The sequence below is a fragment of the Pezoporus occidentalis genome, unplaced genomic scaffold (genome assembly GCF_034315485.1).
Source record: "Pezoporus occidentalis ecotype Australia unplaced genomic scaffold, CSIRO_AGI_Poc_V1 ctg35, whole genome shotgun sequence".
Classification (NCBI taxonomy): Eukaryota; Metazoa; Chordata; class Aves; order Psittaciformes; family Psittacidae; genus Pezoporus; species Pezoporus occidentalis.
The window spans coordinates 8,233,184-8,303,190 of NW_026915483.1; the positions used below are offsets into that span (position 1 = coordinate 8,233,184).

At 45.7% G+C, this 70,007-nt stretch overlaps 3 protein-coding genes and 1 long non-coding RNA gene across 4 annotated transcripts in view; all 4 read left to right on the forward strand.

Annotated features, from left to right (window-relative positions):
- Window positions 1-2,388, forward strand: part of BHLHE40 (basic helix-loop-helix family member e40) — a 4,944-nt gene extending 2,556 nt beyond the window's left edge. The window contains exon 5 of the mRNA XM_062630385.1: window positions 1-2,388. This exon is cut by the window's left edge and continues 179 nt beyond it. Within this exon, the coding sequence (XP_062486369.1) occupies window positions 1-681 (681 nt within the window). The 3' untranslated portion in view covers window positions 682-2,388.
- A 7,115-nt stretch (window positions 2,389-9,503) lies between these two features.
- Window positions 9,504-15,637, forward strand: LOC134169641 (uncharacterized). The gene is made up of 2 exons (XR_009966966.1): window positions 9,504-13,251; window positions 13,978-15,637. It is a non-coding gene; the product is annotated as an uncharacterized LOC134169641 (long non-coding RNA).
- A 5,930-nt stretch (window positions 15,638-21,567) lies between these two features.
- Window positions 21,568-36,964, forward strand: ARL8B (ADP ribosylation factor like GTPase 8B). Its single transcript, XM_062630405.1, has 7 exons — window positions 21,568-21,834; window positions 31,343-31,423; window positions 32,040-32,113; window positions 32,530-32,623; window positions 33,259-33,326; window positions 33,547-33,617; window positions 34,992-36,964. Exons 1-7 carry the CDS (start codon window positions 21,712-21,714, stop codon window positions 35,039-35,041), a joined length of 561 nt encoding a protein of 186 aa, XP_062486389.1. The 5' UTR covers window positions 21,568-21,711; the 3' UTR covers window positions 35,042-36,964.
- A 4,915-nt stretch (window positions 36,965-41,879) lies between these two features.
- On the forward strand, window positions 41,880-56,189 carry EDEM1 (ER degradation enhancing alpha-mannosidase like protein 1). Its single transcript, XM_062630398.1, has 12 exons — window positions 41,880-42,434; window positions 42,515-42,587; window positions 44,138-44,241; window positions 44,755-44,926; window positions 47,001-47,184; window positions 47,706-47,880; window positions 48,430-48,550; window positions 49,023-49,193; window positions 49,777-49,850; window positions 51,315-51,411; window positions 51,877-52,062; window positions 52,927-56,189. Exons 1-12 carry the CDS (start codon window positions 42,043-42,045, stop codon window positions 53,014-53,016), a joined length of 1,839 nt encoding a protein of 612 aa, XP_062486382.1. The 5' UTR covers window positions 41,880-42,042; the 3' UTR covers window positions 53,017-56,189.
- The last annotated feature ends 13,818 nt before the right edge of the window (window positions 56,190-70,007 follow it).

A 70,007-nucleotide genomic window follows, 5' to 3' on the forward strand; every position in this document is an offset into this window, starting at 1 on the left:
GGCCGCAAGTCCGGAGACATCCCTCCTAAAATGGTGGACTTGAAAGAGAAGCCCGTCTCCTTGGCCACAGTGGCGGAGGGACACGGGAAAAACTGCGTGCCTGTGATCCAGAGGACATTTGCCCACTCCAGCGGGGAGCAGAGCGGCAGCGACACGGACACGGACAGCGGGTACGGGGGAGAGCTGGAGAAAAGTGACTCCAAATCCGAACAGCAGTATTTCAGAAAGGATACCGAACTCAAGTACGCTGTGCAGGAGAGAATAAGCTCTATTAAGCAAGAGACTGAGGACCCGCCGGCCAAAAGGAGCAGGCTGGAGTCACCAGAGGACGAGAGCCCTTTTGGCAGCGACATGATGGGCTCTTCCAGCAGCTTCCTGGGGCCTCACGCTCACCAGCCTCCCTTGTGCCTGCCTTTCTATTTGATCCCACCATCGGCGACAGCCTATCTGCCCATGCTGGAGAAGTGCTGGTACCCAGCGTCCGTACCTGTCTTGTACCCCAGCCTCCCAGCCTCTGCCGCAGCACTTACGGGGTTCATGAACCCCGATAAAATCTCCCCACCTCTGCTAATGCCCCAGAGACTCCCTTCTCCCATACCAGCCCATTCTCCTATCGACTCCTCGGCTTTGCTTCAAGCTTTGAAGCAGATTCCTCCTTTGAACTTGGAAACCAAAGACTAAGCGCAGTGTGACGTTTTTGTTTAAGTTGGTATTTGTTTTGTTTTGGTTTAGTTTGAGACTTTCACTTTTCTATATTGGCTGGACTGAGGTGTGGGGATGAGGTTCACTGCACGTAGGAAGCTAAATCCCCTTCTCTCTGACTTGTCAGGTAGCTTGGAGGAGGATGAAGGATGCGCCCAGGTTAGCAATTCAGAACTACTTCCAGGAGAAATACAGAAAAAGAAGGGGTTTGTGCTTTACCCCTTACCTTCTTCCCTCTCCACATCTATAAAACAACAGTTGACTTGGTCAGCTGTGACTATATTGCAAAGCTGTGAAGAAATATTCCATTAGGCAGACTTGAGTTTAGGGTCTGTGAATATAAAAACACGGTACTTCTCATGAAAAGGCTTTTAAGGCAGCAGCCCCACTGCTGGCAGTCTGAGCTGAACTGATTTGGTGCCCCAGCAGTCATCAGTGCCCAAGTGACTGGCACAGTTGGTGCAGTGGTGGTGGCAATGTCACCAAAGCACAGGAGCAGTGGACACCGCTTGGTCATGCACAGTCAGGTAGACTTAAGACGGGTTTTCTCCACACCTTTGGCTGATATATATATATATATATTATTTTTTTTAAAGAAATAAAAGGTAGATGCTGCTTGGAAGCTTTACATGGCGTACATCTAATAAATAAATTAACACGCGCCCCTTCCTGTAACTGGAGCTGCTAGTTTGGGCCGGGTAGGGGAGAAAATACCCCAAGGATCACTTGGCTTGTTGCACCTGACTCCAGGCCTCTCTCGCTGCTGCTGTACAGTTCCACCGGGTCTGTGTTGGAAATCAGGATGGTTTAATGAGCCCTGTCAGCAGGGGCCCAGCCTGTGAGCAGCTGCTTCCCGAGCGGGGCGAGTCAAGAGCTTCATGCAAGAGGGAGCAATTCAGCCGGGGTCAGCAGCACGATGCCTGCTGAACGTGCCCCTGTCAGTGCCTTTGGACAATGAAAAGGCTGGGATTTTCAAAGGAGTCTAATCCCAGTGGGGTTTGAGCATCTAAATTCCTTAGTCTCCTTGGCAAACCCTGGCCCACGTTACTGTATTAAAGAAAGAGGGTGAGGGTGTTGACACTTGTCCCGTTAAACTGCGAGGGTCTTTCTCCGCAGAGGAACATTATGTCCATTTTGGCTTCCTTTTTAATTCACAAAAGAACTTTACTGCAAAATGCAGTGCTGGGGTTGGGTTTTGGTTTGGTTTTCAGTTTTTCTTCCTGGTTTGGAGAACTTGTGTCCAGAAACCCTGTTGTATGGATTTTCATTTTGCCCTCCCATTGCACCAGCTGTTGAGATGCACTATGCTTGATTGCAGATTGTGTTCTGATGTTTATTTTGTCATTGTTTTTTTTGTTTTATTTGGTATACTGTTGTTGCCTTTATTTGTAAAATCCTGTTATAAATATATATATTATATAAATATATTAAAAGGTAAAATGTTTCAGATGTCTATTATTTGTATAACTACTTGAGCATAAAGAAGTGATAAATATGAATGTATTCTTGTTTCTGGGTTGTCTTTTTTCTGAAGAGAAGAATTTGTTTTTCTCTGGGGAGAGGTACAGTGTTTATATATTGGAGCCGCCTTCAAGGTGGGCTATTGTACATATTTTTATCTTGAGTAAATGTTAAGTAGTTGTTTAAAAATGCTTAATAAAATAATTCTTTTCCTGTGGAAGATAAGGGTTTGCCTCCTGTGCTTTTCAGTGTTTGTGCAGGGTCATTCCATGTGGTCTGGTCCAGCACTTGATGGTGATCTCCTCGCTCCCCTGACAGCTCCTGCAGGGTCCCATTACCCATGTCCCCAGGGTTATTTATTTAACTCCCTTGGCATCCTCAGGGATTTTTTGCCTTCCCAGTCTGCGGGAGGTGCCAGGGGAGCCTGGCTGGCTTCTCTGCTTTCTCCTTATTCCACTTTGCACTCCCTGGGCCTGGTCTTACGGCTCATCCTCCCCAAGCTCTGTGGGGAGTGGGGAGAAGGCAGCCCCTCACTGTAGAGGCTGCATCTTCCTTACAGGCTTCACCCACTGTCTGGAGGAAGGAAGGGTGGATGGACTTTCCATGAACAGTGGGTTTGCTTTGCCAGGGTTCCTCAGACCTGCAGTGGAGCTTCGCAAAGCCTCCGTGCTGCAGGATAGGGATGGTGCCCACCCTCCCCGAGGGGCAGAGGGGATCCTGGTGCATGGCGGTCCTGGCTGCCAGGGATCAGGGGTGCCCTGCTCTGCCTGCGTTGTCTCAGTTGGCAAAAGCCCCAGTGGTTTCCGTGATGGCCCTGTTTGGCTGGGAGGGATGGCCACAGTGCTGCTGCTGAGCTGGGTCCTACCTCTGCTGGGTAGGAACCCATGCCACCCCCTGAGCACCCCGGCACGCTGCTCCCATGTGCTCCCATGACGGTTTTGCTGGTGCTGCAGGCAGTGGTGAGATGCCTGGTGCCTCTTATGCTGCTGCATGGGGGATATAGGTACCTATAGAATATGTGCCTATAGAATAGGCACAGGGGATATGGTACAGATCTGAGCACTGACAGGCTCCTGCCCAGACTCTCCAGCAATGATGGACATTTTCTGGCTTCTGCACAGAGTGATGATGACCCCAAACCTCTCCCGAGGCAAAGGATGGGCGCAGCATGGCTCTGGCCCATGAGGGATGGGTGGGAGGACTCGGTTTCCCGGCGGTGCTGTGTACGTGTGGATGGGGCATGGGCACTTCTGCAGGATATTTCAGGTTTTCACAACGTAGATGAATCACGAACTGTGGCGTGCGGTTAAATGCCAGGCTGGGACAGTGCTGCTCTGTCCTGGGCTGCAGCATCTCTGGGACACCACCGGAGGAGATGCAGGCACCCGGGGGCTGCTGTTAAGACTACAGTCAGCATCAACTTACAGTAACATTAGCTTAACAAATGTTAGGAAAAAACATACAAGGCTGCTTGTATTAATTTGTTTGGGGCCTCTATAACTCCTGACGTTTATGTTGTGTTTGTTTTAATTAGGGCTAAATATTGATCTCACTGAAGATGACTGTAAGTAACCCCATTTTGGGGACAGCATTTGGTGCTCAGCGCAGCAGTGCTTCCAGCCTCGTTAATGACTGGATTTCTGGCTCATTTCCACGGCTCTTGCTCCCCTTTGGTCTCCATCTCCTGACCCACCTCGTTGTCTGGTGGGAGGACTCACAGAAGCTCCAGATCCTTAGTCACGGAGGAAGAAGAAAATCGTAAAAAGGGAGTGGAAGAGATAAAGCTTATACAGGAAGCGGTAGCTAATTACGGGCTGGGGATTTTCTCTGCCGCCCTGGCCTGGCTCCAGTGGCACAGATGAGCTCTGCGGGGCAGAGCAGGGTCCAGCAGCCCTTGGCTGTCCCTGGCTGGCAGCACAGAGCAGGGGATGCACTGGCAGCAGCGTGCCTCGGGGGATGCCCTGCCTGCAGACCCCCGTGCCGCCCGCGCCTCCAGCAGCCCCTGCCCTGCCTCTGCCCGCTGCGGGGCTGCCCCATCCCACCGCAGCATCACCAATGGGGCAGAGCCGCCGTGCTCCATCCCGGTGCCAGGACCGAGGGGCAATGCGGGCGGTGTGTGCGGAAGGTGCCGGCGGGGCAGACCCCCGGCATGGCGCCAGGCCGTGGCAGCCCGTGCCGCGCCGCGCCGGCGGGGTGCGCTGAGTTCCCCGGACTTGTTTTCACGGTCTCACCCAGCTCTGACCTGCCTCAAATGTTGACACAATGTCACGTTTCCGACTGCAGTCTTTCATGTGCAGCCGGAGGCTAAATACGGCTGCTGGTTCCTGGAAAAAGACGTGCCTGGCACCCTTTCAGCAGAAACCCGATCCCCATGCAGGCTTGGCACAACAGCTGAATAACATGGCAATAACTCTTTCAGCAGCATTTCAACCCATAAATAGGGCTTCCCGAGCGACTCCTTGAAGTGAGGCAAGGAGGATACAATGATTTTTAGTGGAAAAAAAAAAAAGGCAAAAAAGAAAGGAGCGAGAGTGCGTGAAAAGTGAGTCCGAGGAGGCAGCTCGGTTCGGAGCAGATCAAAGCGTGTCGTGGGGATGCTGAGCGTGGTTTGGTTATAACCCGAGTGCAGGATTGCCTCAAAAGGAAAGAAATGCTCTCGAATTTTTTACTGTCTCGGTCCCGTTTTATAGCAGCCCCATGGAGGTGGGATGAGCGCCTTCCTGAGAGCGAGGGCCCTTCCTAACCCCGGCGAGGACACACGGACACATAATTTTAGCTTTTCACCACCTGTTTGGAAAGCTCCTATAGCCCAGTGCTATGGGACGGGATGGTTTTTACAGGCATGTACCCCGGGAGCTGCTTATTTGCATTATGCATGGACCGGGGCCTAAAATAATCTGCAGTGACGCACATTTTTTTTTTGCTGTGATTTTTTTCTTTCCCCCTTCTTTCTCCCTGCTTTTCCAGGGCTCCATTTTCCTGAACGTGCCGTGACTTTTGAGGAGCATGCATGGCTAACCAGCCCCAGGGCTCCCGAGCCCCTGAATCAGCACGTCCGCCTGCAGACACGGAGCCGAGGGGGAGCGCTCCCCCCCCGGGCCGTGACACGGCCACGGCGGGGAGAAGTGCCCTTGCGCTCTGCCTTGGCTTTCATCTGCGAAGCGTGTAGCTGCAAGTGCCGCGTGTTTACAAATGCAGGCATTGCAAGATCCCTTGAACTGTGTCCTAGTACAAAAGAGGCTTTGAAACAAGAAACACGTTGTCATGGCATGCTCCAGGCCAGCAGCACCAGACTGAACCAGATAATTGCTGTTTCTGCTTTAGCTGCTTCATCGTGGAAAAAGCAGCAGGTCTCGAGCAAGTCTTTTTTTCCCTTTTAGACATTTTTGGTGAGATGCTTGGGATGGAAGGAGAGGGTCGGGAATGCCTGGGCAGAGGCGGGATGAGCCCAGCCTGTTCTCCAGGGCTGGAGGGAAATCACTGTGCTGTGCTCAGGTCATGTAACCATAGCCTGCGGAGCTGGTGACGCTGACCCTCGCTTATGTGACATGGGCTATTCATATTTTGTAGCCCTGACTCGTGGCGTGCTGCTGGAGCCAGGAGACGCAGCTCTCACAGCTCCCCCCATGCTCCAGACTTTTCCCATTGCCCTTTTCCGGGTGCTTCATGGCAAACACCTCTCAGTGCCAGCCAGCCCACTAAGGGGGCTGATTGTCCCCTACATTGAATAAGTCTGTTACCACCCTGAGCTTGGTGGCCTGGCAGCAGTATTTCTGCACCTCTAGAAATGATAGGCACGATGGAAGGGGTGCCTGCACTCTCGTGCCCACATTCCCAAGGCACTGCACTGCCATGCTGGGGTTTTAAGAAATGGAAGGTAATATTTCTACTTGGCACTTTGAGATAATTTATTTCTTATACGTTTCTCTTTCTCCTGGGTGTGTTTTTGCTCTGGGCACAACACTCTGGGGAGTCAGTTATTGCCATTATGGCCAGTGCCTTCAGAAACAGTAAAGCTCTGGCTGGGAAGGGCTTTTCACTGCATGTGCCTCGTTAAAAACTGGAGAAGGCTGGGTAATGCCACACAGCTGAGGGAAAACAGGAGTTTGGGGCTAGTTTGCAAGAAGCAGCACCAGGGAATGCCTGAGAATAACAAGGTTGATCCCTTATCTCCTGTGGTGTGTGCTGCTGCCCTTGGGAAAATGGGACCTGGATGGGGTCTGTCCCAGATTGGATGCTCCTGGCCTCCCTGTACTTGATTTGTTACATCCACATGGAATCACAATCCTGCCTGGAGCTTGGGATGCCAACGGTCCTGTGGCATGGCTGGGTTAAGGCAAGTCTGTTAAGGCAGGTGAGTGTCTGCTGTGGGATGCTGGGTCCTCAGTCAGCTCAGTGTTGCCCTATGCCCGTGTGTGTCTGTCCCTCCCCTGTGGCCAGAGAACCCTGCTCTGTGGGGTGAGACCAGGAGAGAGCAGGGTCAGCTCTCTGCAGCCTCAGGCTTGTCCCCAGAGGTCCATTTTACCTGCTCTCCTGACCTCTGCTTTTATTCCATCACACAGCATGGGACTCTGCTTTACTGTTTTCTGAACAACAGCTCAAGCTAAACAGGGGTGGCAGCACTGTGGCCACCGGAGCTCTCACACGAGAAGAAGTAATTAGTTTTCCCTCTGCAATACAGCTTTATCTTTCCTTCAGCATGTGGTGCTGCTGAAAGTGTTGCAGTGCTCCCTTCTCCTATGCAGGGCTCTCCCGGTAGCCTCGCTCCATGCCTCCTTTTAGCAGCAGCTAGGAAAAAGGCAACAATATATTCTGCTTTGAAACTACTGATTAATATGCAAACAATTAGGCCTGAAATATTACTTACCCTTGTCACGGGGCTCGTATTTGCACTTTTGCCTGAGGATGTGTACAACACGAATGTAGAGCTGAGCAGCTTATGGAAGATTTAACTCTTATTTCTATTCTTGACACTGAATCACTAATAAGGTTATGCCCATGTTCAGGGCCTTTCCCAGAGCTCTCCTCATGCTGCAGCAGGGGGTTAGAAACCTGCTGGCAGAACTTTACTTCAGCTATCGATTGGTGTGCAGCAGGGGTAGTATTTCACCCCGAATGGAAGCAGTCACTGATGATTATCGCGTGGTATTAGCACATGTTGTTGTGAAATTGGTATGATTTGAGATGAAATGTGAGCTATGGGCATAGGCAACCACATTGTATTGTATTCTAACTAACTGCATTACGGTGCAAGGGGAATGCTGGGGCTTGGAGAGCTATTAGTGTTGCTGGTACCACACTGATTAAAAACCCCAGCTCGCTCTTGCTCCCATTGAAATCAGTGGGAGGTCTGTCATTGCCTTCAGTGAGTGCTGGACTGGATCCAGATTTCACTTCATAGTATGCATTATTCCATAGGATTAAAGAGGTACAGGGAGTGGAATTCCTCTCCCTCGCTGAACTCTGCTGCTTAGATGTCTGCCTCGGAGCTGGCTGGGACACAAGCACCCGACCTGGTTTCAGTGTCTACCCCAGGGAGCAGATGAGAGGTGTTTTCTCTGCTGTGCCTGCAACAGCCATGTGAGCAGCTGCAGCAGTGCCAAGATGTAACGCTCCCAAAGGTCAGCCAAGGATGTGGTGCTGCTATGGTGGTGCAGGTTAAATGTGAGGCGCTGGGCAACCCGCCTTGCACAAGCATACCTGGTACGGGGACAAGGCAGGCAGGGATTCTTGTAAGCATTGCCTGCACAGTCAAAGCGTTTGGCCCTGCCAACACACCAGAGTGCCGGTTCACAAATGAGAAAGCCCAAGCACGCCCCGAGAGCCTCAGAGGAGGCCCTGGCTCTGGTCAGGAGTCGGTTGGGGTGGGATTTTCTCTGGTTCTTGGTTTCAAGCAGCCCTTTGACCTCAAAGCCATACCGGCTGCTCTGAGGCTGAATTCCCCTTGCGGTGTGGGAGGGCTCCCCAGGGCACCACGACAGCTGCCAGCACGGATCCCACCACAGCCCTGCCTGTCCCCATCCCTGTCCTCACTGCGTGCCTGGCCCCAGTGGCCAAGCTTTCGGGTGGAGGATGAGTCAGGGCCCTGTGCATGAAGGGCTGTGGAGGGAGGGGGTGGCAGTGACCCCCCCATTGCTGCTGGGGGACTGAAGCAATCTGTTTATCATGGAAAAATTGCTCTTTGCAGCAATTCAAATGGAAACTTCCCAGAATGAGTGCTGCAGAGCTTTCCTCTTGAATCACCGGCCCCAAAGAGCTGCTTTCTAAGATGATGCCCTTGGTAAAGCTGTCATCGGCCTTGGCTGGGCCTTGGTGGCTCCCTCCCTGCAGCACAGCTGGTCTTGGTCTCTCCTTGGGCCAGTTTCTATCAGAGCATCTCTGCTCGGTTTGGCTGGATGGCAGTGTCTGATGAGCTGAGGCAGGTCCAGGAGTGCAGGAGCCCCTGAAGGCCACAGGCTGGGGCTCAGCTGGGGGCCTGAGCCTGACTTTTGATCTGCAGACTACAGCAGGGGGTTTCTCCAGGAGGGATAGCTAAGTGGGCACCAGCAACTGAGGTGTCCCACAAGCCACACACTTGATTTGGAAGCTAAAAGGCCAGAGGATGCTGGTTCATCTGTCACCCCATGCTGCGTGCTGAAAGGCTCTAGGGGTGACAGGTACCATGCTCGCCTCAACTCAGGGACCACCGCAGGATGGAGGCTCTGACAGCAGCATCCTCTGCCATCTCATGAAGTCCATGTGCATGTTTTCCCTGCCCGTTGGCTGCCCATCACCCTTTTCCATGGTTTAAATGAGTATCCAAAGGTCATGGAGATCTCAACCTCTGCCCGGCGGCTCACGTAGCTGAATTAATAAGGCGTGAGTATGTGATGCCTGACTAATCTGCTCCCATGTGCAAACCCATTGGGTGCTTTGCATCCAATGCTCACACGGCCACTGCAAAACCTGTGCTGGTGAGAGCACAGAGCACACGCATTGCCCACCATGCTGTGCTTTGTGTGAGCCCCTCACCCGGCACGTGGGATGCTCCTGGGGTGTCCCAGCAGGGCAATGGGCAGGGCAGCGGGCACGCTGCCTCTGCCGCAAGGCATTTCCGGGTCAGCATAACCACAAGTGCATGAAAGCTCTGAGTTGTCAGTCTTGCAGATTGGGAAAAGATAATGAAGGAGCCGGGCGTTGCAAGGGGTGGGTGGCCATGGAGCTGGGCACCAGCAGGAAGGAAGCACAGGTTATGGTAGCCCCCTGCCACCCTTGGAGCAAAGCTGCCAGGGATTTTTCTGTGTTTATTCCTGTCGTCCTGCAGTGCTCATCCCCATAGTAACACAGCAGCCTGGCACTGCAGCAGCCGGTGACATCTCTGCTCCTCAGACAGGGACCAAGGTCCTGTGAGGCCCATGCCGTATACCAACACCTCAGTGGGACACACAGTCCCAAGGGCAGCTTTACTGTGCTTCTGAGCAGGGCAAGTTTTCACTGTGCCTCTGCAGCCCTGGAAAAGAAGGAAAGAGCCAAGAAGGATGGCACAGGCGTGGGGCTGGCCAGGACCTGGTAAGAGCTTGCCCATGGTGAGGGACGGCTGGTGGTGGCAGATGCTTGTCCCCAGGGCTGGTGGCAGAGGCTTGTCCTTGGTGCCCAGAGCAAGTGGCTGTGCCTGGGGCACTCTGGTGTGAATGCAATGCCAACAGCCAGCCAGGCACCTGCTCTGGCAAAGCCAGGTCAAGAGTGTGATAAGCACAAGCTCTGGCTGCATCACACTGGTGAGGCGTGAGCCACAGAGGGGTTTTCCAGCTGCAGCCAGGCTCCAGCAAACACCTGGGCACTCGAGGTCAGGAGGCATTTGCAACATAAGCTTTTTGAATCCAGGAGCGTGGCAAAGGTGTTTTTAAAGAGAGTGGCAAGGCTGAGATCTCCATGCAGATCCCGAGCTGCTTGGAAGATGAGTCAAAGGATTCCTGGAACAATTACAGCTGCGAGGTGCAGCAGCACTGATGCATCCACCATCAGCAGCAGGGCCAGGCACCCTCGGCCAGCTGCTCGTGCTTTCTGTTTAATAAGGCATATTAGGCAATTTCCCATTAAAAACATTTATGGGAATATATAAATATTCACTTATACAGAGCTTGCCTGCCCCTTTGCGCACAGAGTGGTGGAGAGAGTGACTTGAATTCTTATAAATCTATCAAGACAGCTTGCGATGGAGCCTGCTGCATGGCAAGGAGATGGATGTCCTGGAGCCCCAGTGGGGATCGACATCCTTCAGGCACCAGGATGGGAGACCTTGCTCAGTGGGATGAAGTGTTCTCTCCGAGCAGGACAAGGGCACCATGGGATGTGCGCCGTGTCTCCTGGTGCGCAGCTGCAGGCAGTGTGGGCAGGGTTTTCCCTCGTGTGATTTCTCTGTGCTGGCCGCAGGAAGAGCACGCACAGGCCCGATCTGGATTAAATCAAAGGAATTTTTTTTTCTTCATTTGCTGTCTTACGCACTGACCACCAAACCACATCCTTCGAGCCCGAGCCCGGTGCACTGAAACAAAAACTAGGCCACGGCTTTTTGCTCTTGCCTTTCTTTTCTTTCTTTTTCTATCTTTTCCCTTAGTGCATCAGTTGGGTGCAAAGCTGGCACATGGCTATTCTCCAGCCCCTCCACTCCCCATGGAGCCCAGTGTACCCCCATGGGATGGCCCTTTCCTAGGGCAGCCTGGTGTTTCCCCCACCCCAAGCAAAGCACTTTCAGCTCCATGTAAAACCTGGGAACTATGCAGATTATGTCCACTGAGCACTGCGTCAGTGGGGAGCAAATATAGAGGAATAATAAGAAATGATGCCCTGGCAGATTGTGTCATCAGGACCTAATTAGTTGCAGTGCAGGGGTTGTACTCGGCTCTCACCCCAACTACATTAAGCAGCCGAGTGTTTTACAGTCTGACACTGAGATCAGAGCAAACTGAAGGGGACCCATCAGCAAAGAGTCCCCCGTTGCTAGCAGGAGTTATGGCTGTGGTGTGACGCCGGTTCCTGGGCAGCATGGCCAGAGCAGGGCTTGCATCAGTTGCGATCTGCCTGCATAGGGAAGTTCTCACGTTTACAGAACAGAGAGCAGCTTTATTGTTTTATTTTGCAAACCAAAACCAGCCGGGAGTTTCTGAAGTGTCTGCCATCCCCGCAGAGAGCTGTTTAGTCATGCCTGGTGTGTATGCATGTGAGACTCAGTGTAGGGGAGGGAGTCTCTAGGACTTTGCAAAGATTAAAGATTTATGCTGACCCTTGAATCTGATCCAAGGCTAGTAATCTGCCCTGATCCTATCATCTGCTCAGGGTGGATCTATTTCACTTTCCTTTATGGTACTCCTGACTCACTCGACTCCCACTCCAGGCCAGTCAAGTGGGAATGGGAAGCACTACCACATATTTGTTTGGGTTTACATTTAAAGCTCTGGACCTGTAGTGGGTGCAGCTCATAAAGGAAACCAGTGTGGATAAGATATGGGTGAGCTGAATGCTTGGAAACCACTCCCAAATACAAGCTGAAGTGGTTTGAAATCAAGGTGGAGTGATGTACAGAAGGCACAATACTTGGCAGCTACACCCAACGTGTGAGAAAGGCATTTAAATCCAAGGTGGTAAGGTGGGCAGGGCATCCAGTGTGCTTCTGAGGGAAGCAGCTTATTGTCTTTCAGGGTCTGTAACCTCTCCAGTAGAGACCTGGGTACTGAAACCCTCCATCTGCCCACCAGTGCTCTCCACTTTGCACCACGGGGCTGTGGGAAGCTGTGCTGAGGATACTGCCTTCCCCCTGGCACTGCTCCACCTGGGAAATAGCTTGCTTATGCTCCATCACCCCATAGTGAAACACTCCTGATGGCTGCTGAGGATTTAGACTGAAAAACAAAATACAGACCTGATTTTGTGGAGGGCAGAGCAAATCTCCTTTGCCCTTGTGAAATAAAAAGAAGTGTGGCAGAAAGAGAAATAGGAGCTTTCCATCCCCCCACCCCAGCTCTCCTCTGCCTCAGCCACACGTGTCAGACTTGGTCTGGAGGAAGGCTGGGGTTGCCAGAGCAGCTTGGCCTGCGTGCCAGCCAAGCCGGGATGCATAACACCCACCAGGGCATTGCCAGCGGTACCAGGGCCACAGGCAGATAAGCAAACAGTATCAGTCATACGGACCTGGCCCGTGGCTGAACTGACCAGGAGAGGGAGAGCACGGTGTATCCTATTTCAGATCCCCTGGGACATCCTGTTCTCCTGATAGCTGATGATATGTAAATATAGCAAACGCAAAGCAAGGCACTTTGCTACCATGCCTTACTCAGGCTGCATACAGAAAGGGGCTGAAACCTAGCAGCGCAGTTGGGAACACCCATCTGCAACTGTGAAATAGGCATCACGCTTTATTTTTAGTTTAAAATGAAGTTCCTGTTTGTAAGGCCAGAAGGGTTACAGGAAAAAAAAAAGAATGATGAAGCGGGATCATTTACTGCTATTTTTCTTTACACGTGTCCTTCCTTCCTTCCTCCCTCCTGAGAAATAGGATGTAGCACATCGCTATTCCAGGCTGCAATATTCGCTCACAGGAATGCTGGTTTCTGCTCCCTCCGAAGAGGCCCATTATGCCTTGTGTAACAAAAGACACCAGCCTCCCAACCACACCAATTACCCTTGATTTCTAGTCGCTACATGACGGCGCTTATCTCATGTAAATGAAACGCTGTCTTCACACTGACTCGCACTTCCTTTCTCTTTCATCAGAGTTTTGGGCAGGGGTGAAAGGCAGGTCACGCAGTGGGACTGGGGAGCCCTCCCCATCTGATCGGCCCAATCCCCCTCCTCCAGGAGCTGCTCAGCCCCAGCAGCCATGGGGCACACCGAAACAACGGGAAGCATTTGGTCAGGTCAGCCAAATGAGCCTGTCTAACTAGCAAAGCCAAGCCCTAATTAGCCTGGTGGCTAACTCCTTGACCCAGCTCCCAGGCCCTGCATTTCTCCTGCAGGCAGGGGTCACCCAGACGCCATGGAAGGAGAGCTGCAGGGGTGCATTTTGGCAGGCACCCACACGTTTTATTCCCTCCCGTGCCCCAGAAGGGAAAGGTAATTGTGAGCTGACAGATGGGAGCCTGTGAGCTGCGGATGGGAATTCCCAGCTGAGGGGTTTCAAGAGCGGTGGGAGCTTTGGCGTATGGATTAGGTTGCTTATATATACTATAGTGTGAAGGAAACAGGCGGGTTTGCTAATTCCCTTGCACTTTAATTTAATAAAGTAGGATTTGTCTGGTGGGAAAGTGTAACAGTGGGATTTAAGCTGTGTGAGTCTCATGACTGGTGCCTAGTGGGGTGGGAAGAAGGGATGCATCGTTTGCATTCTCTCTCTCCTGTGTTCCTGTGTTTTTAAATACTATTTCTGAGTGCCCACAGCTTTGGATGAGCTTTATTTGGGATTAAGTTTATTAAAAGAATCTGTATGCATATACACTACATTCTGTAGCCTAGTTTTTTGAGAAACCAGTGTCCTATGTCTAGGGAGAACCAAGACGGCTTGGTTTGTAGGTGCCTTATGTCAAGACTCACATAAACTGAAGAAAGATAATGAGGGGAATGGATGGTGCACAGAGGCAGAAGGGGCAAATTAATATCTGATATAGCCTCTGTAGGGAAATGAGGTCCTTCTGGTTTTAATGAGAAAGTCCCCAATGGAAATTTTAAATCTGGATCTACATCAAATCCTCAAAGTTCAGGGAGCTCAGAATGAAGAGTTCGGTCCAGTCCATCGCACATCAAAGCTATCTGCAGAATTCACATCCTAACATTTTTTTCCAGTCATGAATTCTGCCAAAGATGTGTGCTTGGATATGAGGTATTTTTCTTCTTTTTCATCCCTTTTACTAATTTAATTCCCAGACCTAAATCAAATTTTTCCATCTCAGCCTTCCACAAGCTGGGATGCATTGTTTGCAGTTATGAAACTGTTACAGCTTCCCTATGCCCTGTATTGCATGTTGAGCTGTTGGAGATGTTTACCTGGCTGCAATAGCGATGACCGAGTGAAGAGGAGGCCTCAAGGATAGGCACTGGGCTGGTTTACGGTCAAATGCAGACAAAGTTTTCTGATGTGCTGGTGAGCAGCTCATTACATTGCTCCTGTCCTTATTTTCCTCATTATTAAAAGAGGATAAAGCCCAACCAATTATTGGGATATGCACAAATATGCCATTGATGAGGGGCCTGACAGATTTTCTGAGGAGCCTTGAAGCAGCAAGGCTCAAAAGCCACATGCTGGGCTCTCCCTTATTTTTATTCTTTGCTGTTTTCTTGGTTGTAGGATAAGAGCTAATCAGAGTGATGCTCTCCAGCAGACTTTTGTGTATGGCACTACAGTAAAATCCTAAATTTTCTTTCCTGCTCATGCATATAGAGCAGGAAGAACTAGGATGGCTGCAGACTATTTCTATTTTCAGATGATTTAGCCAAGGAAAAAACATCTGGATGGCTGAAAGAATGAGCATTTGATAGAAAGTAATCTTGAAGTGCCGCTCTCTGACATGACAGCATGCGAGGTGCTCGGCTTCCTGAGATAACTGCGCTCCATGAACTGCCAACAAGGAATGTAACTTCCAAAGGACACAACAGGACAACAAAGACAACCAGAGCATGCAGAATCCAATGCAAGTGAGACTGCAGAGCAGGCTAGGTGCTTCCTGAGGCACTCCCCTGCGTGCATTTCTGATCAAGAAATGGTTTTAGCATCAACATACGTAGAGTTCCTTCCGTTCAGTTTAGGACTTCTACTAGGTGCAGAGGCAATAAGTCCAGTATATGGTTGGTGTAACTCAGTGCAGCTCAACTGATTTGGTTCATGTGAGCATGTTTGTACCTGTAGATGTGTTGCTTCTTCCTCCACTAAAGCGAAGATGTCATCCGGGACTGGGCAGCTTCTCCACGCTGATGCTGTAGGACCGCAGCAGAGAGTGATACCTGAGCATTCACAGCTCCTTGGGCATCACTTCATCGTATCTGGTCTGCAGCTTGCAAGTGAAACTACAGCTCCTAGCACCTAAGATATGTATTGGCTGGCTGCTTGCTACCTTTGGGCACATCATTTCTCCCATCTCTGCCTCAGCTTCCCCGACTGCACAATGCCTTATGAAGTATGAAGGACTTTGAATTTCACTGATTAAAAATCATTAAATGAGACTATCTTGGCCTTCTAGCTTGATGTATGTTACCAGCCACTGTGGCTGGGAATAAATATTCCTCTGTTCTCCCATTTCAAAGTGATACCCAGTTCCCAGGATTATCCTCCTCCCTTGTCCATGACAACACTGGGAAAAAAAACCCAAGACGTTCCCACTGTGGTGGCTGGGGCTGACACGTGGACATTGTGTCTCTGTTTGTGTTAATTCGTCTCTTGTTAACAGTTCATGGCTGATCAAATCCCTTGCATTGGATTTATTACATGTAATAAAAGAGATTTACTGGACCCCACGGTGCCCATGTGCCCGGGGAACTCTGGGGTGTGGGTGACGGCGTTGCCAGGCTGGGGGGAACGTGCTGAGCAGGGAGCCAGCCCATGGTGAGGTTGAGGACGCAGGTGAGTGAGGATGAAGGCTTTGGGCAAGACGACAGTTTTGGTGAGGTTGCATCCCCCTCTGCTGGAAAATCCAAGTAAAAGCAGAAGTGCATCCGCAGGCCAGGGAGAAAACTGGGTTGAGAAAAAGAGAAACGTGCAAAGAAAGGAAGCGAGCTCCGGTCCCCCCCTTCTCATTTGTGTCAGGCATAATCCCACTCCCCATCATGGGAATGGGCAAGCGGGGCAGGGGCAGAGGCTGCTCAGTCAAAGGGGAGATGGGTGGAGAGGAACTGGGCATTGGGTGTCCCCATAGGCGTGACCTGTGCAGGGTTTTGGGACACTAGGCTGGGTGACACCATGGGTCAGGCAGGTCCTGACTGTGTGGCAAGCTCAGAGAGCAGGCAGAAAACTGTGAGCATAGCTAAGCAGAATTGCATAGACAAAGTCAGTGCTTTGATGCTGGATTTGTAGCCCAGGTGGTACTGAGGAGCCATGGCTGATGGGTACTGAGAGGCAAAACACCTTGGAGAGACTTCAGTACATAAGGAAAGCTGAACCATATACACTAAAATTTATCAGGAAGGGTGCTGCAGTCTATGGTTTATTGCCATGTCACGGTAGGGAGCCATGCTTCGAACCAGAGGCTGGAGAGAATGCCTCGCTGGCTTGTCCTGATGGGTCACCTCTTATCCTCTGTGGCAGATACTAGTGGCTGTCAGGCAGTGTGTCAGAGGTGAAGGTGCTCTGGGGAAACAGGCAGCAGTGAGAGACGTGCCAAGCAGCAGCAGGGAGCTAGGGAGGGGGTTTTGTTTCTAGGCACAGATGTATGAAGGCACTTTGGCGTACAGGCAGTTCCCTGGCACCCTCTCCTGCCAGGCTGTGAGGGCACAGAGCTCCCTTACCCTGAGTACTGCTGCTGGAGCTCGTTCTTCCTCCCTGCCAGGCCAGCAGGCTGGGACACAGGGCTCATGATAGCCAAAGTGGGGTGAGTGACTCTGGCAGCAGTAGAAGCTCATCACCCTGGCCCCAAGGATCTGTAAGAAGTTGCTGCTATGGACTTCGCCTTGGTGCTGGGTTCCTCTACATTTGGTAGTACACGTGTCTGCACAGAGCTGGAAGCTCAAGGCTCTACGTCCTTCTTTCAGAGAGGCTCACTTGGAGACTCTTTGGGATTAGACTTAACACTGGAAGAATGGCTTTGTTTCCTTTTAGATTTAAAATCTAAATTACAGAAAAGGTGAAATGTGGTGACTGAGCTGGCAAAGGCCTTGACAGTGCAATAAATCTGCAAGCGTGGGCCTGGCTTTTGCGCAGGGGTCTGTGCAAGTGCCAAGGTCTCTGTTAATAAATCTGACTGGAGGACCAGGAGGAAACTTTTTTTTTAACTTACTGCTAACAGCAGGCTCTTTTTTAACCATCATTTTTTCCCTGCTCCCTTCTGCTGATTCATGCTCCTGCTGCTTCGCCACGGGTAGACGCCAGCATTCCTGAAGGTCATCACTTGCATGCAGCAGCTCACACTGCAAAGTGTTTGCCAGCATCTACAAAATCAAAATGCTAAAGTGACTGTGATCATTTATATTTGCACTGTCAGTGATGGAAAATCTTACAGCTTGCCAGCCTCGTTGCTGCCACGTTTCCAGTCTGCTAGACTACTAGAAGGTAAAGCTGGGGCATGAAAGGTAATGCCTCCCAATAAACCTGACACCAGATCATTTCAGTGGCACAACAGCCTGAGGATTCTCCCCTGGGCTCATGTATAGGCAGTCCTCTTGGAGATTTGGAAAACTTAGGGGCCAAGCATGCACCCCTCTGACATACACCCAACCCCTTCTATGATCCCGTGACACTGGGAAATGAGATACTTGTGCTCACATCAGGTTTCACACAGGAGTCATGCCTCTGCCTGTAGCCTGGGGAAGAAGAGCTGTGCTTCTCTCACTGGCACCTCCCTCCCCTTCTGTGTCTTTCCTCCCCAGACCTTATGCTGTCTTGGGCCGCAGAAAAGAGGCAGGACTGAAAGGCATGCTAGCAGCATGCAAACATCTCTAGGAGCATAAGTTATGATTTAGTTTACAAGGCGTGTCTCCCTCAACGGCAAAGGAATACTTCTGGTTTAGCTCCAGCAGTAACAGCACAATAGACATGTTTCTTCTTCAGGAAAGCTGGGGGGAAGACACAGTGAAATCCTTCCTTTTCTTCAGGTTCTTTAGTGAGTACTTATACTGTGGCAGTACTCATAAGTCTTGCAAAACACCAAGCCCTGAGTAAAACTACAGGAAGACACAGTGTTATAGGCTGTCTGGTGGATTTGGAAATCATCAGTTACTTTAATGTCCATCTTTTGAGAGGCGACCACTAATCTTCCCTTTCCTTTAAGCATCTGTAACATGGGGATAACACGTATCTCATATGCACTGTCATCTGCCTCTGTTTCTTTTGCTAATATTTTAAATGGGACTTGAAAATGCAGAGCTTGAAGCAGACCCCACCTGCCGGTGCTGTGGGGCAAAGCTCTTGGGCAGCCGTACACACGGATTCTCCCTAGCTTCCCAAGCTCAGAGAGCTGCTTTCCCCCTTGACAGGGGAGGATGCCTGACCTGAAAGCACCCACAGTTTCTAAGGCATTTTACAAATGGCCATCTCAACCTTCTGGGAAGAAAATGAACTTCTAAACGAACTGACAGCACTAACAGGGTGCGTGTATTTGCCTCCTCAAAGTACAAAACATGAATGAGCAGAAATGCAAAATCTCAGAGCAATATTAACATTATTATTTTGCTGTGGTTCCTTGCTCAGCAGCAAGGGAAAGTACCACACAGCAGGCTTCTGTAACTCATCAAATCAATTAGTGTCTTCATCTGCATCAGCCAGTGGGAGTAGTCTGTAGCCAAAGACAAATTAAAGAAACGTCCAGTAAGATATTCTATTTTGAGAGGAGCTGTCCTATTTTCTCGTGCTAATGACAGACTCAAAACTCTGTGCACAATTTAGCTCGTTATTAGAACTAATTGGTGCCAGGCATTCCATCCTCTTTGGTACGGCTAGCCATGGGTATGAAATTTTCTGAGTTAATAAACCACAAAATGGATTAAGAACTTTCAAAGTGCAGTTCGTATCACAGCTTAATTGGAAGGAGAATGTTAGTTGGCTTTTTATGGATACAAAAGGAAGCCATGTTTTGGGGTGGAAAAGCACATGCACAGCCGCCTTCCCTGGCACCGGGGAGCTGGGTAATTTCTAATTGCAGTGCCACAGAGTAGTGGCATTTGATGGCAGGCACCTTCCACAAACGCTCTGCAGCATGCTGTGCAGCCCATGGAGCCAAGGACGAGAACAGGCTTTTTTCTCTGCATGTAGTACTTACTCCTTTGTGCAGAAAGAACCAATTAGTACAGCTCTCCCAAGGTCAGGAGCTGCCGAGCAGAAAAAGAGCAGTCAGGGTGGTGTGACTCCTCCTGATGTGGCCAGCATAGCTGATGCCAGCCTACCATGTGGTCCCAGTGATTTTATACCAATCTCATTCTGGCTGCTTCTTTGCCCCTCTTTTCCACTGTTCAAAGAGTACAATGATGTGTGTGTGTGTGTCCCTTTTCTTACTCATTGGCTCAGAAAAATAATGCAGTGTGATTTAGAGAATCCCCTGGCAGCGAGGCAGGAGGAGAACCCTTTGCAGGTGTCCCAGGCACAGCACGTAGCCTCGGGAGGGCACTGCACACAGCGCTTGGCTGCCTGAAATCCATCAGCTGCATATGCTGCTGCTCTCTCTTCATCAAGGAGCACAAAGGCAACCCGCCAGCTGCATGCATTAGCATCATGGCCTGCCTGTGTTTAAAAGCAGTTCCTATATGATTTTTGTTAGTGAGGGGCTAAATTAACTAAGCTGTAACATATCTCTGAGAAAAAAAAGGAAAAGGACTGTTAGCTTCTGCTGGCACTGGTTTATATCTGGTGCTGTATTTACTGCTCTTGACAAATATGAGCAATGCCAAGCAATGCCAAAACTCCCAGGTACTGATTGTACAGCTTCATTGTGTGCTCTTATGCACCGTCTGAGCTGCTTGGCACCTGTCTGTTCATTAATCAACCTCCACAAAACTACTTAACCTGCTTCCCCTGCTCCCCTTGGAGCTAGGATTTCTGTGACCAGGTAGGTTCAGCCAGGGGCAACGGGGAAACAGAGACCAGCCTGTGCTGGTCCTTCCTCTCCCAGTGCAGTGCTGGGGTGGCGAGGAACAGGCTTTTGCCTGCGTTGGGCGAGCCTTTTGTGGTTATGCAGGTTGCATGGCTGCCACTGCCATGGAGCAGGTGCCCCAAGAGTGGGTGAGTGTCTGGAGGCTGAAGGTTTCCAGCTTTGCCCAGCCTACTTTGCACTCCAGTTCTCATTATGGAGGAAGGTGGTCTTCAGCCTGACCTTGGTGCCCTGAAAAATGCTGCAGAATACTGAAGCACAGTGAGCTAACAAAGTACGTCAAAGAGCTGTGACCCTGCTCTCACCCTTCACACAACAGCTGAGGTCCTTACTGTTTGTAAAATACTTTGAGAACCATTGCAGGACAGCGCAAAACAGAAGCTGTTTTCCACCCTATTGACAACCAAAACCATCTTTAACATCCATTAATATCTTTTCATTTCGGTCATGAAAAGTTTTCTGCAACATCATAAGAAATCCCAAAGAAAAAGATTTGACTTCAGGTGAATGGAAAACATTCCTTGTGCATCTCATAGGCTCAGCTCATGTCCCTCCTGGCTTGGCCTCACACTGCAAAAGTCACCGCTGAGCTACCTGGAAAGCTGGAGCTACACAACTTGTCAATGACAGAAACACTGGGATCCTCATCAATGTCCCACTGGGGGCAGATGTTTGGAGAGGTGAGGTATTTATTATGTACATCAAGATGCTTAGGGCTTGTCAATCTGTATTGCCCCAGTCGCCTTCTGTTTTAAACCCATGCAGATGTGTGCACTGGTTTGCTTTCTTGTTCTGCTGTTCTTTGAAGCTGGGGGATTTCTAATCTTCACCTGCTATTGGCTTTACACAACTAGGCTTAGTATGTCCAAGGATTATAATAACCAGTTACAGTGCCCTGACCAGCACAGCAGTGAGGTCCTCAGTAAAACACCTGAAAAAGCCTGTGCAAAACGCAGGGATTCCTGGCAAAGCTTCTAGAGAACATCTTGTTACGTGAGGGTAAGAGCATGTGCAGGGATGTTTGCAGTTCTGAGAGCATGCTTGCTTTAAAAAACACTCTGTATGTACCACGTAGAAACATCACGGTTAGTATTTCTTAACCCTTGGTGCTCTGCAAGCCCAGACTGTGCCTGCAGGGCCCTGCAGCTCCATGCTTCAGTGTTCAGCTCTCACAGACCCACCCGAGAGAGGAACAAACCGGGGGATGCACCAAGAAGAGCCCCCACAACCGGTGTGCTTTGTGACTGGAGCCTCAACCCTCCACGCAGCCCTGGTCGGGTCCTGCTCCCCGCCCTGCTGGGCGGCTGAGCGGACGGGGAGGCTCTGAGGGGATCCGCGGGCGGCTGGGGCACCACTTCTTTGGGGCCAGATGGAGCAGGCGGCTGGGGATGGCTCAGGGGCCGTGGGGATGGCTCACAGCACGGCACTGCTGCCGGAGGGAACGGCCTGCGCCGGACCCCGAAACAAGACCGTCCGACTGCACAGCCGGGAGCCGCCGGGCCGGCTCCCGCCCAAGGGAGCGCGGCCCCGCCTCCGCCCCGCCCTCCCGCCGCCGCCGGTCCTCCCCGGGCGCAGCGCGGGTGGCTTCCGGCAGGGGGCGGTGCAGCGGAGGGGCAGGGGGTGGCGAGGCCTCTCTTGGTTGCGTCGCGCGAGCCGCGTCGAGGCGTCATATGACCGCGGCGCGGGGGCGAGCTGGGCCGTGTGGGAGCGCGCCGGTGCCCGACAGCCGCCGCCGCCAGTCCCGGGCCGAGCCCGCCAGTACCCCCGGCCCGCCCGCCCGTCTGCCGCAGCCATGCTGGCGTTGCTCTCCCGGCTGCTGGACTGGTTCCGCTCCCTCTTCTGGAAGGAGGAGATGGAGCTCACTCTGGTGGGGCTGCAGTACTCGGGCAAGACCACCTTCGTCAACGTCATCGCGGTGAGCGGGCCGCGCCGGGTCTCGGGGCAGGCGGCGGCGGGGCTGGCGCGTAGACCTGGCAGCCGCACGGTGCCAGGCACGTCGCGGCCGGTGCAGGCCCCGCTGGAGGGGGCTGGCGCCGCTGTAGAGCCGGGCCGGGCCGGGAGCGGCCTCGTGTCCGGCCTCGGTCCTCTCTGTCGCTTACCGGCGCGCCCCAGGCCGGTAGTGTCTCACATGCGGAGCCCGAATGCGGGGTGCAGCCGCTCCCGCGGGGCTGCCCGGGGTAGGAGCTGGCCACGGCGGCCCTCGCGGGGTTGGCTCCTAGGCGGTGGCTGAGCCAGCCGTGCGCGGGGCCTCCATAAACCTTTGTGTGCTAATGGGACCCTGATGACACCGATAGCTGTATCGGAGCTGTGCCGCGTGCTCTGAAGGCTTGTTTCAGTCAGCGTATTAGTCTGGTGAGGCTTGCGTTAGCATAAGGTGAAGATAGTATAATGTGTCTTCAGTGGCTTTCCTCCATTTGACTTTTTTTCTAGTGGTCATCAGTAAATGATTTAAGTGTTTCCCTCTCATGGTCCTTCTCTCAGTTTTTTGCTTACCCTGTTTGCTGAAATCTGCATTAAATAATCTACTTTCTCTTAAGGTATGTGCTAAGAAGTACAACTTCCAAGCCTAAGAGCAGCACACTGCTGAACTTGGGCCTGCTTATCTGACGATCTGCCTGGAGCAGATGAAGGAAGGGTGTGAGAATCCTCCTACATGAAACTTTTCCATTGTTGAACAAGATAAAGCATGGCTTGCTTAAATGCTGTGTTCGGCCTCATCAGTGTCCTGTTCTGCGGATGCATGTGATGGAAGACAATTCAAAGGGACGAGCTGGAATTTGAAAGCCTTTGTAGGGAAACTGAAATGGGAAACCAGGGTACCTTCTAGTCTTGCAGGAGCATGACTGTCTTGAGTTCAGTGCCTCTAGAAGAAGGAAGCTGGTGTATTTAGCCTTACAATCAACAGAGCTTCAGGATGTTTTGGGTTTTGGTTTTGTTTGGGTTGGTTTTTTTTTTTGGCTGTCATCTGAATATTACTATTTTTATGAATGTATTTATTTGTCAGTTAAATGAGGTGCAGGATAGGAAAAGGACTGTCATTCTCTTGCAGTTATACAGAATACTTACATTTAACTAGCTGTCGAAATGTAACTAACCTCTTGTGTAGCTGTGGATGCTAGCACTTGGTGGTCTTCATGATAATGCTGTGAAATGGGTCTAACTTCATAAAAGGAAACTTCCTCTGCCTAGGTATGTTAGGTGAAAGTTGCTGGACAAAGAATGCTAGAAGCCTTTTCTTTAACACAGTAAGAGCTGCTGCTACCTCTGGGCTTGGATTTCTAAAAATGGAACTTTGAAATTGTTGAACAACCTCAGTCTGTGGCTGCTGAGCTGGCGTGTTCGTAGAGTTTTGGGTACTGAGGTTATTCTGCAGGTGTTTTGTCTTCTGGGATCCTAGATGGTGATGGCACTTGACTTTGCTGTTCTGTCTGTGCAGTATCAGCAGCACGTTTCTTTCAGGGAGTTATCTGTGAAACTGTGTGGATAGTGCAGATATGTGGAGTAGTACTGAATTGTTGTAGTAGCTGCACTTTGGTTTAGTCCATCTAAATCATCTCAAATGGGAAAAATACACCTAAGTGAAGCTGACATCTGTATCCAGCTTGCTTTGCTAGTGGTTGAATCTTGCAAGGTTTCAACCGCACATTAGGATCACACCCAGACATTTATCTGAGTGTCATTCAAGCACTCTTGCAAAACTGAATAAGGAAGTTGTTATGCATAATGACACAGCCTAGTTAGGTGGTTTAAGTTTGGAAGTAGCAAGTTGCTTTTCCGAACTTTTTAATTAGAAAAATCTAGTGATTCTTTTCAAAGAAAGAGAGTGAGGGGACTTGCTCAGGGGTTTATTACTGGTTTGTTTTGTTTTGTTTTTTTTTTTTTAAATAAAAGCCCTAAGCTTCAGTTAGCAGTGCAGTATTAGTTCTTGAAGTAGTAGTGCTGTCCATGGCATGAAGAGCTAACTTCCTGTTAGCTGCCTCCTTGAAGGACTTTAATTCAGAGTATGCATTTGGAAAGAAGAGCCGAAAAAGAATAACTGCTCTCTGCAGGCCAGTTAATGGTTTGGATGGATGTAGCTGTCAAGCATTGGGATTGCTTAAAACCAAAATGAAAGGAATGACACAGCAAGATGCTAGTCCTGTAGAATAGCTCTAAAAGCTGGATTGCATACCAGGAACTTGCTATGGCTTATAAGGTTGTGTTCTGTCTAACAGAGGGCTGTTACCAGTCTCTTTACAACAGTGAGTTTAATCTAATCTAAGTCTCTAATGTAATTTATGCCAATCAAATCAGGCATATGCAAGGAGAGGAAAAACTCAAGCAATTACACAGGAGACTTGATCCAAGGCTTGACTGCTGCTGGAGTAGAAAGGGCATGACAGGCAGACAGTCCCATTCTAGAATAATCTTTTTCCAGGTAGGTAACTGGTTTGACTGTATTTATTCCTTCAGTGTAAACATGCACTTAGTTTCTGATCGGACCAAACTTACTTTGACTAGAAGGTTTAAAAACTGACCTTAGCAGTGAAATCTAGTTACAGCTGAATGCAACTAATGCAGCTTCTGCTTTGCTGAGGCTCTGTATTAGTCACTGTCTCTAATTAGATATTAAGCATAAGCTTTCCATGTGCATGAGTAAACTTGTTCACAAGGGAGGATATCATTTCTTCCTGGTCCTGATTTCCATAATGTAGATGGCCTGTGGCTCTTGTGTGTAGAAACTGCATGTTATCCCAGTATCACATCTTGAGTTGTTAGCTTCTTGTCTGAGGACTTGAAATGCCCATTAGTTGCTGGAGTCTGTAGTATCTTCTGTCATTTGTATCGTTGCAAATAGCATCTATTAACAGGTTTTCATCAGACATGCTGTCAAAGCTGTGAGTCCCAGCCATGCCGTTGTGGAGAGGTGCGGGAGGCAACGAGCTCCACAGCCACATGACACAACTGAAATGTGACTCAAGTAAACTGACTCTGCTTCCAGGCTGTGGGCAGTGCATGCTGGTGAATAAAGGGACACTTATTCAGCTTCAGAAAAGTGCTTCATAGAAGAGCAGCGCTTCCTGTTGCGAAGTGTTGCTTGAAACCTGGTAGATTTGTTCTTGATCCAGGAGTTTGGCACTGGAACATTGAAGCTTGGTAGCCTGATCCTCAGCAGGCAGGAGAGGAAAATAGCAGGGGTTGGAGTTGGACTTCCCCAATACTGTTGTCAGGTTTAAGAGCTTAACTCAATCTGTTCCATTTGTAGTGATAGGGCAAATAAGATCCCTTTTTAAGATTTGTGTCAAAGCCTAAATTAGCATGGTGTGGTTTTAACTTTGGGATATCTGACAAGTCTTTGAATGAGGCCTTGGTTCTGGAGAGGCAGTTTTAGAAATGCCTCAAGAAAGGATTCCCTTGGTCAGCTGGGAGCTGTGACTTCCTTCTGTCCTCGTGATTATTGTAAATAACTTTGACTTAAAGAAGCCGCACCAGGGAAGTGTGGAAAAAGATTGCTCTAAAGAGCTTTGCTGCTGTGTTAGTGCCTTCTGAAACACCAGGTAGGTCATAAATAACGTGTGTTGTCACCTCATACACATGGTAGTTAAGCGAGAAGGTTGATATTTTTTTTAAGTGAAATGTTTCTTAATCAGAGAAGTCTCTTGAAATGGATTGCCTCACTTCATTAGGTAATAAAGCTAATATGAGGTGACTCATACTCTAGTTAATACTTTTTCTTTGAGGTCCTGCATGCTGTATCCCACCTGGTCTGAACCAGGTGATTAAAATTGGAATCTAGTTTTTCCATCCTGGTCTTAAGTTCCCATATAGCACCCTAAGTAGTGGAAGAGCTTTAAGTGGTAACACCTGGAGAAAGATGCTTTCATGAAAGGCATGAAATGTCTGCAAGTCTTGTGTGACTGACTTCTAGGTAGAAATGTGTCTTTTTAGGTCTTATTTAACTGCTGTGTGGTAGTACATGTTAAGCAGACCATGTCCTTTTAAACATCCACTGAAGTCAGGGTTGGGGAAATAAAACTTCATTTTCTTGTTGGATACCACTGTTTTGATTTCTGCAGCAATCAGTCATAGAAGTGCTGTTGTAAAGCTTTTCAAGGGACTGTTTGATCACAGTGATTGAGGCTTCGAAACTAGAGTTCAAGCTTCTGAATGTGATCACAAGTAGCTGAAACACTGAAGTATTTCAAGAAGGCAGCTAGACTACAGAAACTGGAGAATTGATTTGTCCATATATAATGTGCTTTTTGGTTGAGGCTATGAATGTTGCAGAGGAGGCTTAGTGTAGGGGTAGCTTTATGTAATGCTAAAATTACCCTGCCATTTTTTTTTTCCTTAAGAAGAGATTTCTGAAAGATGCAGTGATTTTCTTAGTGTGAAAAGTTTAGGGATGAGCAGCAGGGCTTAAGGTTATATACTGGTTCAGGCGAGTTGGGAGTGTCCTGGCTGGGATGCATACTCCCAATGTTATTGTCTCCTCATCAGCTAAGCTTGTTTGTGATCTCTTCTAGATGGATGAAAAGTATTATGAGTAAAGATAAAGAAATCCTTGGTGTGTAGTAACAAAGTCTGTATGAAGAAATTTGTCCTGTAACAGTAATGAATCATGTTAGCTTTATGAGATACAAGCTGAAGGCTGCCCTGACTTTTTCTGTTGTTATAAAGAATCTCCTTGTGCAGGCTGTGGAATCAAAATCTGGTAGCTGTGAATTGGTGGTTGAGGACCATGAGGATGGACCATTGTAGGCAGCATGCTTTCTGCTGATAGCAGGAGAAAGCTTATTGCTTTAGCTGGAAAGAAGAGGGAACACTGGTTCTACTGCTGCAGTTTGAGTTCTGCCTTTAATGGCTCCTTTAATGTATTGAAATGAGCTTTTAGGGAAGGTAGAGGAAGGAGGAATTCCAGTATTACACTCAATTACTTGATCAAACTGCTTAGGGCTTGGTGCTGACAGTCTGGTAAGCATAACTCCCTAGGAGCTGGCAGTCTTCTGCATGTAGTTTGTGGGTTAAGCTGGCTGCAGCTTAAGACTGAACTCTCATCCTTTTCACACTTCTGGAATGTTAGTGATGGAGAGTGCAATGCATAACACTGCAGTCCGTGCAAGGGCTGATACTATGACTAGATGCGAGGTGAGCTGAATGCTAATGGATTTGTTGAAGTAGGAGTTGGCCCTGTGATGGAATATAATGCAGGGACCTAGTTCAGCTCTGGGAAGCAGTTTTGCTCCTCTGAATAATCCCTATTCAGCATAAATACTCAGGCAGGTGAATGGGTTCATGTTGTGCTAAAGTCACAATCTTGGACTCTTGGGGAACTTGTAGTATTGAAAAGGTCTTAAACCAGAAGGCTTAACGACTAGTCCTGCAGGTTCTTTCTGCATGTGATCTCTGAAATTTGGTCTGTTTAGTCTTCCTCTTTCTTATCAGGGGCTAGAGTTAACTTTGTTTTGTGACCTTCAGTGAACGGTTTTAGGCTGTGTGACCTCAGAGCTAATGGCTTAATTCATTGTCACTTGCAGTACACAAGGCTAATCTTCCAAGAGGCCTGGATGAAGTACAGGGTCTGCCTACTGGAATATTCGCAAGTGCTGAAATGGATGTTCTTGCTGGATTTGTAAGCAGCTACTCTTGAGTGGCTTGAGCTATAAGTGTTTGACTATATGAGTGTTTGAGCAATGCTACTGTGTATGACAACAGCCAAGCACTTTGAGATCAGGAACTGAAAATATTTCTGTGCTTATCAAACTTGTTTGAAAGCTGATGCCTGTTTTAGAAGGAGAAACCATTGTATTGTGAACACACGCTGATAGGGCTGAGTAATCTGCTCTAGGAGGGCTAGAGGGAAGTCTGATTCAAACAGAATTGCTTACTAATAAAAGCATATTCTTCTTCTACTGAGCAAGTAGCTTTTGCATATGAATAAGATGCAGCTGAATTCCTGGCTTTTTTCCCCCTGTAGAGGTAGTAAACAAAAGCCCTCTAAATTCTGGGTTTAAGGAACTGTTTCTGGGCTAAGATGGTTGGCTGCAGTAGCAGAACCTATCAAAGGAGATCATTGCCTGCTGACAAAATCCTGTACCATCTTTTTACCATTTTTGATCTATTTTAAAATATAAGGTGGCTTAAAATACAAGGTTTCTTCATGTAAACTGTGAACAATGTGTGAACAGTGTGTGAACACCCACACTGATATCAAAGTAAGGTCTTTCAAATGAAGAGATGAGTTGATCAGTATGCTCAAACCCTGCAGTCAGGTGTGCCTCTCAAAGCTGTAAAGTGCCCACCTCACCTCAGAATAAGTCTTAACTTTTTATAGTGGGGATGGGCATGCTTGTGTTTTGGAGGCAGCTCAGTGAAAGCAGCTGTGATACGCTTCTCTTCTGTTTCTGACAGCTCAGAAAGTATGTCAGTGCTGGCTTGTTTTGCCTACAAAGCAACATACAGAAAGCTGGAACTCAAGTTGTAACTGAGTGACTCCGTAGTCCAGTTTTTAAGCAAGTCAGAACAAGTTTTTATGCCACCTGGGTGTGTAGTGTGGGTAGAGAGTACTTGTAAAGTAGTATATGGTGCAGCAGCTTTTCTGAAGATACTGTGATGCACCAAAAGGAAGCTTTCCAGAAATTTCTTCAACGTTACATTAAGCATAGGGCAAAAGAGGAGCTGCTCCAATCCGTATCCTAAAAGAGTGGTAGAGCTATTTGTATCCTAAAAGAAAGAGAGCATGAGCTATTGGTAGGAACAGCACTTGAGTGAAGGGTCTTGAAGTATGAGTGGGATAGCTGACAGCATATGGGGTGGGTAATATAATGTAGCACAGAGATGGAGGTTGAAGGAGTGCTTGGGAGATGTTTGGTTAGAAGATGTGGGTGTAGGGTGTGACTGCAGAGGCAGGAATGCAGTGGTTCTTGAGCAACCATTGCAAGCTGACCCTTCAAAGGCAAGATTGGCAGTGCATGCTTTATGAACTGAACTAAACTGCATCAGATGTGGAAAGCAGGGTTAATCACCTGCCGCTGAGCTACACATAATCCAGCTGGCTGAGGTGGGCAACTTGCACACTGGGCTTTCAAGGCAGGAACAGGAAGCTCCTGAGCCAGCATGCAGGTTGTGCACCTACCTTGCCAAGTTATCAGAAAGGTTAGAGTAGTTTCTGAAATACCCTGCATGAGATTGATACGTGTAGCTTAAAGAGCTGAAACATCTTGCAAATGAGAATGCAAAACACCTGCCTCATGAGGTTTAAGCTGTCCATTTTTCAGATCATTGCTTTTTACTGTTGCTTTCCTTGTATTCAAGGACTTAGTTATTTTTTTGCTTCTTTTAAAACACAATTAGCTGTATAGCCGTGCACCTGGAAAGCAGATACTAAATGTGAAAAATCACCACCTGTTCAGGGACTGCTGTCTTTTCAAGTCTAAGCTCTGGATGTATTTCTGTTTTGGAGGTCAATGGCAAGATCAACATGCCATTTAACTGAAGGATTTGGCCAAATAAGCCCAAATGAGACCGTTATCACCTGTATGTTTTCAGATGCTTTCTAATATTTATCAGACTTGCACTGGAGTCTGTATGATGTGAAGCTTGCAGCTCTGGTATGCTAGAGGAAGATCACAGTGTGGGGTTGGGGGTGAACTAGTGGGAGCAAGCCAAAGAAAGTGCAGGCTTCTAGGCGTAGAAGTGAATAACAGCATTGGTATTACGAGCTGATCATCTTCTGGTTGCAAAGATGCTCTGAACAGCATCTTCTCACAGCGTAGAATCATTTAGGTTGGAAAAGACCTTTAAGATCACTGAGTCCAACTGTTAGCCCAGCACTGCCCACTAAACTGTGTCCCTAAATGCCACATCTACACGTCTTTAAATACGTCCAGGGATGGTGACTCCACCACTTTGCTGGGCAGCCTGTTCCAATGCTTGACAACCCTTTCAGTGAAGACATTTTTCCTAACATCCAATCTAAACCTGTCACCACTTGAGGCTATCTCCTCTTGTCCTCTTGGGGGGGGGAGAAGAGGCTGACCTCCACCTTCCTCCATCCTCTTTTCAGGTAGCTGTCAAGAGTGTTAGGATCTCCTTTGAGCCTCTATTTCTCCAGGCTGAACACCCCCACTTTCCTCAGCCGTTCCCCTTCACACTTGTGCTCCAGACCCTTCACCAGCTCTGTTGCCCTTCTCTGGACCAGCTCCAGCACCTCATTCTTGTAGTGAGTGGCCCAAAACTGATACACTGGTGTGGCCTCACTAGTGCTGAGCACAGAGTCTGATCACTGCCCTAATCCTGCTGCCACACTATTCCTGATACAAGCCCTGTATGCTGTTGGCCTTCTTTGGCATGTCCAGTTGGACTTAGTTACTACTTCCAGCTTGTAAGCAGTTGTGCCCTAACTGTAGGGTGAGGTGACATCTGCTTCAGAGATCCTAAAGGGCTTTTAACTCGGGCTAGCTTCTCTGTGCAACATTAGGGAAGAGAAGCAGATTTTCTGCTGCTGTGATACCAGATCTTAATTAAACAACTGAATGCATTTGAGTCGATCTTTTTTCCAAATCTGGTTGACTCTCTGGTTGCATTACACATAATGGATGTAGTGTGATACACAATGACCGCTGTGGCTAAGATTCACCTTCTGCCAAAAAGCTAAGGGAGCATGGGAGAAATCTGTACTGCTGTTGATAACGCTTGTTACAGCTCTTGGGTTAGCTGCAGGAGATAGCTGTGAACTTGGCTTTCAAGCTGTTACAGATAAAAGTGTAACAGACAGTAAAACATCTGCCACCAGAGAACCTCTCTAATACAGCACTGTTTTGTGGCAGTTATGTCAGACCTTAAAGTGATGCTGAACTTCTGGTGGAAATGGACTGAAATATTCTCCAATTGCATTCCAGTTACCTCTTCCACTGTGGAACAGGTTGGACACTGTAGCCTAGCAGGAAGCAGACCTGTCAGGTCCTTCCACTTTCCAGCCTTTAACACTCCTCGGGGAGTTGGAGACTTACTCCTGTGGGTTGGAGACTTACTCCATAGGAGTGATTTATTACTCTAACTGTCATACATAGAGTAGCTTGCATCAGAGGAAAATCTAGCTTCCAGGTAACTAGGAGATCCTGATGTACAGAACTTGGCTCCAGCAGAAGTAGGTGAATGGCTCTTTTCCTATACTTGCCCTGTTTGTCCATCTGTTAAGTTGTGCAAAGCATTTTTCCACAGGTAACTTTGCTGCCCTGACTGCCTCAAGGCTTGGGAAAAAAATATTTCAGTGCTTGTAAGAAATGACTCCACTGACTTAACACAAGCTTCAGTACACATGAATATAATATCTGCAACTTCTTGTCTATAAAGCCTTCAGTTGAAAGACAGTAAAAGACTACATTTTATTATGTAAACTAGCTGCATCAGGTAAGCACTAAATTCACCTTTCTTGTTTTCAGTCAGGTCAATTCAGTGAAGATATGATTCCTACTGTGGGCTTCAACATGAGGAAAGTTACAAAGGGTAATGTTACAATAAAGGTATGTTGCTATTGTTGTCTGTCTCTTTTTAAACCCATGCAAGGTGGTTTTCAGTTTCTAGTTTAAAATTTGTATGTTTGCTCTGTTTTGCTTCCACCATTGGGACAAATACAGGGTACCGAAGAGGCTCAGCTAAATCTGTCAAATAGCTTAAGGATATGCATGTTTGTTTATGGGGTTTCTTAAATGAAAATATGTGTGTGATTTCCAGACTCATGGACTAGTTAAAGCAATCTTGTGATAAAGCTGTCTGGCTCTAATCTGAGTTAATTCTCAGAGATTCTCCACTTCTGCTCATCAATATTGCTTAAGGGTAGGCTTAACAAAAAGCAGTTTTAAGTCAATACATCTTATTTCCTTGTATAGCACAGTGTGTAGACTTAGTACACAAGTGTGTTCTTGCACCTGGTGTAAGATGCTCTAATTTGCAGCTTATGCTGTTGGGCCTGCAAGCTTTGAGCAGCTGTACTAGGGATTATTTCTGCTCTGATATGTGAGAGGTCTTGCAGCTGGCCTAAGGAGAAGGGAAAAACTGTTTTGATTTCTTGTCTTATTCTTTGCGTGACATGTTTAGACATAGTGCATGGCTAAATTGTCTTTTTCCCCTTGCCTTAAGATTTGGGATATAGGAGGGCAACCACGATTCCGAAGCATGTGGGAGCGATATTGCAGAGGAGTTAATGCTATTGTGTAAGTGTCATCTTCTTTCAGCTAGTACTTAACTTCAGATTTGCTCCTCTTCTGTGTGTACCCTAACAGTGCATGCCTGACTTGATAGTACTTGTTTTAATTTTGCAACTGTACTGCAGCCATATTGACCTCTTTTACCCTTAAGTTCAGGGCTCACGATAGGTTATTTTCTTACCAGCGTGTGATCTTGAGTACTAACTGCTTCCTGTCTGAATTGGATGGCAGTGCTGTCTAACTGAAAGAATCTTCCATCTACTCTGATCTTGGAGAATTTTTTTAAAAGAACCAAATTCTTTGCTCGGAAGATCTAGCTTTGTTTAAAGCCTTGTTGAATGTGCTTAGAACAGTGTAAAGGAAAGACTGCTGTTCATGAAGTAGTTCAGTCTTACTGATCTAACCTTAAATTCTCTTTAAAGCTACATGGTAGATGCTGCAGATCGTGAAAAAATAGAAGCCTCTCGAAATGAGCTGCACAATCTTCTAGATAAGCCACAGTTACAAGGAATCCCCGTAAGTAATGTTGCCGTACGCAGTATTAAACTTGCTTGCAGAATGCATAAAACTTTAGCCACTCTGAAGTTTGGCTTGAACCGTTAAGTGTAAGAAAGACCTAACCTTTTTGGTTAGTATAAGCATGAACAATACCTGCCTGTTGTGTCTCAAATCAAATTGTTGACCTCAGTCAATTCTTCAATGATCTTACTCTTGTTCAGTGCCAACAGCAACAACAACAAAAAAAAAGATTAAAAAAAGGACAGGAGTTCCAATAGTAGAATATTCCACAGCATGCATTTGTGCTCTCTAGAGTCTGCTATAGTTGAGGTTAACCAAAGTGTAGTACAGAAGTATAGAGTAAGCTTAGGGAATCACAGGTGAAGCCTACTGGGATTGTTCTTGGTTTTATCAGTTGATGTGTTCTCATGCTTGCTTTTTGCATGTAACAGTTTATTTGTACCCCCACTTTCCCTGTGTCAGCCTTCCTTCATCTAGCTTAATAGTGATTTTCTCATTCCGTTCGATTTACTAGCCTAGTGCAGACTACTTATCAGACTCCCTGAAGTTTGCTGTGTGGTTTGGTGTGTTTTTTTTTTTTCTGTTCTTTTTTTAAAAAAGCTGCAACTGTTTCCTTCTACTCTGGATTACAGGTTCTAGTACTTGGAAATAAGAGAGACCTTCCTAATGCTTTGGATGAGAAACAGCTAATTGAAAAGATGTAAGTCTAACCCTTCTGAAGAAAGGCTGCTTTAACTCCAAATGAATTTGTGTACATAAGGTTGTTACATGAGTAAGCTTGTATTTGTAAGTAGAAAACCCAGCAACAGGAGCTAGCTGGAACATTGTAAAAAACCAAGCTACTTGAAGAGGAACAGGTTAGATTGTCAGTGTAAGAGTCTTTGTTACAAGTGTATGTTGAAATGTTCTCTCTCTTGTAGGAATCTTGCTGCTATTCAAGACAGAGAAATCTGCTGCTACTCAATTTCTTGCAAAGAGAAAGATAATATAGGTAACTATTAACCTAAAATGTTTAACATTATGAAGAGCTGTCAGGGGATGGATTTGGGGGACTGTAACTACTTAAGCTTCCTGGCTTCAGTAAACTGGTAACAAATGAAGGAATGATGTGTCAGTGCACTGGTTAAATTTTATATAACACCTGATGGCAGTGAGGGAGCTTGACTGGTATTAAAGTGAAATCTGCTGCTTGCCTTTAATTTGCAGCAAATACCTGACTAGTCTCACTATTAGTTTGACCTAAATGATTTTATACTTCTGTTGGGTGTTCTCAACTCTGCCACACTCTATGAAGCTAGCAAGTACTTGAAGCAGGTTTTTCCTCAGTCATTACCTTGAAATTATCATCTTCCCTTGCTGTCTTATCAAAGCAGTTCCTGTTGTGGCCTATGCTAGTCACTCCTCCATGCAGCCAGACAGTAATTTTTTCTGGTGCTGACATCAATTGCTTTAGAATTTCTGAAGTTCAAAGGCAGAAACCATGGTACTGTGTAATACCAAGTATTTGACATAAGTATTGTAAATAAACCAAGTAATCTCAACTGAATAAAAGCACAGTACTTATCAGGAAAAGGATGGCAAGTGTTGCCTTCTTGTGGCTGCCATGAGATTGACACTGGTTCACTGGCAGGCTAACACAAGTTTACTGATGAGGGAAACTTCAGGCTGGTGGTCACAGGAACAAGCTACAAAGGGTACCAGGACTGCTTTATGTTAAGGACTCAACTTCTTTCCAGAAAAATCTGCCTCTGGAACTCTTCTGACCTCTTAGGCACGAACCTTACTATCAAAGATGAGAACGTGGTGGACAGGAGCAGCAGATACTCCTTTCTCTCATATCTCCCACACAAGCCTCACAGCACAGCTGAGCATCACTGATGCTATAGGGAAGGTGCTGCTAGAAGCATTGGGCTGGTATGATATTAGTGCATTTAACTTCCTTAGGAGACTCTCTTTCAAGCATGGAGGAACTTGAAGACTTATACTGTAGGGCTAAACTAACTTTGTTAGGCAAGGAGACACAGACTGGCTAGATAGAGTAATGTTGATCTCAAACTAATTATGTGAGTCGTACTGAAGTGTCAGGTTAAAAGATGTCTTTTTTTCTAGAGGTGTAGTTGACTGAGTAAGAAGGATGTCTGGGGCAGTTCCTTTAAATGCTCCTTAAGAGATGCTGTGCAGCTATAGGACCAAAGCACTGACAGCAAGCATTCCAAAAAATTATTCTGTTGATCTGTCTTGGATCATCCGCTAGAGAAGGACTTGGATATTCCTGTCATGTCTGAGGACACTGGCATACCAAAGCGATGCCAGTTATACAAATACAGATAGACACTTGAATATGGAATTTCTCTTCTCTCTCCAGATATCACGCTTCAGTGGCTTATTCAGCATTCAAAATCAAGAAGAAGCTGAAGTCTTCCTGGAATCTCCAGTACCAGTCGGCCATAATCTCAATTGTCCACTTCCCTCCATAATGAGATACTACCCCAAAATCCTGTATCAAGAATCTGCCTTTTCACGGTTCATTTCTCATGTGCACTGCTGAAGACTTGTATTCCTATTCTGTCACAAAACAACTAGAGTTGTCATGATAAAGTCAGCACAAATATTTATTTTACAACCATCTATGGTGGGAGGGTTGGGGGGGGGCTTTTTAAGAAAAGATAACCTAATCTCTCTACCATGTTAACTATGATGGTACACTCTGTTCTGGTTTTTCAGGGCCAGGTTTTTATATGATTTTCAGCAGGTGTTTTATTTCTAGTGTTTAGTGGCTTGAAGATGCTGATGCTTGACAGCATTAAGATTCTGTAAGATGCCACATACAGTAGTTAGAAAACATTTAAGCGTGAGTTGTGGGATACTGATTAATCTCACAAATGCATGTGATGTGTGTATGTAAGCAGAGAAATGGAAGCTGTTTGCAGAGGGGAGCACAAGGCATAATAGATCAGCATCACTAATCTACAGCTGAGATCTTACCCTGTCACTTGAAAAGGAAAACTCTCATGATGCATTAGGAAAGAGTCAAACTGTTTAAAATCATTTTGTTGCTTCTGTTTAACGTTTATGTGGGGAATGGGAATGGACTGTTATGTCAGACTTTCAAAAAAATTGGAGTATTCCAGCATGAAAACAAATTGCTAGGAACATCAGACTTTGTTCAAATACATTTTTCTATCTGCAGATACTGGTGGTCTCTATCTGAAACCAGAACATACATTCTGAGCAGCTGCATGACACTTAAATTACTGATGTTTCTGTAGAGTCAGTTGTTGACCTTTAGCACAATATCTATGTAATTGTCTAGTGTCTCTCCTGCTCATGAAATGGCTGGGCACAGTTTCACCTGGTGCTATGGAATATCTAGGCTATTGTGACAACTCTAGACCTGCCTGCTTTCTTGATGTAACCATGTGCAAAGTCTGTAAGTTGCAAGGTGAAATGTTCTACTGTGTCAAAGCACAAGAGAGCCAATGAATTGATCCTGTTTCTCAAGTAGCTCCTACAGTATAGGGAAGTATGCATAAACTAAAGATTGTAATGTTTTTGTAGCTTTATTTTCTCAATGACTTCAGTATATTTAAAGGGACGGACTTGTTAAGACTGGTTTGTTCATACAGTAATGTCAGTGTAGCTTACTAGTGTATGCAAATACATGGTACACCTGCTTGTGTTGCCTCACACCGTGTGTGATTCTTCACCTAAATGTGGTTTGCGTTATGTTGGAGTCTTTGGTTGGAAACAGTTTAGTCCATATCAGTTATGACAAGCCAGTTTTAATTTAGACTGCCATGGCCTTACTGTTCTGTACCAACTATCGCACTGTTGCACAGACACTACATGCTGCCTGCATTCAGTCTGAATTTACATTTTAACTTTTTGTCCCCTTTCAGTTCTCTGAAGCATGATTTCAATTAATTCATACTCTGGTGCTGTAGAGGAGAGGGTATATTAACTTGCTACTGTAGTCCCTAGTTCACCAGGAACTGCTACAGGTAACTTCTATTTAGCAAACTTGCTTGTGCCTAAAATAAGGAAACTAAACTAGAATGTGTGAATCTTTGTGGGGGACCAGGTCACTGTTTAGTTAACTGGCCTATAGCTAAACTCGATGTGTTTGGTGTTTATATACTTCACTGCTTTCAGCATTTATGGCATCCAAACACTACCAATTGTTAACCTGTGCATTACTCTCTGCATGTGAACAACTTATACAATTACTGAACTTTGTAAATACGTGAATTTTTTTATTTAGGTGGATGCATATGTTGGTTTACTGCTCTTCAGCTTTATTCAATAAACTTATGTTTTGAGGGTTGTATTGACACTTAACTGACTGACTTGAGTTGATGTGGCTTAACTCATGGAAATATGGGATGTCTGTCTGCTCTCCCACAAGATTAGAGTGGGGGCAAAAGGCTTGATAAATACCTGAGTTTCTTTATTTTCTGTGGTTCAACTGTTCAAGTGTAATATTCATAAAACTACCTTTCAGGCCTGGGGCTTTCTCAGCTTACATGAGCAATCTTAGTCAATCTCAGCAGACTTCAGTGTATGAAAAGCACTGATCAGCTGAAGGGTCTTAAGTAGGGACAGCCTTCTGGAGCTCTGTTTTCAAGGGGAAAAAAAAAAAAAGCATGTGTCTACAAGCTTGTTTCTTGTTGTCAAGTCTAGAGTAAAACCTTTGCTTTTCTAGCACAAGTGTCAGATCTAGCAGTTTCTGATCATTCACTGCCAATTAATGCATAAAGATTCTTATCCCATTGGGAAGTGAGGCTTCTCATTGACTAAGGTCTTGAATAAAATCTCTTTTGTGACTTTAATCTGAAGTTACAGTGATAGTTCTTTCCAGATGCTTTGTTACACAAATTTCTCATAGGTCACTGATTAAGTTATAGGACCGTATGTCAACATCTTCCAAGTAATGGTAACAAACTGGATGTCTTCCAGTCGGGGCTTCCCTCCATGTAAGCTTTCACACTTACCAGAAACAGGTTAGTTTTTAGGCTTGAGTAGTGTTCTGTTAGCATCCATCACATGTAGGTTTTCTGGTGGGAAGGACTAATGAACTGTTGAGTAAAAGATTGTGTGTATATTTCTTCAGTTGATGGAAGTTTTCTGCATGCAAAGCAAGCTACCTGGAGTGAAAATTCAAAGCAAAATACCTCTAGACACAAAATCAGTATTACTGCTGCAAGATTTGTCACCCTGGTTGGCCTGATACCAGTACTAATCACTTAAATCAGCTGTGGTATGAATTTGGTTGACAGCTCTTTGCTTGACATGGTATGTCAGGAATAGTTTCTACTAAATGTAAATAGCAGGGAGAGCTACAAAGGCCATCTGTGATGTGTGTACTCTAGAAAGTACATTTGTATTACTTCACAAAGTGACTAGGTTTTCAGAGCTGCTCCTGTACTGTTCTTCCAGATGGCTTAAGTATAGACCTTCAAGTGACTACTTGAATCCAGTGCAGAGGATTACACTTGATTTTGAAACAGAAAAGTGTACTAAGTCCTTCCAGAGGAGTGAGGCTGTTCTCACCATCTTTCAGCCTTGGACTTAAAAAACTGCTCACTCCTCTGGCACAGTTAAGTCCGAGGTTAAATCTTTTCTGTTCTAATGAAGGTGTGGAGCCTAAGGCAGATATTTAGCAGTGTTGTCTCCTGACCTTGGATGCTATAGTTGTGTTCTGCTTCTGGAAATCTGTTGGGCCAGTCTAATCTCTCATGATGATTACAGCAAACAAAGGCTGATGTAATTTCCCATTCTCAACAAAAGTTGCTTTTGGGTATGCATTTTACTAATATAAATTATTGTACTTAATAGCCATTGTCCTGAAACCCATTTCTGATATGTCTGCAGTAGGCCTTGGCTGTTAGCATATTAAGAAAAGCAGGTCTTGTGAAAAGGCAAATACTGAGCCAGAGAGAAGTCTTGGTCATGAATATGCATGGGAGTTGGACATCAGTCATATGTTTATGATTTTGTGATGTGTTGCTATTGTGTGGTGTCTCGATGGTTTAAAATATCTTTCAACTCTAAATAGTTGGTGTTGATCAGTACAAGTGATGGCTCTTACTGATCATAGAGCAGCGAGTCTTCAGACTGAGAGGAGATGTTTGTGCATGCATTTGCAGCACTAGGCTGTGGGAGAGTTTTCTTTGTGGAAAAACTCCAGTGTTAATGTGGATGGTGGTTTCTTTAAGTGCAATTACAGTGCAGCATAATTCTCATCATCACCCTGACTTTAGCTGAGTGTCTTAGCAGTTGCACAGAGCAGTTATGTCCAACATCTTGGCAACATGAAAGATGCACAAATGTGGAGCTGTTCTGTGATCTGTGGAACTAATAATGTAGTTTCTTACTGATTTGTGTTTTCTCTTTGCATCTTTATGGAAACAGGTTGGGAAGACAGTCCTTTTTGGATACTGACATATAAAGCTCCATAATCTTTACTTTCTGGTAGAAGAAAGGAGGCCAAAGAAAATGCCTTAAACAGTCGCTGATTAAATTAATATAGGGATGTTGTGCAGGGATCGATAATAACTTGAAATATGGCTTAGCCGCATTATCAAGCTTTTAACTTTTCTAAGGCTTAATTTTATAGTTACTGTGGCTGTGCAGTGGCATGTCATGATTTGCTTGTTGTGTGTTTACTGGATGTGAAAGAGATGCGCTTCCTCCCAGTAGCATGCCCCAGCTCTGCTCCCTGCTGGCTTGCTTTTGCACTGACCCTGACTTGAGAGAGCTCGAATTCTAAACAGGGGGTGTAAATCAGGTTATTTGTCTTGCTGAGAGCAGTGCATTGCCAATGACACAAGCAGCAAAGCAGTGAATTGTGCTAAAGCAGAAGTAATGTGTGACTGCCTGGGACTGGTATGTGCTTCAGGACTTTCATTCCCAAAATGTGAGTGTAGAATGACTTGTCTCACTAGACTGTAAACCCTCAATGAGTAGTCCATTGCTTGAGGACTACAGATGTCGAATGTCAAAGTATGCCTTGGTGAAACATTAGGGTTTTCTTTTACATGTCACTTAAATGACAAACACAGAATGGCACTCAGAGGGGGTATGCACATACTGTTTTAAAGGAAAAGTAAAATACTGGGTGTGTTTATTTCTGTCATAGTGGAAGGTGGGTAAGTAGACCTTTGTGCCAGGATTAGTGCCTTTAAATTATGACATTACAGGCTTTATTCTGTTAAAGGCAACATCTATCATTGTGATCGTTTTGCAGTGCTTCAATAAAGTGTTGTTGAAAACAATCCTTCTGCATATTCATCTGTAGTAGTACAGCTGCTTTTATTGTTCTTAGACATGTATAAGAAGCCCTCATTACCAAATTATGGGAAATGCCATTATACTCAAGTTAACCTAAAACTATCTATGCTAACATGTAATTCTTCACATCATTTGTGAGAGGAGCAAACAGGTTCACTCGTTGAAGCAGTCCTCGAACAGTGAAGAGAGCAAGTGGTGTTGCTTCCATATAGGCAGATATGTTCAAATACTAAATTCAGGAATTCTTTCCTGGCCTGATGGGGGAACTTTATGCTTTAAACATGTATTAGCAGAGCAGATTCTCTGGAAACCAATAGGAGTGTTAACTAAGTGACTTCATCTCAAAAGAGTGACCGTAAGCCTTGTGCTCAGTGGGGGCAACTTTCTGACTATTTGGTCTGTGAAGTGCTCTCATTTGATTACCGCTTTGCTTTAGATGCTGAAAGCATTTGTTGGTCTCATTTGTGCTTCTGAAAAGACCTGTTGGGTAGAAATTCATAAACCATGTTACTCAACAAGCAAAGCAAATACGTGGGTAGAGAAGGAAAAAGCTGTGGTGGTGTGTGAAACTGTAAGCTAAACTTGGCTCTCAGGAGAGCATCACAGTGAAGTAAACTGGGAAGCTGCTTCTGTATAATTGTGTTAACTTGGGATGTGGGAAGATTTCAGTCTTTTCAACAATGTGGAGTTTTGTTTTTTGTTTTTTTTTTATTAGAGTCAGTTAATCTTGGTGTATTAGTTTTTTGTGCTGAAGAGGGGAAAACCCCCCATTAAAAAGATGGATGAATTCCACAGGTTTTGGGGGCATTTTTTGTGGGTTTTGGTTTTGTGTTTGGTTGTTGTTTTTGTGTGGTTTTGTTTGTTTGGGTTTTTTTTTCAGTTTTTCCATTCTACTGTTTCTGTTGTGATTGGTGTTGTTTCTGTTGCAATGAATGGAAAACAAAGAGCAAGATCTGGTTTTTGAAACAGAATGTATAAAATACAGGCTGAAGACAAATCATTAATGCCTGGTTGTCTGACAATGCATGGTAAGTCTTTATTTTTTTCCCTGTGCAGGCATTTTCCATATTGTCTCCATCAACTTGCTAACAGGTTGCAACACCAGAGTGGACACCAGCCTTAGTTCAACGATAAAACACTTGCGGTTAGAACCACAGTTGGTGGTGTTACTGTCAGAGTTTCTAGGGTAGGTTGGAGATGTGTGTCCTCTTTACCTCCCCCAGCTGTAGTCTCTCTACTGCTGATTCTGTTCTGTCTTTGAGAGGTTTTGTTTTTACCAGTACTGCTGTGAGTCTATTTTCACTTTCATATCTACACTTTGCAAGTGGTCCTTGTCAGGCTTTCTATTTATACTGCTTTCTGATACCTGGAGCTTGTTCTTAGCTCTCTTCCAGCGCTGCACCGAACATTGCTTCACCATGGGCGCGGTGCCGCCGTAGTCGCCGCCGCTGCTCCGTTCCCTATCTGGCTGTTTGAGCAGTTCAGCTGTCAGCCCCTCCGTCTCCCCCGCTTCCATACCCCAGGAGCACAGCACGGCTTCCTCTGAACTCCCCGCCTCTTTCTCCCGCGGGTGAGGAGGGAAGCTGGTCCTGACACATGGGGGACCGCTCCCCGGCGAGACTTCGCTTACTGCTGGTCACGGCGAGGGTGCTGGGTGCCGCCTGTGGGGTAAGAGGGTCTGGGCTGTGCAGCAGCAGGACGGCCGGGTTGCAAACGTTACTGTACTCGATGGGGTGTTGAAAAACGCCTCTCCCTGTTCTCCGCCGCACTCCCGATAGCGGAGAGCCCCCACTTCTCCACCTCCGCCTCCGGGGCTGGGCCGGGCGCAGGCCTCACCCCTCTTCCGGGTGGGGCCGCCCCGCCGCCAGGCCGTGCCACGACAGCCGCGGGCCGCCCCGTGCCCCGCCCCGCCGCTTTAAGGCTCGCAGCGGTTCCGCCCGTGAGTGACGGCGCTGCTCTCCCTGTGACCGACGGGCGGTCCCGGCTCGGCCAATGGGAGCCCCGCGCCCCGTGTTTCCCTTCCGCTGTTAAAGGGGGCGCGGCGCGGAGCAGCGCGGTGGGGTTTGCAGTGCGGGGCGAGGGGAGCGGCGGCCCCTTTAAAGTATGCGCGCGGCGCGCAGGTGACCATGCAATGGCGGTCGGTGCTGCTGGGGCTGCTGCTGCTGAGGCTGGCGCTGCAGGCGCTGCTGGCGCTGCTGCCCGCGCTGGCGCCCGGCCTCTGCCTGCGCCGCCGCTTCCCCTTCACCTTTCCGCCACCGCCCGGCGCCGCCGGCTCCTCGCACTGGGGCTCGCTGCTGTGGCGGGACGGCCATGGCGGCGGGGCGGCGGCGGCGGCGGGGGGTGACGAGTACGAGCGGCGGTACAGCGGAGCCTTCCCGCCGCAGCTGCGGGCCCGGCTGCGCGACGCCGCCCGCGGCATGTTCGTGTTCAGCTACGACAGCTACATGCAGCACGCCTTTCCCCGGGACGAGCTCGATCCGCTGCACTGCCGCGGCCGCGGACCCGACCGCCGGGACCCGTGAGTGGCGGGGGGGGGAAGCGGGGCGGGGAGCGGGGAGCCAGGCGCGCCGGGCCTGACGCCCGGTTCTTCCCTTCCAGCTCCAACCTCAACATCAACGATGTCCTGGGGAACTACTCGCTGACGCTGATCGACGCGCTGGACACGCTGGCGGTGAGTCCGCGGCGGGGCCGGGGAGGGTGGGCGCTGCTCCTGCAGGGAACGCTGCCTTCTTTCCTTCTGTCTGTCTGTCCATCCATCCGCGACCGCCCTGCTGTGTTGTACGAGAAGGCTCCTTGGTCCCCCCGTTAAGTTTAACCCCCAGGGAAGTTCGGGACGCTCTGAACTTTGCTGATCAGTTCAAAGGTGCATTAATGTAGCTGGGATGCATTGCCGCAGAGTAAATCTTCTGCTAATTAAAGTCGGAAAGCCGTGTCTTGGTGGGATATGGATATTAACATCTGAAAGGCTCAAGTGGGTCGATGGGAGATTTTAGCGATGTGAAATCCCGGATGCTTCTTGGCATGTATGAGTTTCATTTGCTCTGTTAATCCTCGAAACGGGTGCTTGTTGCTCTCATTTTTGCAGCCAGGGCAGATTCTTGGCCTTCTGGAGTGTCACTGATGCACTGGATCCAGAGTGCATTTCTCTCTTCTTGTGCAGAAGGTGGTGTGTGCATGCTCTCTTTGTGTTACAGAATACTTGCCGTTGCTACCATGGAACTGCAGTTCTGTAGGGAGGAGGTCTCAGCTGTTTAACTGAACAGAACTGAAAGCAGGAAGTTGGTTTTAACTGAAGCAGTGGGTAGGGATCCATGCTGCGTGGCAGGTGGTGTGGTGTGTTGGCTGAACAGTTGCCTTCCTGTGCTCATTCACCAGTGGCTCAGTGTCCCATCCATACCTTTTGGGACAGTACATAACTTTCTCAGCTATAAAACTTCTGATTCCTAGAGTCTCATGTGTTTTGGAAGCTTCTGCATGGAGAATGCCTACTTAGCTCTTTGTCTACTCAGATCAAGCATGCGAATGCTTTCCTGCTAGGTCTGGGTAGCAGAAAGAGCAGGCAGGCTGGCACATGGTTAAAGTGCTCGGGAGTTCTGTACACCCACCCATACCTGAACTAATACAAGCGGGACCCTGTGTTTTTCTTCCATACTCCTGTTTCCTTGAAGCTGGGTCTATCTCTAGATATAGTGGAAATTAATTGCTAAGGTATACCTAAAGAAAACTGGCATGGGGGAACTTATTGGGCAGGGTGTGCAGTGTTGAGTAAAAAGCCAGAAAGACTGGTCTTCACTGGTCAAATAAATGAGTCAGGCTTCATTGTTCTGCAAACTGTGTTACCTTTTAAGCTAAACTGAACTATTAAGCTGATAGTTCAAGCAGTTTAAAACACTCAATGTGCTAGATCTTAAGAGTAGACTTATGCTCTAAAAGATCACCCAAAAGACCAGTATTGGGGGTGGAAGAGCATGTGAGTGCATAGGTTGGTAAAACAGACAAAAATATACCTGTTGATTTCCCTGTTTTCACATACTTCTTAAAAATGAACTTTTACATGTCAGTAGGATGAGTAACTTCCAGAAAGTCTTTTTAGTAGGAGCTTGCAATACTCAGTTCTGTGTCTAGTTAATATGTTTATTGGTCTAAAATGTAAACTTGTCATTCTGTTTCCTAACCCTCTTCTGAAGCAATTAAATAAAATAGCCTTGTTTTTATATCAAGGTAATGGGAAACTCCTCGGAATTCCAGAAAGCAGTGAAGTTGGTGATTGACACAGTTTCATTTGATAAAGACTCAACAGTCCAAGTTTTTGAGGCAACAATCAGGTATGTGGCTCTTAAGTTTCTGTCTTTAAATCGATGACAAGTTTAAAGACTTGGTGTGCATATATGGCAGAAACCAAGTAAAATCATCAATAAAAATGTCTTTGGTAGGCTTTGCCCCATAATTATTCCTTAAATAAGGTGGTTTTTAACCTTTCATGAAAAACAGATACTCTGTTTTTGTTTTCTTCTGTGGAGCTGTTTGCTTTCACTTTTGTTTTAAGCAAAAAATAGGCCTGTCTTCCTTGGAGATGAGATTAAGATACTGTCTGATTTTGAATGGCTTAATTTTCTGAATGTCTTAAACAGTCTTTATTTAATTGCTGCTTACCTTGGCTAAACTTTCTTTTTTTCTGAATACTGAGTTTATATAACAACTTTACTGCCATTTGCAGGGGCAAGGAAGTCTTTGCTCACAAACACACTTGGTATGTTGTAAGGAGCTACTTGGTTCAGATCAGAAGAGCTAGGTTCAGATCACATTTAAAAACTGAAGATCCTTTCCTTTTCCCATAGGGTTTTGGGAAGCCTGCTTTCTGCCCACATAATAATCACAGATACCAAACAGCCTTTTGGTGATATGACCATTAAGGATTATGACAATGAACTGTTGCATATGGCTCATGACCTAGCAGTGAGATTACTTCCAGCCTTTGAGAACACCAAAACTGGAATTCCATATCCTCGGGTAAGTGAGCACAGGAACATAGTGGGGAAATAATCTAAAAGCAGTAATTCACCTGTCCTGCAACTCAAATTCTGTGCCCTGTGTGTACCTGTATATGTATGCTGGGGTACTGAACCTGCTCGAAATGACATTAAAAAGGTGTAGGGGGAAACTGCTAAGTTATGGTGACATGGACCTTATAAGTGGCTCCTTATGCCTAGTAAATGTTTTCTTTAGGCTGTTCTTTCACTCTGTATTGTTCTGTATGGGTCAGTAGTCATTTGTTTCTGTGCTGTTTGGTTGGAATGTGCCCTTGCCCCATGCTTTCTTCCGTTATATCTCATGCAGTGACAAACACTGCTGTCAGTAAGAAGGTTAATAAGAAATACTTTGAAGGTAAATAGCCTGGGAAAGTAACTATTGAGAATGACTTGGTTCTAAGATAATTGTGATAAAATAAAACTAATCTGAAGTATTTGTTATACTGGGCTTGGAATTTATAATTTGCTAAGTTGAGTACTCAAGAATCATAGAATCATAGAATAGTTCGGGTTGGAAAGGACCTTAAGATTATCTAGTTCCAACCTCCCTGCCATGAGCAGGGACACCTCACACTAAACCAGGTCACCCAAGGCTCCTTCCAAACTGGCTTTGGACACTGCCAGGGTTGGAGTATTCACAACCTCCCTGGGCAGCCCATTCCAGTGCCTCACCACCCTCACAGTAAAGAACTTCTTCCTTATATCCAATCTAATCTTCCCCTGTTTAAGTTTTAACCCGTTACCCCTTCTCCTGTCACTACAGTCCCTAATGAAGAGTCCCTCCCCACCATCCTTATAGGCCCCCTTCAGACACTGGAAGGCTGCTATGAGGTCTCCATGCAGCCTTCTCTTCTCCAGGCTGAACAGCCCCAACTTCCTCAGCCTGTCTTCATACGGGAGGTGCTCCAGTCCCCTGATCATCCTTGTGGCCTCCTCTGGACTTGTTCCAACAGTTCCATGTCCTTTTTATGTTGAGGACACCAGAACTGCACACAATGCTCCAGGTGAGGTCTCACGAGAGCAGAGCAGAGGGGCAGGATCACCTCCTTCGACCTGCTGGTCACGCTCCTTTTGATGCAGCCCAGGATACGGTTGGCTTTCTGGGCTGCAAGCGCACACTGAAGCCAGCTCATGTTCATTTTCTCATCATCCAACACCCCCAGGTCCTTCTCCACAGGGCTGCTCTGAATCTCTTCTCTGCCCAACCTGTAGCTGTGCCTGGGATTGCTCCGACCCAGGTGTAGGTCCTTGCACTTGTCATGGTTAAACTTCATGAGGTTGGCATCAGTCCACCTCACAAGCGTGTCGAGGTCCCTCTGGATGGCATTCCTTCCCTCCAGCATATCAGCAGAACCACACAGCTTGGTGTCATCGACAGACTTGCTGAGGGTGCACTCAATCCCACTGTGGTCTTCTTGAATACCGTGTCCTTTTCCTTGAACACACAGTTCGCAAGGAGAAGAATGTCAGCTCTAGTGGAACAGCACTGAACTAGTTAGCACTTACCTGACTGCTTTTGATTTTTGAGCACAGCAGCATTGCTTTTCTTCCAGACCTGTCAGCCTGTAGAAACATGAACTTTCATTTCTATTCAAAGTCTGGTAAATCAGTTGAGGGTGGTGTAATTTCTCTTCAACATTTTGTTGCATGGGGAAGTTCAGGAGTGTTCAGTGAGGAAACTCTTGGTTTCAAGAGCAGTAAAAGATGGGGAACAGCACTGCCATCACCCTTGGAAGAACTTGAATGTTTAGTAGAAATGATGAAAAAGTGGTCTGAAATTTGGGATGATGAACAGGTAAGAGAGGGGCAAAGTTAGGATTGCTGTCATTAAGCACAATGTTAAAGCTGTAAGATGAATTTCACGATTTTTTCAGGAAAGCTTTTTAACCAAGCAGTGATACTCTGGCTTTCTAAATATATACACCTTGCATGCTACGTATTGCAAAATGTAATTGAAAGGCTTTCTAATAAATATAAGACTGGAGATGAGAGCACAACTGCATGAGGTGCAGCCTGCCTTATCACTGTTTGCACTCTGTTTACCTTCTTCACAGGTCAATCTGAAGAATGGGGTACCTCCAGACAGCAATAATGAAACCTGTACTGCAGGAGCTGGTTCCTTGCTGGTGGAATTTGGGATCCTTAGCAGGCTGCTTGGTGATTCCACGTTTGAGTGGGTGGCCAGGAGAGCCGTCAAAGCACTCTGGAGTCTCAGGAGCAATAACACTGGGCTGCTAGGTAATCTCCTCTGATAAGCTGCTGTATTGACTGGCTCCATGTTTTGACCTACCTCAGTTTCCTTTAGCAGAATGCCATCATGCTACAAGTTTCTTTGACGTATCATAAACCTTGTCAGTCTGCTTCCTCTGTAGCTATTAAGTCATGCTCTCCCTGTGTACTTGTGGTCTGTGTTGATCAAATGGCATTGTGTAATTTTGTAAGAAAAATGAAGTGTCTTAATGAGTTCTTAGAACACAAGTCTCCAAAGACACATTTTTTTGTGAAACTGGGAAATGAAATTGAGGTTCTTGCATTTGTATCCCCATTAATATAATTTGGATTGGCAGATGACTAAAAGTACTTAAACCAACTGCATGCGTGTGCTAGGTCCTTGAATGAATGCACTTAACACGTCATTTTGATAGTAGTCTTTGATCATTTCTCAGGACTTTTTGAAGATAATATTTCTGAGTGCTGGTTCTTGATTTCTGTGCTGTACTTGTCAACTTTAGTCTTAACTTTTTTGTCTGTTCTGAAAGGAAATGTCGTGAATATTCAAACTGGTCATTGGGTTGGAAAGCAAAGTGGATTGGGAGCAGGGTCAGATTCTTTCTATGAATACCTTCTGAAGTCTTACATCCTCTTTGGAGAAAAGGAAGACTTGGAGATGTTCAATGATGCTTATCGAAACATTCAGAACCACTTAAGAAGAGGGTATGTTATTTCATATGAGTATCAATTCCTTAAGCAGTGACCCAGAGCGAGATATGATTGTATAGTGTTTTGTGGCATGCTCTAGAAATCAGTGTTCTCTTTTTTTTTAAAAAAAACAGTATCTTATTTCCACGGTAGTCACTGTGGAAATAAATTTTAATGTTCCTTTCACTCCATGGTCATTGGTGTGAAGAAGCTAAACTGGTTACCATCCAAGTTAGTAAATGTGAAGCTGAGAGAAGGCTGTAGAACTGCAAAGGAAACATATGAAATTGGTTGGTTTAGTAATTCTTAAGGCCTGATCTTGCCTACCATGACTTTCTGGTAGAGATTCTGCTGACGTAACTTTAGGATATGATGTCCATACCTTTATGAATGAATTTGTCTGTGAGCATGACTGACCTTTTTGTTCTTTTCAAAATGGGTTTGAACCTAGCATGACAAATGTGTGGCTTATTCTCTTTGCTGGTGGCAGTGCTGTGGAATGAAATGTGCACTGTGTTCTTCTAGAACAGTGAATAGTTACATGTGCTTATTGTTACTTGGCAGTCGAGAAGCTTGCAATGAAGGTGAAGGTGACCCTCCTTTGTACGTTAACGTGAACATGTTCACAGGACAGCTGATGAACACGTGGATTGACTCTTTGCAAGCATTTTTTCCTGGACTACAGGTAAACTTCCATTCTGTTCAGGACAGCACAATGCAGTAGAGAGGTGTCAGAAAGGCCCATTCTAATCCTAGGCTGGGAATGAATCTAAGCATCTCTTGAGATGAGCTTCAACCTGCAGGTTTACATCTGGCTGTTCTGATAAGGCAGTTTTAGAACAGTTCAGCTTCTACATCAGCATAACAATATTGGAAGGCCTGGCCTGCTGCCTACTAGATTTGAAATACTTTTGTCTTTTTTCATTTAACCTTAGCATTTGTATACTATGCTGTGAGGCTGAGCTCTGCTAGAGCTTTTGATGCAATGGAACTACTGTATTAGCTTTCTTTTGTGGGGGAGGGAGAGGGTTGGTGATTTTTTGTCTCACCTTATGAGGGGAGTGTTTTATTATATAGCATGTTTTTGTACAGAGGGAAAAGTAATTTGCTGGCTTGCAGTATTAAGCCTGCATGTTTATGGCTGTTATTGTGCCTAGGTATTGATAGGAGATGTGGAAGATGCTATTTGTCTCCATGCTTTTTATTATGCCATATGGAAACGATACGGAGCTCTCCCAGAAAGATACAACTGGCAGTTGCAGGCGCCGGATGTTCCCTTTTATCCACTAAGACCAGAGTTAGTGGAATCCACATATCTTCTTTATCAGGTACTTGACTTTTCTGCGCTTATACCTCATGTTTTGGCAAAAATGGCTTTGTTCAGAAAGTCACTTTTTCTGCCCCTAGCCTCTGGCCTGCTAAAATCTGGTGCTTTGGGTCTGCCTGTTCTTATACGGAGGTCTCCGTTTAGGCACTAGATTGTTATGCACTGTAGTTCCTGTGTTGTTTGCTTTAAAAGTAACACTTTTCTTATAGGACAGACAAAAAGGAGGCTAAATGACCTTTTAAAGAAACTGCTAGCAGATTTTTACAAGGTGGAGACTTGTGACTTAACAGAAATAGCTGAAGTAAATGTAATAGCTTTCCTTGCTATGTAGTCTAGGCAGAGTCTCCAGCTGGCAGGAGATACACTAAAGTAGAATAACTGTGGCTGCGAGAAAGCTATCCAAAATGTTTGAATTTACTACATATTGTATTGGTATTTGCACTAAAGCAGATGTGAGAAACTTGCAGACAGTAATCTTAAGTCATGTTCCTATAAAGATAAGCTTACTATAATATATGAGAATTTGATAATACTAGGCCTTTGTTGAAATTGCTGATTAACTCTTGTCTGTCTTCATTATTTAGGCCACAAAGAACCCGTTTTACCTTCATGTGGGGATGGATATTCTGCAGAGTTTGGAAAAATATACAAAAGCAAAGTCAGTTTTCAATGTTCTATTGTCTTTTCTCACTGCTATGCACATATATTTTATTATATAAATATTCTATAGAATCTGATCTGCCAAATGTATGTAAACCAGAAAACCCATGAAAGCCACAAGTGGTGATTTATTGATTGAGTAATGATTTCTGTCTTACCTCAAAATGAAACTACAGTCCAGTGACAACTTTATGGCTTAAGAATTTTATCACTACTTTGCAAAATGCACTGTTGATCAGTTGCTGAAAACCGGTAAATTAATAAGTGTTTTTTTCTATGGATCCTGCAAGAATATTTCTCACATCATGGGCCCGTGATGTATAACTAAAGTGGAAGGATGGCCTTTAAGGCAGATGCTGTTGCATATTGGCTTTCATTTCAAGACAGTAGCAGTGAATCCTGACTGTAATACTGAGAGACTCACATGAAAGATAGCGAATTTTTATTCAACTATTGGTATTTACTGATTTTGTAGACAAGTCTGTATTAACCATAGGAGAGTGTACACCAGTACCGACCTGCAGTTAAATGGCATTCAAGTGCTGTGTAGGGGGTTGACTGAAAGAATTACAAGCTTCATATGTTAAGTTGGGGGGGGGGGGGAGAGGTGTGTGTGTGTGTGTGTGTGTTAAGAGTGGGTAGTTTGGGAAGAAACCTTTACATAAAGGACTTTGAACAAGTCCAGAGAAGGGCCACGAGGATGATCAGGGGACTGGAGCACCTCCCGTATGAAGACAGGCTGAGAAAGTTGGGGCTGTTCAGCCTGGAGAAGAGAAGGCTGCATGGAGACCTCATAGCAGCCTTCCAGTATCTGAAGGGGGCCTATAGGGATGCTGGGGAGGGACTCTTCATTAGGGAGTGTAGTGATAGAAAAAGGGGTACTGGGTTCAAGCTTAACCACAGGAGGTTTAGATTGGATATGAGGAAGAAATTCTTTACTGTGAGGGTGATGAGGCACTGGAATGGGTTGCCCAAGGAAGTTGTGAACGCTCCATCCCTGGTGGTGTTCAAGGCCAGGTTGGACAGAGCCTCGAGTGACCTGGTTTAGTGTGAGGTGTCCCTGCCCATGGCAGGGAGGTTGAAACTAGATGATCTCAAGGTCCTTTCCAACCCGAACTATTCTATGATTCTATGAGACCAGGATTCCAGAGCTGGATTTTTCCCATGTGCTCAGAATGGGGAAATTCCCTGTTTTCTTCTGGGTATTGTGAGAGTATCTTGCTTCTTTGAGAGGCTCTTAACAAATCTGCACAATGGAGTGGGTGAACCATAGGGTCAATGACTGTAGTCTCATCAGAACACTGGAAAGCAGTAATCAGTGCTTACTGGTAAAAAAGACTTGTTTCATTTTAACTTCACCCCTAGTGACAGTTGGAGTGGTCTGAAGTTAAGGGATATTGAAGGAACTCTTCAAGAACAGAATGTGTAGGAACTAAACTCAAACTAATCTTAAATTTGGCAGGTGTGGCTATGCCACATTACATCATGTTGTAGAGAAGACAAAGGAAGATCGAATGGAGAGCTTTTTTCTCAGTGAAACATGTAAATACTTATATCTGGTACGTGTATGTTCATTTCAAGGGTACTCTTCCATCTATTGCTTAGTTTTGAGCTAAATTGTTACTTGTAGCCATTTTGCCTGCCTCACAGCAGCCTCCCATTCCTCCCCATCAGGATCTGGCAGTCAGTCTCCTTTACTGCAAAAAAGAGAATAAATCTGTGACTGAATAGAAATAGTGAATGCCAGCCCAGCAATGCCTGTATAGTGCAGCATAGAAAAATAAGGGCAGTTTAAGTTGTGTGAGAAGTCTTTCTTTTGCCTCTCCCCTTTTAACTGCTAAAATAAATCACTTGCATTAAAACTATTTCCATTTGCTCTAACAGTAGTTGGCCATTTAGTACTAAGAGGTATGCTTTTTGCTTGATCCTTCAAATGCATGAGTGTATCCTTTGTAATTTAATGTTGATGGGATGTGAGGAATGTTACGTGCATACTGTAGCTGTCTCTCCTATCTCTTGTTTAGTTGTTTGATGAAGAAAATCCAGTGCATAAATCTGGAAATAAGTATATGTTTACTACTGAGGGGCATATTGTGTCTGTGGATGAACGTTTCCGTAACTCACTGTGGCAAGACATCCTCCCTGGAGAAGAGGACGGCTCAGAAAAAATTAAACCTAATGAGTTAAAGGCAGTCAACTTCAGCTCTAATGTAAGGAATGCACAGATTGTTTCTGGTTGTGTGGCTGGAGGAGGGATGTATGTTGAACTGGGTTAGGCAGTAGGAAAAGAGCCATTTGGAAGTGTTACTTTAAAGCTCAGCAGTTGTTTGCCTTACAAATGTCAACTGTGAGAAGGTCCCTTGTGAAAAACACTTTAAGTAGCGGAAAGAATGGATTAGGATAATGTGAGAGTGATTATGTTGAAGGTGAAACCTGTCCCTTTTAAGCATTTTGCAGCAATTAGTTTGTGCTTTGTTAATTTATTTCCTATTATTTTTTCCTTCACCTGTTCTTTGCCCTTCAAATTTTCCAGTGTTGCTGTGATGGGGAGAGAGAAAAGCAGAGAGGGTATTTAAACAAAACTTTTCTTCCTTCAGAATGGATTTGAGGCATGTAAAGGTGACCTTTATTACCTTGGCATCAACTGAGTGCAGAGCTATGGATCCAGTGCCTATCACCAACCAAAACAGATACGCTTTTAATACACAACAGTATTTTTAAGTCTCTGGTAGTAGGCTCTAGCATGGTTCCTTTTCTCCTCCCCCCAGTCCTGCAAAAAAAAGAGCATTATTTTAAATGTTCACAGTTGTCATAGTGAAGGAAGGCTCAGTTGAATAACAAGCTGCAGTAGTTTGGCATGTATTTAGAAGCTTGCAGCCGGCACTGGGAAAACACTTGCTGCTCATTTATGTGGTCTGTGCTGGTAAGTTTGCAAAGAGCAAGAGAAAGTGAGGAACAAAAGCTCTATTGGGTACAGTTTTCTGTACTGGGAGGAAATGTAGGGTTGCTGATGCTGAAATGCTTATGGAAGGTATGGGATTGCCTGTTTTCACACATTCTGATTTTGTTAACAGTGTAACAGAGTTCCTGATGAGAGGAGATACTTGCTGCCATTGAAGAGTAACTACATGAGACAGATTGATCGAATGGTGGGCTTGATCTGAATGGTTCTTCAGAGTAACTTTTACTGTATGTCAGGAGGAGCATGGGATTTGACTGTAGACATTCCTCTCCTCTTCAGCTACACACCTGCATATGCTGAGTCACTTGGGTTTTTCCCATGCCTGTTAGTTTTCAGTTATGGACGTGAAGGGAGATCAAGTTCCCTTACAAGTTCAGTCTTCTGAACTGCGGTAACTTCACATGCCACCTGAACAGAGATTTCTTTAAGACCTCCTATGCAAAATGTTGGAAATGAAGGCTGAATATGCTTAAAAAAAAATGGCATGTGCCACTTAGCTACCTCTTTGTAGCTGTGTTACAAATGTCCCTTTAGAAAAGGGTCTAGTATTTAATTTCAAATGATTTTGGGATTGGGGAAGGAATGGGAAAGTGCAATTTCTTACACCAAGTTTTAACTATTGAGTTATTCTGACTAGCAATACACAACCTTAAGTACTACTCAGGTAGGAGCCCACTGGTAATGGGTTTTGCTGAAACAAAACATCACTTTATCTGGAATAGTATCTTGAAAATGTAACTCCTGATCATGTAAAAAGCTATCAGTGTAGTCATGACATTCCTCAGTTATATGGAACTGCACAGTCGCAAGAGCCTGTAGCTGTAGAAACCAGTAATAAAACAAATCAGGTGCCTTTTTTTTTTATAGGGGAATGGGTTGGGAGGGAAGGGGAAATTGCCACTTAGCTTTCCAAGCAGCTAACTTGCTTAGCTGAGCAGAAGTTCCAAAAGTTGCATTGTCTGCCATGTTTTTAGTGCCTTTTCCAGACAGATGCTGCTAAGAACCGGTATAACAGTACATGAAGAACAAACTATTCCACATTCTTGTCAGCATTAATATATTAGTGCCTTAAATTTTGTTCTGTAGCAGGAAAAATTGAGCTTGTTTGGGAAAATGGATAAAGTATTTCTGATCAGCTGATTACAAAATACAGTGGATCCCAAAGTAACTTGCGTATGAGATGGCTTCTCTTTTTTTAAGAGACTGGAACAATTTCAGCCTCTGTGCCCATCCCAGAGTGTTTCTGAGTTTTATTAATCTGGGCTGAGTTTATTCTCTGTGTTAGTGCAGTCAGTAAGAGGGCTGCCTCTGCATCGTCCTGGAGATGGAGGTAGAGGTCTGAGCCTGCATTGTGCCAACTTCCCTGTGCCACAAGATAGTTTAGTGTATGCCACTGTAATGAGTTTGTGGGTACAGCAGCTGCCAGTGCTGACTGCTGTGCTACCTGTGCAGTGTACCTGTGACCTGTGCCTTCCGGTTCCAGTGAGGAATGGTGAGAACCTGTTGTTGCTGCATCCCAGCTTCTTGAACTGCAGCTCAGTTATGTTTGAGGAATAACTATAGACTTCCAGGAAGAGAGCAGTTAAATTCAAGCAGGGTTGTTAAGGATTGAAAACTAAGTGAGGCCAAAACAACTTACTCTAAAGTTATTTGGGGTTTTATTGGTTTTGGTGGTGTTTTTTTTTTCTCTAGTGACTCCCTGTTGCTTACATGCTTTTTAATTTTGACTACAGTTGAAGTAGCTGAATGTTACTGTTGGGTTAATTATTTTTAAATGAAGGCTTAAACATAAGGGCAAACTTGGTCTGCTGTATTTTCACGTTCTTATAACAACATCGGTTTTCATCAACCAGATGTTGCAACTCAAAGCATTTCTAATAAATATGGCGTTATGAAGAGGTTATTGTTTGAATCTTTTAGTGTACAGATGCATCTCAGGGACTTTGTTGTAGATTCTCCTATTCCATTATAGTTGGATCTTGTATTCAGGCAAAAAAATACCAATCGTGTTTTCTTACTTTTACTGCGTGTGTTTGAATGGGAGGGAAGGCTGGAGGGGGGAGAGGGAACCATAAGATTTCACAAAACATTACAGTAGTCAGTTGCCTTGATGTTTGGGGCAGCTGCAGTTCCAACTCCTGTAGAGTTGGCTTTGCAGACCTGTTACTGGAATGTCTTAGTTGCCTGTTTAAAAGCAAAACCTAAATTCAAGGTGTTAACGATCCAAAGAGGTATTGGAGAGGTTCGAGGTAGAGTTTCTTGACCAGTAAACATTGCCTGGGCATGCAGGTACACTTCAGTCTGTCATCGTGTAAAGAAGTGCAGGAGGCTGCATGAAGGGAAGTGCTTTCTGCTGACTGAGGGAGGCAAACATATCTGGGCTTTCTGAAATGCTGCTACTGGGCCAGATCTAATTGTAGCTCTAAAATGACAAGTACCTGGTAGCCTGGAAGCCTAATGCAGTGTTCCGCAGCTGGGCATTTAAAGTGATGGCGTGACGGATGCTGCCCTAGGTGTGCTGGTGGCTGCTGGTCATGATTTTTCCCTGCCTTGCAGTTAAGCTCTCTGAATGTGCATTTCATTTGCACTTGTAACTGCCTCTCAGTGTTTTGTGCCTTCTGCAACACCTGAGCCCTGGTGAGGGTTCCAGCTGAGTGTTATGTACAGAAATCTGCTTTAGAGTTGTCCTCAGCGAATTACACGGCTGTAATGAAGCTGTGCAACTGTTCTGCCACCGTGATTTTCCCTTCTTGTGTATCACCAGAACTAGAGTGATAGGTAGCTAAAATGGAACAGTATTGCCAGGTATCACAGCCTTTCAGCCCTTAGTGACTTGGACCATTAGTTACAGTGCCAAATAGTGTATGGTCAGCTTCAGCCAAATACATATGGTTAGAAACTTCATTGGAATTTGTGCAAGGTGAAGGTGATCAGTCATCTTTCATAGGAGCAGCTTTTGTCTACAAGGAGACTGGTGCTGACTCCGTGGTAAAAGATGTTGGATTCTTTACAGAGCCAACTTTTCTTCCTCTTTGTTTTAAAAATGCTTTGATATGTTTTTACTCTATAATGGTCGGGCACATGCTATACACTAGAATTGAACCTTTTGTGTAAGTCAATGATACCAAAATGAAATTGGTAACACTGCTGGAATAACTTGCTGAAACAGACTTTCGTATTTCTTGGTATAATGTGCAATATCAACTTTTCCTAATTACAAATGCGATGTATGCTTAATTGTTGTTTTTCCATGAAGTATTTAATTGTGGATGGGAAATCTTTAAGAGGACCAAATGCTTTTCATGAAATGTCCTGAATTTTCAACACCAAGCTTAAATTTTATGAATCTACATTAAAAAATAGTGTATTTGACCACTTTTGTGTGTGTTTTTCTCATAGTATAGTTCTTGTAAGGTCATTGTGAAGCTTGCAGATTTCCCAAACACGGGGAGTGTGTATACCTGATCTTTGCCCTTCACCAATCAGGAAAACAACAGTCGAGTAGAACTGGGAGTAGGGGTGAGTAAAGGAAGGCATAACCTGAAGCCTGTGTGCAAGCAGATTTGTGGCTCTCATTTAAGTCCTCTGTGACTTGGCCAATCTGAGGAGCTCAAGACCTTTACTTCTTTGAAATAACAAAGAGTCCCTGCTGAGTTCTCTGGTGCTGTTGTAGGTGTCTCTGACAGTCCTGCTGTGTGGAAAGAATGGAAGTCCCTGACTCTGCTGCAGAGGGTTGGGTGGCTGGGAATTCCTCTTGTTCTGTGAGCCAGCCTTAGTGATAAACTGTTGCTGCTAAGTGTTGCTGTCTGTTACAGCAAATACCATTACTTGTAAGGACTTGTACTTTACTTGTCGGAGGTTAGGCATACTGCTGGGTATTCTGGGGAGGAGGAAAGAGGCTGTCTCAACCAGAACTTGACAATTCTTTGTCTCCAAGGATAGCTTGGCTGTGTCTTCACCTTAAACCTGATTAGCTCAGGAAAACATAGTTGAGGTGTGCAAGAAATAGCTTTTATATTCCCTAAGAGAAATTATACTTCTCAGCTATGCCCTTGCAATAACATGGAAAATGAGTTAATGGTTTGCAGAAGTGCTTCCTCTCTTGCCAGCTTCATCTGCCTTGATTACTAGACATGAGATGCCTTCTTATGTATGCTGGGTTTTCATCTAGTTAGAACAAGGGAGGGCTCCTTACTGCAGGAAAACTAGAGAAGAACTTCCCAAAACAAAAAGCTTGCCCCTCAACCCCTTCATTCTCCCTGCATAATGGCTGGAGGGACAGCCTACTCCAAAAGCGGTGATTTGATGTGGAAAGAAGAAAGGAAATGTGGCAGCAGCAAGCTGTTGGCCTTGTGAGCAGGTAGCTGAGTCTGGGTAAGTACTGACCTACTTGCTGGTGTTTCCTGATAACGGCTTGCTTAAGCTGGTCTGTGAAGAGTGTAATGCAGGTGAGGATTCTGCACTGTGAACTTCTTCCCGGTCTGTGGATAACTGTACTTTGGGAAATAGCACAGTGATATTTTTTTTATTTCTCCTGGATTTTCTTTTTTTCTCTTTGATTGACATTCTATCTTCTGCTGTTTTCTGGTTTGTCGTCTTGATTCAAAGCCTGTTGAAGCTGACAGGACATTTTCTGTTGTCTGTCTTGATCAAACTCAAAGTTACAAGGAAAGGTCTATTGATCATTAGTGATTGGATTTTTGCAGTGTTTGAAGTTCCTCTGAATTTTTAGATGAGGATGATGTGTTTTGCACATTTCCTACTACTTTTGCTGGGTTTAGACTTCTAAGTGTCAATTCTGAAGTGAGTGCAAATGGATTGAAATCTAATTCTGGGGAAAGAACCTGAGCTTTAATGTTTCCCATTGTGTTTGTATGTTTACTAGTGGTGTCAATGCCCTCAGCTACTATTTGCTGTCCATATCTTGCCTTGCTTCCTAATCCGCTGTTGGACAGGTGGTTGGTCAGTGTGTTACAGCTCTGAAGTCAAGACTGAGTGTTTTGACTGCAGTTTCTTCTAATTCACATTTAAGAAAATGCCTCAAAAAAGCCACTCTTCCCGTCCTGGTTTTTCTGGCAGACTTGAGTACGGTAGTATTGTACGTGATAAAAGATCTAAAGTCCAAAAGTGTGTGTGTGAACTCGCTTTTTGAGGGTATAATGAATCAGGCTAACCTAGTATTAGGGCTAAGAAGTGACTGCCGGTATCTGTAGCCAAAGATCTTTGCCTTGGGCTCCCGTGTGCTTGGTGGCAACGCTGCAGATCTGATCTCCTTCCACCAGAGACCACTCTTGTGCCACTGATTGGAGATTTCTGTCGTAGAGCAGTAAAACAGCCCTCGTATCTTTGAAATGGAGTGTCGGGAAATGTAGTTTTATGGCTTTGTGGAGCACGGCTTCTCCTTCGGGGGGAGCTGCGAAGTGTTAAGGAAAGATGGGCGTGAACGGCAGGGATGTGTCCTGCGGCCAGCCCATCCAGCCGCACTGCTTCCTCACTGTGCTGCTACCCACGTGAGTGGGAAAATCACCTCTTCCATCCCCTGGAGACATTTATTTTTGTCATTGCTTGAAACTTCCTTTAGAGAGAAATTTTGTTTTGCCAATCAACACTTCCATCGTTTATTCGCCTAACAGAGACCAGCAAGTGTTTGCTTAAAGCCGCTTTGTACTACTTTCGCCTTATTTGTCCCCACTTAACTTACACTGATGAGAAAGCCATTTGATTGGAAAGATTATATTGAAACCCACCTTTATTTTCCAAAAGATAATGCAATTTTTGCTGCCTTAAGTTTTGCATGGCCGTAGAAGTTGACAACCTGGGAGAGTTCCAGCCTCATTAGCACAACTTGGTGTTCCAATGATGAGAGTTGGTTGCTCCCATTTTCCAGGAGACAGCAGGTTTGATTCTTAAAATAGTAACTCTATGAAGTTCTGTAAAGTCATTGTTTATTTAGGCAGTGCTAATAGGGATGAAATAGGTAAGGCCCAGCCACAACTGATGAAGATGCTCTGACCTCCTGAGAACTGCACAAGCCGTGCCAATGGCTTTGGAGACAGGGTGGGAGCTGCACCAGTGGCTGGGTTGACTGGGAGAGCTGGAACCAGCCACAGCCTTTGCTTTTTGATCATGTGTGGATTTATCAGATCTGGGAAGGAGCCCGGTGTTCCGGTCTCCAGGAAAAGCAATTAGCAGGGCTGAGAGCAGCATCCCCTGCCCATGGGGAGCAGACATCACCCTGCCCGCTCCCTTGGCAGAGCTCTCCGTGGTGGGTGTCCCTGTACATTGTTAGAGGCAGATCATAAAGGGCAGGATCACTTGAGGCAGGTGCTCTAAAACAGTGGAAAAAACAGTTTAGAGAAAGAGGGTCATGGGGGGAAAAAAGGGAGGGAATTAAGGAAAAAAAAATGCTTTATTAATATTTTGGAATAATTGAGATTCCTTGCCATTAATGCCCTGGGGCTTTTGCAATAATGGCAATCTGCATACTATTAATTTTTTATAATGTTCATTTGGTGGAACAAGTAATTCTTAGCATTAATAGCTCTTGAAAAGTACTGCGAATCATTATCTTCATCCTCTAACAGTACTGCCAGCAATCGGGCATTATATGGTTTATGTCAAGGAGCTGCATTTCGTTAACTTCAGATGAAATAGAAAACTCTGTTTTGAAATATATTGCTTTTTCCTCCTTTTTGCGGAGATTGTTTTTTAAAGCAGCCTTCAGGAGAAAAAATGAACTCTGAAAGGAGTTTTTAAATAAGCATTTTTAATAGAACAAATATCCCCTTGCTTAATGAAAAAAACAAATTATGCTATAGCTACAGATTTTTATATTTTCTTTGCAAATGATTGCTCCTCCTTTCCTTTTCCTTCCATACCCGCAGCTGTGTGTAGTGCTGATACACCACAGCAGAGCCTGGGTCTGCTTTTTATATGCACATCAACAGGCTTTTTGCCATCTTAATGTGGTGTCATTAAGCAGTATGGTACTTTGCAGGGTGTAGTAAGAATAATTAATCCCTAATCCTGTGAAAGAAAAATCAGATCCAAGTTGAGGCTGGTTGTTTTTCCCTAGCGTTTCCCCCCCCCTCTACAGTATAAACCCCAGCCAGTGCATTTTGCACCTGATTGCACAATGACTGAAGGCTGACAGGCTGAGGTCTTTTGCTGCCCACTGGGACAGAGCAGGTTGCGTGATACAATGCAAAGCTGTGTGAACAGTGACACTTTGGCATTTTTACACTCACCAGGTCACTGACGTAGGGAGGCTGCTCTCCCAGTGAGCAGTGGAGGTGCTGGCTGGAAGTGAAGGGCTTTGGCACTGCTGCCTGCTGAGCCCATCCTGTCCCTTGCATCTCAGCTGGGGTGGCTGTGTGTGAGTGATGTGCTGATCACTCCTTGCTGCTGCAGCCACCAGGCAGAGCTGGTGGGCACTGGCCTCTAAAAACCCCAGAGAAAAGCTCCATGAGGGTACTGGAACTGACACTTTTCATTTAAAACAGGTGAAATGCCTAAAAATAGTTAAATTGTGGCATGGTTGCAATTGTGCCTTGGAGGAGGTGGAAGAGTCTCACTGCTGCATCTATTACAGCTTGGCTTTCAGCTTCATCATTTTTGCGGGGCAGCTGGAAGGGCAGCTTTCCCAAAGCCTCAGATTTTGACAGCTGCCAAACCATGAGAAGCTTAAACAATAGCAGCATCCCAGTCTTCAGCTAAGAGCCTTGAATAATACCTGTCATCACCCCTAGCAGGCAGCGGGAGAAGGACATGGAGCACTTGGCTCAAACATTGGCAGACTGAGGGCTGGAAGCGCTGTTTGTGCTCAACTCGTTGATGTGGAAAACTGTTTAATAGGAAATGCAGGTGAATGCACAGCCCATTTCCTTGTTTCGTGTTTCTGAGAGGATATTGCAAATGTTTGAAATCCAGCTGGGAGGTTCCATGGGGCTGTGCTTCCTCGCGGGAATTGATAGTATGAGTCAGGTCAGTTCTTTGCATGGGTGCTTTGCACCTTCCCTCCTCTTTGTGGCGATGCTCAGAAGGCATCCCATCACGGTCCCAGATACCCATCTCTGGATGGGCCTGTTTGAGGAGAGGGTTGGCCCAGATGACCCCAGAGGTGCCTCCAGCCTCACCCAGCCAAGATGTTCATGGTGACCATGGAGGCTGCAGGAAGTGGTGATGTCTGTACAGAAGGGACTGGGTCTGAACCTGGTGTTCTTCCGAGTCTTGGGGCAGCCCCAGGCACTGCAGCAGGACTGCAGCCCTTCAAATCCTGCAAACTCCCCTTTAATTGCAAACATCAGCATAATCGGTGTTGTGGCTCTGCAGCAGCTGTAAAGTAGCTTCTAATGGGGAACGCTTTAATAAGGTTAATGGCTCCTCAGCTCCTCAGATGGCTCTTCTTAAAACATCTTGAAATCTCAGCATCTGGCACTGGCTGAAAATGTGCAATAAGGTGAAAGACAGCGGGTCTGATGTTAGTTTTGAGATTCATTGAAGTTCAGGCAGTTCATGTATTAATGGCGATCACAGTGATGTTGAGAAAGATATAGGGTCCCCTGTGTTTTGGTATGGTCTTGGTTTATCCATGGCTGCCTACATCCTGGGACACTGAGACACAACACACAGGCAAAGCGAGGAGGGGACCATGAAAAGGGGTTTTAGATGAAATACTTCAAAACTTCATAAATGAAAATGCCATTAAAAATGTATTATTCAGAATGTGAAAAATGTAGCCTTTCACTTCTGTTGACACACAATTATTAGGTCTGGAGGATTACTGCACCTGAATTTGTTTTGCTACTGACACATCACAAATGAGCACCAGGACTTGTTGAACCAGGGAAGGGATTTAGTAATCAGCATGATGCTGAAAGAACAAACAGACCTTGTCTGTAAGCATGTCCTAGCCCTAAAAACATACAGAGTGCTTTCATGGGTGACGTGTGCTGCAGTGTGATCCTGGTGATCCTGAACTGAGGGGGTATTTATATTTTGGGTACCTGCTTGTTAGCAGAGCAAGTGCATGGCTTTTGCTGGGTTGATCTATTGGGATGCAAAGGGACCTGGATGAGGCGTGAGGGTGCTCTGCAGCAGCCATCGCACCATTTTGCCTGCCTGTTTGTTTGCTTGTAGGCTCATGTTTCCTGCCTGATAAAAGCCCCGGAGACTCTAAAACAGTAAAACTCAAAGCTTGGGGCTTGCCAGTGTGTTCATCCGGTGCAGGTGAGGCCAGACCTGCAATGGCAGGGGGTGGTGTTTTATGTATGTCCCAATCCACATCACACATGTCCTACTCAATGGCAGAGGTGCAGGTTTGCCTTCACCTCCCAGCTTCCCCAAGCCCCATTTTGGGGACATAAAACCTGCTCAGCCCATCCTTCCCCCCTTTTTTTTTTCCTCAGTGCTTTTTCTAGCTTAACACAAGAAAGATTTCTCTTCATTGGGTGAGGAATGTTCCAGTTTGGTGATTAATTAGAATTGCTATTAATACAAGATGCAATCCCATTAGATTAATCTATCTTATTGGTCAGGCTTTAATTAATTAGGTAATAAAAGCGACCCTAAAAAAAAGTCTTGAGTGCTGGTTACCGAAACCCATGGATCTACTTATTAAGAATTAAAACCTTTCTGCCTTTGATATTTTTCTGCGTTATTAAACCCTGCCTGGTTTCTGTATGGTTTGTCCCCTCAGTAATGAGAGTCTTATTTCTGAATTGCTTTGTGTGAGCCAAGAAATCTAATATTATCTAATTAGGGGCAGCTCTGCCTGAATAATAAATACGGGAGCAGCAAAATCAATTTGTTGCAGGCATTTTGTATTACCACTAGAAAACATTCAGTCTGATAGATTGTATACCAGATTTCATAGGAAAAAACCCAAAGAATTCTTCTCTGCAGATGAAGAGCTGGTCCTGTCCCTGGGGCCAGGTGCCTGGGGCAGCTTGGCTTTGGGGTGCCTTCCCTGTAGCCTCCAGTGGGGACATGACCTGCTCCATCTCAAAGGCACTGCACAGAAAATATATTGTTCTGAAGAAGTGGCACAGTCTGGATGCATCCCTCCCTTCCCTGCCCCCTTATTTTCTGGCGCATTAGTATTTTGGTCCCAACAGGTTTTGAACAGGTTAGTGCTGGATGGAGCAGTGCTGCCTCCCATGTTATGGGTAGGGATGCGATAAAACAAATCTCTAGTTTATTTTCCAGTATGTTGCCTTATTCTTTTCTTCCTCCTGCCTGGGGCCAGGGGTTTCGCTGGGGTTTGCTGGGACCAAAGTTCAGTGAATTCTCTGCAGGAGCAAAACCTCAAAGTTTTGAAGCTTTAATACTGAAAGAATCCAACAGATCTATTTTTATGTATTTCACCCTCTCATGTCAAAACATTTCTGGTTGTAGCTTGAAAGTGTGGATGGATTTTGGAGATGAGCTCAGGCATCTGCCAGTGCAGCCAGCACGCAGAGAGGGCACTGCTGCTGCTTGAGCTGGCCTGGAACCGACTGCTGCACATTAGATCCTGGCTGGGACCAGGAGCTGGTTTTCCCTGGGGACAGAGGAATACACAGGTAACAGGGCAGGTGAGTGCTGTAGGAAACTCCTTGGGTTAAGCCTGTGGTTTGGCTGACTTCCAGTACAACAACTTGTGGCTGAATCAGTTTGGAGGGAAGGAGGAGACTCTAATCATTAAAATGATACAAGTGGATGCAACACGGAGAAATGGTAAATGCAAACAGTACCTGATTCTATGTAAGTAGTGTTCCAGCCCGTGAGAGGTCAAAACTAATGGCCACCCACAGCAGAACAATGACATGAATCATCACAGTAGATGCAGGATCCCTGATCACCCCGTCTGCTGATGGCCACTACTAAGGGGCAGCATGGCTGGTGTAAACCAAAAGTGGTGCAGCTGTAGACAGATATTTCACACCTTGGAGCTAAGGTAGCGATGTTCTGGGAGGGGGTTACTGTGTGATTTATTGCTGCTTCTGCAAGAGAGAGATCACTTTTCTAAGCAATAACAAGAAAAGATTTATTTTCATTTGGTGCTACAGTTTGCCATGCGGTGGTCTGAGGAAAACAGCCTTGGTGACGCTGTGCACCAAGTCTTACAAACTACAGCCCCCTTGCTGTCAGTGGGTGTCTCTGCCATTGACTTCACTGTGTCCTGGGCTTGGATGTGTAAAGGGAAAATACTGTAGGAAGCAATGACCAAGTCACCAGGCAGCTTGACATTTCTGAGTGATTGTCTTTGGCCATAGCCTTAGTTTTGAAATAAAGATAGATGACAATAAAATAAATAACAATTAAACCCTTCTTCATCACATAACTTACAGTAATTGTGCCACCACTTATCACAGGACCTCCAAACAAACAATGCCATTGCTGGGTAAGCTGCTCTGTAGTCCAAGAAATGCCATAGTGATGCTGGAATGCTACAGCTCCTCGACCGTCACCATCACAAAATGAAATTTTGGTTAAGAAACCTTGATTCATCAAGTGAATTGAAAAGACATTTAAATAAGAAACGCACATTTAATGCGTCTGAAAACTGTAGTTTACGCAGTGATTTCACTCCAGGAATGGTCCTTATACCGCTTAATCTTCTCCAATACCACTTATTCCAGACTGGGTACTGCTGTTCACCATCACTGCTGGGGAGGAACGAAGTGCTGGTACTGTCACTGCACGGGTGTCTTTAAATATAAAGAATTTCTAACATGATGACACCAGCTGCTGTTTCTGTTCTTGAGGACACCATTGCAGCGGTGTCAACTGCTGAACATCACTTGTGACTCGCATGTAATGGTTGTTAAAGCTTACAGCACATGGAAACGTTCCCAAGCCTCTTGATCTGGTGTGTACCTGCAGCCAGCCCGAGGGCAGAGCGCGAGTTTGGAGGGACGTTGGTCAGAAGGGCAGGACTGCGGTGCTTCCCCATGACCCTTTGCATTTAGCAGCTTTTCAGGCATGTTGGGAAGGCGGTGAGAGCACCAAGCAGTGTAAATGCAGAATTACACTGCAGGGACAGAAAAATGCGTGTTTTGTCACTTGGGAATGGGGGAATGAATTGAGCTGAAGCCTGGAAGAAAAATGTCACGCCTGTAGAGATATTGCATTACTTTTTGTAATGTAGTGGTAACAGGAACAATAAATTAGCAGTACCCTGAAATTAAAATTTCCTATTCAGGAAGTTTGAGGCTTGTGCTCCTGAAAAACTGATCATGAAGCAATTACCTGGTGATAAAGCTGTGGGGTTTTAATCAATACTGCAGGTTGTGTATACTTGCCTTTTTAATTTAGAGGTTATGATTTTTAAACTCTATTCTAAACCTTACTATTACATTAAGGACTTCTTTGAGGTCTGTGCCATGAGGTGGTCTTATTGATACTTGGTCAGAAAGAAAAGGTTGTTTTATATTTCCAGCTACAGTCATTGAGCAGAAGGAAGAACTGGGCCCCTGAGGAAACCCAGGTCCCTCCAGGCTGGGTAACCTCCTGCTGCTCTAGCGGCTTGGGCAGCTTCTAGGTCCTTGGAAGGAGATTTAATTCCCAGCTCTGCAGCCACTTTTCCTTCTTGAATAGCAGCAGTGATTGCATGTTTACCTTTGATTCTTGTGCTGTTTATCATTTGCATTCTATACACCAACTACAGCTTTAAAGCAGGAGTGGTTTATTTTCTAGGGAGGAAAGTGAAGGGGCTTTACGGGTGAGTTTATGCCTCTTTACATGCAGAAGTGTTTCTGTTGCTTTCATGCTCCTAGTGCTGATGGAGCAGTGCTGGTTTCAGAGGTCTGCCAGTCCCGGTGCTAGTGGGCATGCCACAGCCAAGGGGGTGTTGAGAAAATGTCAGCGTGACCCATTATATTTCACTCAAACCTTGAAAAAAGAACATACCAACTGATCACTCAGAATTTGTTTCAGCAGCCCTGAACGCTGTTATACACACACTGATGAGAATAGCCTTTGGAGTAAATACTCAACAGCAATTTAATTTTAGACCTGTTCATGTGAAATCCTTTCTGAACAGAGAAGCAAACTGTAATCCATTGTAGCACAATGCTCTGACTCCTGTTGAACCACAGTTGTGGTGTTATTTCTGTTTTCCTGATAGTGAGGCTTTAGGGTCTGATCTTATTTCTTTGGCTACCAGCAGCACTAACCTGCATCTGTTTTATAGCTTCCCTGTTGCAACTTCCAGGCTATTGTAGCAGTGAGCTTGCCACTGTAATTGCAAAGTGTGATTTATCTTTGGTTCTCAGTTTCTCTAGTGTAATTTCTTGGAGGGATAACTCAAATGATAATGAATGCATGGTTATGAAAGTTGCATTGCCTTATAATAACAGCAAAAATGAACAGTAAATTGAACAAAAGCATACTAGGGCACATTACACTGAAGCAGAGCACTATTCATCTTCGCTTTGGTTGTGTTTTGGGATGTGCTCCTGGTGTGGAAACACACGTGTCCTGCTTTGCTGGAGCAGCCTGGTCCTTGGAGGGAATGCCTCTGAAATCCCTGGCTCCTGTGTCTGTGGGTCTCAGTAACTGACCGGGAAACCGGGATAGCTGTTGGGACCTGAGGAGGAAGAGGTAATCCTGAGGTTGGAACTCAAGATGGGTGATGTCTGGGGCATAAATTTGTATGAAATGATGTCTCATCAATAAGGCAGCAATCAGTTAGGCTACTCTACTCCTGGATTCTTGCAGTTGGTGTGATTCCTGGTTTGTAAGAGCCATATGGTCGAGCTGAATGAACACAATCCTATTAGCTGTGCTGTGAGCCCTGAGTGGGCTCGGTAAAGACCATCTGAACCCAGATTTATGGGAGCTTTGAAAGATGAAAATGGATCAAAAGAAAAGAGGAAGAAAAAGGAAAGATGCAGGAGGGAGAGAAGGGTGAAACAGAGCTCCAGTGGTTTTCCTGCAGAGGCTGCAGCTTTGGCAGGGTTGCTGCTGGCTGGCTGGTACCAGGGTAGTACTGTGCTGTCACCCGCCAGCCCAGGGCTGAGACTATAATGACCCATATACCCTAATGTTCTCTTACTTTAAAGACTAGTGTGTCTGCAAGAGTGCAGACATGACATGTGGGCACGGGCTGCAGCTCAAACCCATCACCTGGGAGGCTCTGTTTCTTAGAGGAGTAAAGTATGCTGCTGCTTGGTCTAAATGGTGCACACAGCCAGTTTTATAAGCTGTTTGGATAATGCAGTGGCATGTAAGCTGTAAGTGTACTTGTAGGGAGCAGCTTTCCCTGCTGCAGGCAGAGCATCTCATCACCCTGTGCAGCCTGGTCCCTGGAGGGGAAGGGAGCTGAACTCCTAGGTGTGATTTCAAAGCAAACAACTTTTGCTTTACAAGTAATGGAAGACATGAGCCTTGCTGGCATTCTGTGTACAGGGCATGATGCGGTGTTGCATCCCACTCAAAGATGTGAGCTTGGTTTCTTGCTGCTGTTGCTTGGGGTGGTGTGGGCTGTGTGTGGTGCTCATGGGGTTGTAGCAGCAGCCCTGCAGCCCAGTGTGCTGCAAACCCCAACTGTGAGATGACACAAATGGTCTGATGTATTTAGCTCAGAATATACAGAAATCTTCCTTTTGCCTAAAGGAGCAGTGAACTTTGCATAACACTGACTTTAAAAGCTTTTCTCTGATCTTTTTTTTTAATTGAGTGTAAATAAATATCTAGGGTGTTTGTTTTTGTTTATTTTTGTTTTATTATTCTGCTTTTATCGTGTAAAAACTCAAACCAGGGTTGAGACTATAATGACCCGTATACCCTAATGTTCTCTTACTTTAAAGACTATGAAGAAATGCAGTGATTCGCATGAAAGAAAGGATTTCTGCCCTGCTATTCTGTTATCTCTATGAGTAGATTTAATCCCTGAATATGAAAAGAAGAACTCCTGAACTGTCAGTGCTGTTACCTGCAAGTTATGAAATGCTGGGATTACAGGTCAGCACAAAGCCGGACTTGTGATGTGGGGAGTCTCTGTGTAAATGGCAGTGAAATGAAGCAGCTCCCATCAGGGCCTTGGCAATATTTCCTGATAGAGATTTGTGCAATTAACTTACACAGCACCGTAACTTCACGTCTGAGAGATAAGATCTACAGGGCTGTAAATCACAGTGGAAATTTCAGGCTGTGCTTCCTAAGCAGAGCATGTGCAGTATATAACTGTCATTTCCTCATTTAACTATCATTAAAATGAAGTGCTGGCTGGAGTCAGTGGTATGTGAAGGGAGACCTTGTCATTAAGAGTGAACTGGAACCTCAGTGCATTATACAAATTAATTGAGCTGAGAGCCCTCAAAGGAAACAAAGACATAATTAACATCTCCTGTATCAGTTCTAATTGCTTAAAAAGAAAACTAAGATGCTATGCTTTTTAAATGCAAGAGAGATCTGCACTGCAAACTTTCCTCCCTGTCCTTGCTCTTCTTTTGCTGTCTGCCTCACTGGGCACAGTCAAGGCTCAGTGCTGACAGGCTACTGCTGGGTTTTCAGCTGCTGTCCTGTAACGTAATGCAGGGCTCATGCTTCAGACTACAAAAGTAGGCCCTGTGCTTTGGTAGCTGTTGCATCCACAAGGCCACCTCCCTGGTGCTGGTAGTGTTTGAAGGTGGAGAGGTGTCTGCCCTGCCCAGGGAGCTCTGCGCTCTGCACAGGGAGCCCTGCTCTGCTCAGCCTCAGGCTTGTTACAGGGTCTTAATTAATTTTAGTGTGTTTAATTTCTCTAACTTCTGATAACATCAATGGACTTAACAACTTTTCCCCATCACTTAGTCCTGAGTGGTGACCAGAGACCCAGGAGGTTGGAAGTCATCTGAGAACTGCTGTGCTCTGCCTTGCTTCTGCAGCATCCCTGGGCAATCAGCAAGGGCTGTGATTTAAAGCTGCATGTATTGAAAGGTGTCTTTGTGGCCAAATCTGTTTCTCTTGATGATTTCCATGGAAAGAAAAACAACAACCTTGACTTAGGTATTTTCAGCTTGCTTTTAAAGAAGGGCAGTATTTCTGCCTGTGTCCTGGCCCTGCTGAGTGATGCTGGTGTTAACCACTTCAGCTCTCTAAGCCTGGCTCTTCGTTGCTTTTCTAGTTTATTTGGTCTGTAAACTCATACATGTTTTTGCTAGACAGGCAGTGTTAAAACATTGTTTTGCCTGTTAGAACAGATGGCAACAGAAGGTGCAGGAAAGCTTTTTTAAGAAATAACAAATTTGGCAAAAGCCAAAGAGGTACAAAATTATTCTTAAGATCTAATTATTCCAGAGAATGAAAAAATAGGCTTCTTGAACTTGCCTTCTCAGGGTTATATTAACATGAAGCCTTTAATCATTAGGGGGATGAAATTACTTCACCTAGATTGATCTCTAAGCTGAACTGGAAAGTTGGACAATATAATCATTTCATAAACTTCCCTAGAATAATAATTTTCCTGAACCATTATGCTGAAGGACATCAGCCAGTAACCTTGTGGGGCTCTGATCCCCCCTTATGTTGCATCTGAGAGGAGAGATGAAGAAGCAGAGCTGTTGTTTTTCTGCAACAAGAGTGGGACTGTTTTGTCTCCAATGCAGATGTGCACAGCTGTGGTTGCTGAGGTGGGACTCAGAACTCGTGGGAAGGTCTTCAAGATCTCCAGTGTTTCTGCCTTTTTGTTTTTTCTTTAATGCCAAGGTTTCATTCGTGACTACTTCAGGAAAGTAACTTTCTCCTCAGAGTTTTTAACTTCTGTGAAGGAGCTCTGATTTTAGCAGCTCCTCTTTTGTTCTTAGTCCTGGTTGCAGGCAGGTGTAACTGTCAGAAGGGTGGAAGAAACCAGAATAATAAACAGAAGAAAAATGGTGTAAGTTGTTATGAGGATGTCACAAGAATCAAGAGGAATGCGATTGCCAACTACTCATCAAAAGGTCTTTGCGGGTGGTCAGCACCTACACTTCTAACTTCTCTTACCTTCAAGGGACTTGGCTGTTGGCAAAACACTGGGGGAATGGTCCGCTGCAGTAAGGGTTTGAGGCTGCAGGTCAAACATGCTCTGGTTTACACTCGAGGTGTTGCACAAGTTTAAATGAAAGGCCTGAACCGGGAGCCAACCAGCTTGATGGTTGTCCCTTAGGAGCACAGCCTGCTGGTTACCTGACTGGTTTTCAAGCTTGCCAATAGCGAGAAGACCTTCTGTATGTCATGAAAGTTTAGAAT

What these genes read in the sequence shown, in the direction of transcription:
- EDEM1 (XM_062630398.1), top strand. Translation starts at nt 42,043, where the DNA reads ATGCAATGGCGGTCGGTGCTGCTGGGGCTGCTGCTGCTGAGGCTGGCG. An exon ending in GGACCCGACCGCCGGGACCC is followed by an intron (nt 42,435 to 42,514) that starts GTGAGTGGCGGG and finishes CTTCCCTTCCAG; the next exon opens with CTCCAACCTCAACATCAACG. An exon ending in CAGAACCACTTAAGAAGAGG is followed by an intron (nt 47,881 to 48,429) that starts GTATGTTATTTC and finishes GTTACTTGGCAG; the next exon opens with TCGAGAAGCTTGCAATGAAG.
- ARL8B (XM_062630405.1), top strand. Translation starts at nt 21,712, where the DNA reads ATGCTGGCGTTGCTCTCCCGGCTGCTGGACTGGTTCCGCTCCCTCTTC. An exon ending in CCTTCGTCAACGTCATCGCG is followed by an intron (nt 21,835 to 31,342) that starts GTGAGCGGGCCG and finishes TCTTGTTTTCAG; the next exon opens with TCAGGTCAATTCAGTGAAGA. An exon ending in CAAAGAGAAAGATAATATAG is followed by an intron (nt 33,618 to 34,991) that starts GTAACTATTAAC and finishes TTCTCTCTCCAG; the next exon opens with ATATCACGCTTCAGTGGCTT.